Raw genomic sequence first — 60,332 nt, forward strand, 5'->3', positions numbered from 1 at the left:
CCGGTTCTTGATAGTGATCGCATTCAATCCTCTGTAGTCGATACAAACACGCAGCCCACCTCCAGGCTTACGTACCACTAGCACTGGTGCAGGAGACTGGTTCGTCTTTTGCCCTGCTTTCCGCACCTTCCCTTCAGATGTTTGCTCGTCTAGCCATTTTTTAACTGCCTCGTTCTCCTTCTCAGCTAGGCCGTAGGGCTTGCGGTATGGTGGCTCTTGTGGACCATCAGGCTTAATGTGAATCTCATGATCTACGCCTAGTCGGTGAGGTGGGAGTCCTTCATGATCCTTAGCTGAGAAAGCGTCCGCAATATCGTGGTACATTGGCGGCAACTTCTCCTTCGGGTTGTGATTGAACTGCTTGTTCAAGAATTGGTCCAGATCATCAGCAGCCATTGCACTCAGCTTAAGCTCTCCGCCGTCGCTCTCACGCCTAGTGGGCATGATGTAGAAGCACTCAGCCCCAGGCCGGTGCGCGTACATCCCCCACGCGCGTTGAGAAACGCCCTGGCAGTCCACTTCTTCATCGTCTATGTCTTCCAGGTCATATGATGAGGCATTCAGCTCTGCTCCTCCTGCTGTGAAGCTCGCTACATCTCCAGTGAAGGGCTCTGGTCCGTACCGTACTGGTGCCTGCTTCTTCTTCTCGCGGTGGTTCAGGGATTGCACTGTTGTCGGTGTCTTATTCTGTAGACAGTGACCAAAGCAGTAATCCGACCTGAATGCCACCTCGCCTGTCTCCCAGAAGATGTTTGGGTTGTGCGCTGTAAGCCACGGCAGGCCAAAGACGATGTCGTATTCGAGGTCGGTGACGTAGCATAACATTTGCTCGTGATGATCGCCTATGACTACGTCTACAGGGGCCGCGTGTGTAATCTGCCGCGCAGTGGCCGTTCCATCTCCCAGTGTTAGTCGTCGGCTTTGCGTCAAAGGGATCAGGGGTATTGTGTATTTGCGTGTGAATTTCCAGTCAAGAAAGAGAGAGGTGGAAGCAGAATCTACAAGGCCTCGAGCCTTTCTCTGTTGTATCATTACGGGTAACACTATGTGAGGGTACACAGCTGGCTGTTGCTTATCCAGTGCGCATGCCGATATCTTAAGCTCCTCACTATAGTCTGTTACCGTCTCTTGCGTTCCGTGTCTCTCAATCTCATGCTCTTTCTGTCCTAGGAAGTTCGGGTGACCGCTGTCTACCACGCTTAGGCAGCGGTCGTGCCATTTCCCTGCCGCGGATCGGCGGCTAGGGAACTGAGGTTCGCGTTCGGATTCGGCGTGGTATTGCGTGGACGCGGTGGGCGATAGTCGCCATCGTACCCATACATTGGGCATTCAGGGTTGGTCGACACGTGAGAACCTGTACGGCAGCGGTAGCACTTACCCTGCTTCTTAAGGTCTTCGCGCTGCTCACGGTTGAGCGTAGGCAGGTTCTGTAGATGTGTCGGCAGATCCTCCTTCTTCTTGGTACCAGCGTACTGTAGTGGGCGCTGTACCAAGGCACCTGCTACACCGGCAGCGGCACTAGCAACTGCGTTGCCGTTGTTCTGGTTGTTCTGGCCGCCATTGCTGTTCGAGTTGCCATTGCCCCGGGGGCGCTCCTTCTGCGGGTATAGTCGATCTGTCTCGTAGAAACTCTCGTCCAGTGCGGTGCACTCCTCGATAACGTCTTGCATGCTGTCTAGGCGGCGGTCGACTTCGCGGTCGCCGAAGGTCTTGATGAAGTACTTGCGGTTCAGTCGGTTACGGAACAGCATGAGCTCGGTCTCATCGGTCCATGACATCCAGGCGCGCAACTTCGAGTAGCGGGCATGGAAGGCTACAAAGGTTTCGCCTTGTTCTTGCTTGCAGGTAGCAATGTCAACCATAGCCTTGGTTCCCTCATTGCGTGTGCCATATTGGCGTGTCATCCAGTCTAATAACTCTTCTCCAGTCTTGAACTCGTTGAAGGACTGCTGTCCAGGCACAGGGATCCTCGGCTTGATGCTTCGCTGAGGATCACCTTGTGTCCACCCATACACGAAGCGCAGACCATCTGCCTCAGTGCGGAAGGTTGCTACAGTCAGCTTTAGGAGAACACTGCTGTACCAGCTGTCGAAATTGGGGTCGTCATCGTTCTTGAAGTGCTTAGGGTCGGGCACACCCTTGCCGATCTCCATGCCGCGAGTGAGGGTGCGGTCAATGGTGAAGAGACGTTCTGGAAGGTCAACCAGTGGTGTCTGGGTGCGGGTGTTGCGCATTCTCGAGTCACGACTGTTGTTGGGTCCTGGTCGCGGACGGTCGTTGTCACGTCCTCGGCCATTGTCGCCACGGTCATCGTCGTCTCCATCGTTATCGTTATCACCACCACCGCCACCGCCCCCTCCACCAGCAGCTTCGCGATACCTACGCAATAGCTGCTCGAGTGAGGTCTCGCGTGGGCGGGAACGAGAGGGTCGGCGGCCTGAGCGGCCCCTACCTCCGTTCTGTGTGGTGTCTCCTGCCTCAAGCCGAGCCTTCAGGTCATCGACTTCTTGTTGTAGGGCCTGGTTCTTCGCCTCAGCATCTTGTGCCTTCTTCTTCTCCTTCTCGCAGATCTCGCTGAACTGCTTGCACAGGTTGTTGGCTTCCTTGTATTTCTTCCCCAGCTCTTGCAACTTAGCTGGGTCGCAATCCTTCTTGCTCTTGAGATCTGCTGCCATTTTCTGTGTGACAAGCTCTTCACTTCGCAGCATCTTGTAGATGCGGTCGTATTCGGTGTACAGCGTGGTGTACTGGGTGTTCTGGAGGTCGTTGGCTCGCTCCATTACATCGAGTTGTCTGCCCTTAGTAATTGCCGTGTTGACTGCTTGTAGCACGAAGTCGTGGGTGGTCTTCGGGTGTTGGGATGCAAGGGTCGTGAGGTTGTCTGGGGTGACATTCTGGTATTCGGATGCGAGAATGTGTTCTGCCTCGTCGAGTGATAGATACACCTCGTCTGGGTCGCCGCCTGGGTTCTCTTCGAGCTTGAACTCGAACAGTTCTGTAAAGTCAATCTCACCACCTTCTTCTCGCTCGAAGGCCTTCTGGTAAGCTTTATCAATCTCTTGTTGTAGCGCGACACCGGTGTCTACTGTGACCCGCCGGTTGTCGTCCTGTGTCTGACTCTGAGGAAAAGAGGAGAGGTCGGGGAAAAGAGATGTGCGCTGCTTGCTTTTGCCCTTAGGCTTAGGTGGCGGTCGCATGCCGCCGTTCGCTGTTTGTGAAGTCATGTTGTCTGGGTTCGGGGGAGGCGTGACGGTGCCTGTATCCTGACTGTCTACGAGCGCGCGACCACCTGCTGATGGTGTCGCCGCGTTGCGTTCTCTAGGCATCTGCGCGCTGTGCGCCTTACCGTGTTCTGTGTTCTGATGCGGCTCTGCGCGTTCTCGAGTTCTGCGGTTCTGTCTGTTCCTGTTGTTACGCGTCCCTTACCTAGATCCGCGATCTGGGTAGTAAGGTAGAACAAACTGTAAGGGCGCGCGTACCATAGGGTCCGAATGAGATAGTTGTTGTTCTACGAAGCTACGAAAGAGGAGCGCGAGGCGCGGCGAAGTTATAAAGTAAAGCCAAGCCGCGCTAACCCGATGCAGAAGGTCCGCGGTTCAGCCGGGCCGACGCAGCTACAGTGAGGGGTCGCGGGCTGCCCGTGACAGCCGAAGTTACGAAGCTATCGAACAAGGAGCTCGCCTAACGAATTAACTAACTAGGGGTAGTCGTAGTGAACTAATAGTCTAACGGCACTCTATAGATCTATACTAGCTCTACTACTACTAGGAGGCACCTAGAGGTATAGCTATAGTAGGCATCTAAGGTTACGGTATTAGCGAAGGTCTTAACGAAACAATTCACGATCCTAGTCTACGACATGCCTAAGGAGTTTGACCTAACTAACTAGGGTTACCTACGCGCTCTCTAAGAGGATAACCCGGTCACTCTTAACTCTCTAATCTAGAAGGCGACTTGGCTCTATAGGAAATGGCTAGAAGGTAAGAAGGCCTCGGCGCTAATAGTATAGCTATAAGACGCGAAAGCGGCGGATCTAGCGATAGAACAAGGCCTAGTCTAGTAATATAGCCTTAAGACAGTAGAAAAGCACTCCTTATCCTTTCGTGTCCTCTAATACTTCAAATGCCAATAGTATAGACACCAAACCTATACGTACATAAATAAGTAGGCCTGCTCGAACTATATAGGAGACTATATATCTAGGGACTATATATCGACTACGAGACGGTACGCGAACTGTCCGGGGTACTACCTATCGTATAGTACGGAATGCCTATAGCGGAAACTAGCGAAAAACAAGGCAATCACAAACAGAACCGTCGCCCTAAGATTCTACGGCGACCGTAAGGCTAGCCTATACCGGAACTAACTAGCGGCGGTCGGGTATAAGCGCCCTAGGGCCGAGAACGATATAAAGGATACGCAACCTAGGGCGTACGGGAGGCTACGTACTCTGCTAGCTACGGCGAGGGAATCTAACTAGGCCCGGCTCCCCTTTAGTATATAGCCGATAGGCGTAGACTAGGACGTATAGGGTAGTAGGATATAGGACGATATAGAGGAAATGATTGTCGATACCGATGACTAGCCTCGACACGCTTAGCATTATCTAGTATAACGTTAACTATAGCAAGGATATAGTCTAGAACCATTTCCTATACGAGGCGGACCCGCGCGTCTACTACGTCCTTATAATCTAGGAGCTATAGATTAACCCGTACTATAAGAGACTAACGACCTATAAGTTACTAGGCTATACGACATGCCTACGAGGCGACGGTAGACCCCGTACGTACTTCTATATTAGTAAGGATATACTAGAATCCGACTAGGAGGTAGTGTACTACGTAGACGAAGAAGGCGGGGGCGATATTACCTCCCTCTACGTAGGTAGCACCTAGATACATAACCTATATATACAACCGCTAGCCTCGAGGTCTAGCCGCGACCTAGGGGTCTATAGACACCTAGACAGTGCGCTTAAGAGACAAGGGTGCTATATCGTAGTAGGAGACTTTAATATATACCACCCTTCCTAGGAAAGCCTTATATAGCCGCACCCTATAGCCGACGAAGTACTCGACTTAATAGCGAGTAACGTAATTGCCCTTAATACCCCGAAGGACCTAGGCACCTAGAAGAGAGGGGGACTCTAAGGCACGATCGACCTCTCCTAGATCTTATATAGCCACTACTATACGGTAACCTACTATAGGATCGAATATAAACTCGAGGCGTCGTTAGACTATATACTAGTCAGGACCTCTATTACGATATAGATATAACGTATACTAGCGAGAACCCCTAAGCTAAACTAGGGAAAGGCCTACTAGGCTAACATCTAGGCGTACCTCGATAACTCTAAGAGGCTAGTCTAGATCGCGTAGTAGTAATATAATAGTAAAGACGAGATAGACGAAGCAGTCTAGGGGTTGACAGACGAAATAAGAAAAGCGACCTTACTTTACGTTCCGCTTGCCTAACTAACGACATAGTCTAAACTATACTAGACGCCGGAGTGCACTACGGTAGTAAGAGAAGTAAGGAGAGCTCGCCGGGTATAGACGAGTAGCTATAGCGAGGAGGCCTAGAACGTATATAGGGAGGTATACTAATAGAAGAAAGCTATAATATAAAGGGAGAAAGCAGTCGGCTAGAGGGCTATAGTAGAAGAAATCGCCGGTAAGCTAGAGAGGATATAGAAGCTAGCGAAATGGGCCCGACAGGACCCTATATAGGGCCCCTCCTTCTCTATCCTAGCGCTACAATCGCCTAGTAGCCCGGTTAGCGACCCCGAGGCCAAGGCGCGTCTACTAGCTAGTAAGTTCTTCCCGCCCCTAGTCGAGGCTGATCTAAGCGATATAAACAGCTCTACTCCCCTAGCCCCTAGTATCGCGGTCTAATAGGAGGTGTCCGAGGGAGAAGTTGCCGCTATACTAAGGAAGTTGCCGGCGAAGAAAGCCCCGGGGCCGGATAGGATCCCAAACGAGCTACTAAAGAAGTGTAGAGATTAACTAGCCCTAGTAGTTATAGCGATCTTTAACGCCTACCTACAGACCGGGTACTACCCGATAGCTTTTAAACAATCGACGATAGTGGTCCTACGTAAGCCGTAGAAGGAAGACTATACGTAGGTAAAGTCGTACCGCCTAATTGCGCTCCTTAATACTCTTAGGAAGGCGCTTAAGAAGCTGGTTATAACGAGACTCTCTAAGACGGTAGAGGAACACTCCCTACTCCCGGACACCTAGATAGGTACGCGCCTATAGCGATCGACGCTATCCGCGATAGAACTTATCACCTCTTAGGTAAAGGCTATCTAGTATAAGAATAGGGACAAGGTGGCTTCCTTACTTGGCCTATATATATCGGGAGCCTTTGACTACGTATTATACCCGCGGCTACTCTATATCCTAAGGTCGAAGGGACTCCCTAAGTAGCTTATCAACTTCGTACGGTCCTACCTCCAAAACCGTAGTACGTCGATCCTAGTCGGCTAGTATAGAAGCCTATTTCAAGTAGTCTATACTAGAATCCCGTAAGGCTTAACGCTAGTACCTATTCTGTTCCTCTTCTTTATAGCGACGCTACTCCTAGCCCTAGAATCCTAGAACACCGCTACGAGCGGCTTCGTAGACGACATAAACATCCTAGCGTAGTCTTCCTCGACTAAGGAGAACTATAGGCTACTAGAAGAGAAGCACAAGATCTACGAGGACTAGGCTAGGAGGTACGGGGCTCGGTTTGCCCTAGAAAAGTACAATCTGATATACTTTACGCGCCGGCCACGGTTCCACAATATATAAGCTTCTAGCTAGATATAGGGGTATACGACTAACCCGGCAAATCAGCTTAGGATCCTCGGACTATAGGTGGACCCGGCGCTACGGTAGAGGAAGTACGTATAGGCAATATTACGGAAAGCTAAACAGAATATAGCATTATGCTAGAGGCTTACTATGTCTATATAGGGGGCGGACTTCCGGTAGTTACGACTTCTATATACGGCTATTATACGGCCAGTCCTTACCTATAGTAGCTAAGTATAGTCCTTAGGCGAGAGGGCCTACCTATCGAAGGGACTCGTCGCGCCGCTAGTAAAGATCCAAAACTAATGCCTAAGGAAGGTTACCGGGGTATATAAGTCGATACTAACGAGGATACTTAAGTACGAGACCGCTATACCGCCGATCGACCTATATATCTAGGGACTACGGACCTCCTACTTAGGCAAGTCGGCATAGTACCTAGTATAGAAGGTCATCGCTAGTATAGTCGTAAGGGCCCGCGAATTAGTACTAGCGTATAGGGGTATTTAACCCGGAAACGAGCCGAACTACCGGGTAAGGGACGAATAGCTAGTAACATAATAGGAAGGTAAGAAATCGTTTATAGAGTAACTATAGAAAGAGAGGTGGAACAACTAGGTTGTAGGGCATAGTGGACGCCCTTAGCTAGCGGGACAACCTAAGGAATAGTTAGCTACAAAATCCGCGGTCAAGCACCCCCCGAAGCTTATCTACTACCGCCTTACGAGTATATAGAGTAGTATAGTAACCTAACTACGAAGCGAACACATCGGCCTCTAGGGGTACCTATTATAGAGGAAGGTTCTAGGATATACGAATACTAGCTACTCCTACGGCTATCGCTCCTAGAACGTACGGTACGTACTCCTCGTCTATCCGAGGTGGTCGCTAGGAAGGGGGGAGTGGATAGTAAAGGCGAGGAACCGGACGATTAGGGCACTTCTTAGTAACGCTAAGGACCTACGGCGCATTACGAACTAGATACTAGAGAAGGGCTAGCTAGAATAGTACCGCCTAGTAGGAGCAGTATAGGAAGAGAGGACACGACGTAGCGCGACGAGACCGGCTAGGAGCGGGGGCTAACGGGGTAGTGACATAGACTACGTACGTTCAGAGGGAAAGCTAAACTAGATAAGGAGTAGTCGGGGGCGGGAAGGGTTTTCACCTATTCGGGTTTCCCTTTATATATAACAATAGATATATACCTATATAGGCCGGATAGGGTCCTAGAACAGGGGAATGACAAATCTATCTATCTATATACGGAAGTTAGGACACGTAATAGGGAAGGAGGAAGGACTAATATAGTATACAAAGGTATATAGTAGAATAGTGTTTAGTATAAAAGGTTACTCTACTATTAGTATAGAGACTACGTCTCTTATACCTATATAGAGGGATATTGCTCTAGTCCTAGTTCTGTTTTACTACGCCTTATTAGTTTTACCTATGTCTTATCCTACGACGGCAGTTCCTCCGACAGTCTCGTACTAACTAGCTAAGTAACTTTAGGTCCTCTAAGTCGCTCCTACTATTCGTACGGTGTCTCGGTAGTATTACCGTACTATTGTCTCGACTAGCTTAGTATATACTAAGTTAGTCTTAGTACCGTACGACATACCTACTGACCTATATTCGTAATACTCCTACTTAGGTCGTAAGGTAAGGAACGATTGTTCCTACTATACTAGCTATAGCTATCGTACGAAGGTCTAGAACTAGGGACCGGCTAGCGGTTTAGTCAAACTATCTACTACTATCTCCTTAGTATAGTAGTACTCTACTTTAATCTTCCTCTACTACTAGAGGTGCCTAATATAGTTATAGGTAACATTAATATACTTAGATCTTTCGTAGATATAGGCGTCCTTAACTAAGGTCAGAGCCGCCTAGTTATCCCCTATAAGGCGTACTAGTCTTAGTTCGTCGACGGTACTCTTGTCGGCTAGGACTATTAGTTAGAAAGAGTAGGACTTTGTCGAGGGTGAAACACCGAGTTACTAACTCGGGCTTAAAACCTATTAAATAGGTACGAGTTACATAGTAGTAGAAGACGGCGGATTATACAAAAGACAAAGAAGGACCTATTAGGATAGCGTGTATCTATATATAGTATCGCCGGTGTTAGTATAGGTAGATACTAGGTGTCCGGATGTTTACTAGCCTATAGGCTAGTAAACCCTAGTCACGTGATCTAGTCACATAACATACCTATACCTATATACTTGTCCTACGGCCTATATATTCTTAATAGACATCGACAAAAGCGAATTCTACTAATAGAAGGTAAAGTATCTTAGGCTAATTATAACCCCTAACGGTATCGAGATAGACCCCGAGAAACTCGAATATATTTAGATATAGGAAGCTTCTAAGAACCTAAAGGATATATAGGCCTTCCTTAGATTTACTAACTTCTATAGGCGGTTTATCGAAGCATTTTCGCGTATAGCTACTCCTCTTATAAACCTGACCAAGTCGGACGGACTAAGTAATTATAAGAACAGAAGGATTCAATAGTTACTAGATTACTAACGAGCCTTTAACAATTTAAAAGCTACGTTTAGCAAAGCCGGTATACTCGTACATTACGTACTAGGTAGGGAAATCGTAGTAGAGACAGATTCTTTAGATTTTATAAACGCCGGCGTACTTTTATAGTATAACGAGAATAGTGTACTACATCCTATAGCCTTCTACTCGAAGAAGTTAAGTCTATAGGAGTGTAATTATGAAATCTATAACAAGGAACTGTTAGCTATTATTAAGGCTTTTAAGAAATAGAGACCCGAGCTCGCCTACGAGGTAGATAATAAGTACTTTTAGCTAGTTAAGATTTATACCGACTATAAGAACCTAGAATACTTTATAAAGACAAAGTAGCTAAATCGGCGATAAGCGCGTTAGGCTAAGTTCTTATTATAGTTTAACTTTAAGATAATATACCGTCTAGGACTTTAAGGTATAAAGCTAGACAGCCTAACGAGACGTAGCTAGGACCTTCCGTAGGCGGTAGACGACCTTCGGAACTAGTATTAGCATTAGACATTACTACCTCCTAAGCGATTCCTTAAGATCGCCTTACTATAGGTAATAGTAGAAGATACGCCGGAAGAAGAGGAACTAGTATAGCTAAACCCTAAAGCTAAAGAGTTTCTGCCTATAGAACGAGATACGCCTACTAAATAACCGGCGACGCGTAAAAGTTAGCGGGAAGCCGAACTCGAGTATCGAATATCGACGGCGTACGTAACTAATAACGAGCTTAAGACCGCGATTAAGGACCTATAGAAAGACCGTACTGCTATACTACTATAGAGAGCGAAGATTCACCTAGTATACTACAAAGTAGATAGCGACCTACTATATATTCGAAATTAATACGACGGCTAGAGCTTCTAGGTACTAAATAACCAAGCCTTATAGACTAGGATAATTAAGATAAACTATAACGCTCTAGTAGTAGGCTATCTAGGACGAGCTTGTACTTATAAACTCGTAGTACGTAAATTCTACTAGCCTAGATTAGCGAGATCCGTACGGAGATATACCGCGAATTGCTATACCTACCGTATAACAAAATCTCTATACTCCTAGCCACTAGGATTATTACAGCCACTTCCTATTCTAGATCGGCCTTAGAAACATATTATAGTCGACTTCGTTATCGGACTCCTAGATAGTACTCTTAACGGTATAGTCTATAACAACATTATAACCGTTACTAATAGGCTTACTAAGGAAGTCGAGCTGATCCCTATTAGCGCGATAATAGTATAGAATACGGCAAGGCTTTTCCTTAAATATATGTTTTGTCGGCGCGGGTTTCCTAACACTGTTATATTAGACCGTAGTAAGTAGTAGGTTGCTACCTTCTAGAAGAAACTCTATAAGATACTTCGTACATATCGTAAGCTAAGTTCTTCGTATTACCTAGAAACTAATAGGTAGTCAGAACGTACTAACTAGGCGATAGAACAGTATCTTTATATATTTACTAATAAGGTATATAATAACTAGGCATAATAGCTATGCCTTACTTAGTTCGCGATTAATAATTACCTATCTAAGACTACTAGTGTATCGCCGTTCTACGCTACCTTAGGCTATAACCCTAAGTCTATAGAGCGAGTTGACCTAAACGCTAGAAAGGAGGGAGGACTAACTACTCTCTAGCGACTAGATACGCGATCAGTAGAAACCTTTATACGTCGAATTTACGAGCTTTATAAGCACCTTTTAGAGAATATACGAATGTTATAAGCTCTTAAGTAGAAGTAGCAAACCGCTACCGAAGCATTCCTCTAGACTATAAGGTAGGTAATTAGGTATATCTTAGTACTAAGAACGTCCGTACGACTCGACTATCTAAGAAGCTAGATAGGAGATATGCCGGCCCTTACTAGATTACGGAAGTTATACCGGCTAGACTCTCTTATCGACTAAAACTATTAGACGCTCTAGTAGGACTTAATCACTACTTCTATACCTTACTACTATAACGAGCCGACTACCCCGATTTCCTACTACTTAAAGGGTAGTATCTAGCGCCGCTACTACCGATAACTATCGAACCTAATACTACCGAGGCTAATATAGTAGCCGATATAGTAGTAGTACCTACGTATATATACGAGGTAGAAAAGATCCTTAATATATATACCCGTAAGCGGGTAGGTAAGGTAAAGAAGGGGCATAAGCGTAAGGTAGATATATAGTATAAGGTAAAATAGGCTAGATATTAGAACGAGGAGGATAGTAAGACCTAGTAACCTATAGAGGATATACTTAAATATATAGCCGCCGCTATTATATACTTTCACTATAACCGGCCGGAGTTGTCTACGCCTATAGGCTTCGTAGCTCTATCTAACTAGTCCCTACTAGCTACTAAGGTACTCGGACTTAACACGATTAGGGTTATTCCGAAAGACACCGTTACGAATAAGTCGCCTCGAGCCTTACCTCTAATAGAATCTACTCCGTATATATTCGATACTCGAGTAGAGCCTATAGAGCCTATAATGATACCTAACTTTAGTTATAAGGATTATACCCGAGTACTAGCCGAAGATAGACGTAGGTCTAGGGCAAGCTAGCTAACTAGGCAAAATATTTCTCGAAGGAAGCCGGTCGAGGATAGTCTTAATAGAGCAGATACGATGTTATCGGATAATGATAGGGTACTAGAGGATGATTAGGCGTTCGCGCGATTATAGAGCTCGATAGGCAAGTAGCCTTATAAGGTAGATAACGCTTAGAGGACTAAGGCGTGTTTTAGGAGGGGGGGTATTATTACGGGTAGCCCGCGACGGCTTACTATAGCTACGTCGGCCCGGCTAAACCGCGGACCTTCCGTTTCGGGTTAGCGCGGCTTAGCTTTACTTTATAACTTCGCCGCGCCTCGCGCTCCTCTTTCGTAGCTTCGTAGAACAATAACTATCTTATTCGGACTCTATAGTACGCGCGCCCTTATAAACGCCTACGGAGGATATAGCTTGTTTGTCCTAGAAGTTACTAGCGTAGTAGAACTTCGTACTCTAATTACGAAACGTTTCTACGACATATCCGCGGCTAGGTATCCCGGCCGTAAAAAGACATTCGAGTTAATTAGTAGATACTACCGCTAGCTACGTATAGTATAAACAATTAAGAGATTCGTCCGTAGTTATATTATATATAGAATAACGGTTCCGTCAAATTAGTAGTATTAGGGCCTCCTTATACTATTACCGGCACCCTTCGGAGTATAGGACAATATCGCTATTAACTTCGTTATAGATTTGCCCGGAAGTAAGAGCTTAACTAATAGATAAACGTATAAGAACGTCCTTATAGTTACGGACAGGCTTACTAAGGAGAGACACCTGATTCTAGTACTATAGATAGACGCCCTATATATTATATATATCTTTATCCGCTATATCTTCGTACGTTATAGCATTCCTAAGAGTATTATCTCGGATCGGGGCTCCTAGTAGACGTCTACGTTCTAGAGACGAGTTTACTACCTACTCGGTATTTAATAACGACTATCGACGACCTTTTACCTAGAATCCGATAGATAGTCTAAAAGCACGAATAAGGTTATAAAACGTTACCTTAGGGCCTATATTAACTACGCCTAAGATAATTAGGTTGATTAGTTACTACTTACCGAGTTTACTACTAATAATTATATATTAGCTACTACTAGAGTATTACCCTTCTACGCTAATACCGGTCGTAACCTAGAGTTTACGAATACTAGTCTAACCACCCCTATAAAGCTTATACCCTATAAGTAACGACTCGATATAGAATCTACGAATACGTTTACTAAGCGTATAAACTAGATATAAGTATATCTAAGGTAAGAAATTGTGTTAGCCTAAGCGTTATAAGTAGATTTTATAAATATATATCGCTAGCTACCTCCGAATTATAATATCGGCGACAAAGTTTATATTAATACTACTAACTAGTTAATAATAGGCCCGTCTAAGAAGCTCGATATTAAGAACGTAGGGCCGTACGAGATCACCGTAGTACTCCCGTATTAAAATGCTTACCGCGTTATAACCCCCGATTAGTTAGGCAATCTCTATAATACTTTCTACGCCTCGCTCCTATAACTAGCTACTAATGACCCCGAACCTAGACAGATCCTAGTACCGCCGCCTCTAATCGAGATTACCCGCGAGGACGACGGCGAAATATCCGAAGAGTACTTTATAGAGGATATACTCGATAGGAATTATTTTAAGCTAAAGGGAAGACTACTAAAACACTTACTACCGAAGTAAGACGAGTATAAGTACCTAGTAAAGTAGAAAGGATACCGCGACCCGAGCTAGGAGCTACTAGAAGCATTAGTAGGAGTAGCCGCCTCTATTATAGACTTCTACTATAACTTTCCGACGAAGTCTATACCCGCCGACTTTAAGCCGCCGTACGACTAGGTACCTAAAAAGGACCGAGTTACTAGTATACTACGATCTTATACTAAGTCTAGCTAGGTACCTACGGAGAACGCGAGTACGTCTATACCGGTAGTTATACCGTAAACTAATACGCCCGTAACGGCGTCTAAGCTATAAGTAAGGACGTTACGCCGCTCGATAAGACTTAATACGAGTACGATAGAGTTTTATCCTATAGCCGCCGTCTATACGCCTATAGTTAACCTATAAAGCTCTATAGAAAGGAACGCTATAGATATAGGCTCGGATACTTAATACGCTAGGGCTACTATAGAACCGCGTGTGCCTACTTCTATAAGGATAATAGCGGATAGAAGTCTCTATAATAAGCGTTAGAACAAGGATGTCGCTATATACCCTAAGCCTCTATATAGCCGTACTAGCTTAGCCGCCCGACAGATATAGTGATCGATAGTAAGGAGGATATTAAGGGTTTAGAGGATACTTAAGCTAAATAAGGTAGACTAGAGAATAATATAGTTTTCGTAGATATACTACTATAGAGACAGAGCCGTCCGAGGACTAATAGCAATCTAAAGGGGGGGTACTATTACGGTTCACTACTACCGTAATGTCGCGCCGCGGCTCTTCCCCGCGGGGAACCCGTATCCCGGCGTATTAGCGCCTTAGCGCTTCCTTATATATCTCGCGCGCTTTACGCTTCTCTTTCGTAGCCTTACTAAATAACGCTTATTTTACGGTAACCCTATACTATCGTCTTATAGATCACTACCCGTAATACTTACTCTATACGTATAACGTAAAGTACTAGTAAGCTAGGAACACTAGTAAGCTAGGAATTTTATCTTAGTACGACTAACTCGTATTCTTTATTAATCGTTTTCACTACTATTAAATAGAGAACTAGGAAGCTTAGTACTCTTATCTGATTTAGATTTGTTCTCTTTATCTTCCTAGTACGTTTATACGTTATAGCTAGTCCGACCGTAGTTACTATACCGCCGTCTACTTAGCTAGCCCTCTTCCGTACTCTCTAACCTACGACTCTTCTTTAACTATTCTATAGCCTTTAACGACTCGACGACTACCTATAACGAGCTAACTCTATATTCTAAGACCCCGCCGTACTAGAGACGCTTTTGTTTACGAGCTCGGCGCTTTATAAGAGTCTTAACTTATCGTTTAAGCTTAGAGTTACGAGCTCTAAGAAGCGTATTCTCTTATAATATTACTTCGCCGCCTTTTATAAGCTAGGAGAAGCTATTATAAGCTATTTTAGAGTTACTTAGTATAGCGTCGTATATAAGCTTAGATTACGACGTAAACTCCTTCGAATTACTTAGAGTTTAAGACTACTATAATATTGTCTAAGGCGGGGAAAGCCCTAGCGGGGTTCGTAGGCGTATATTAAGGCGATTAAGTACTACTTACGCGTTAATAGAAAGTAACCCTATAGCCTTAAAGGCCTTCTTATAGTTTAACGCGATAAATACGTCGAAAAACCCGTCTTTTAACGCCGGAAGGAAGGTTTCTTTATTACTATAGAAGACGCGCTAACGCGCTAAGTCCCGTACGCGCTATAAGTACTTTAGCTTCAATAATATAAAACAAACCACGTTAAGAGGCTATAGAATATACGACGAATACGCCGGTATATAGAGCGTAAAGATCTTATAGTCTAGATAGTAGTCCTTAAAACCCTAGTTTAAATAGCTCTTATAGCCGTCTAAAATAAGTAACCTATAGCTACCTATAGAACGCGTCTCTATATACGCGTTAAGGGGCATACGACTCACCCGGCAAATTAGCTTAGGATTCTCGGACTATAGGTAGACCCGGCGCTACGGTAGAGGAAGTACGTATAGGTAATATTACGGAAAGCTAAACAGAATATAGCATTATACTAGAGGCTTACTACGTCTATATAGGGGGCGGACCTTCGGTAGTTACGACTTCTATATACGGCTATTATACGGCTAGTCCTTACCTATAGTAGCTAAGTATAGTCCTTAGGCGAGAGGGCCTACCTATTAAAGGGACTCGTCGCGCCGTTAGCGAAGATCTAAAACTAATGTCTAAGGAAGGTCACCGGGGTATATAAGTCGATACTAATAAGGATACTTAAGTACGAGACCGCTATACCGCCGATCGACCTATATATCTAGGGACTACGGACCTCCTATATAGGTAAGTCGGTATAGTACCTAGTATAGAAGGTCATCGCTAGTATAGTCGTAAGGGCCCGCGAATTAGTACTAGTATATAAGGGTATTCGACCCGGAAACGAGCCGAACTACCGGGTTAGGGACGAATAGCTAGTAATATAATAGGAGGGTAAGAAATTGTTTATAGAGTAACTATAGAAAGAGAGGTAGAACAACTAGGTTATAGGGTATAGTGGACGCCCTTAGCTAGCGGGACAACCTAACGAATAGTTAGCTACAAAATCCGCGGTTAAGTACCCCCCGAAGCTTATCTACTACCGCCTTACGAGGGTATAGAGTAGTATAGTAACCTAACTACGAAGCGAACACATCGGCCTCTAGGAGTACCTATTATAGAGGAAGGTTCTAGAATATACGAATACTAGCTGCTCCTACGGCTATCGCTCCTAGAACGTCGGTATATACTCCTCGTCTATCTAAGGTAGTCGCTAGGAAGGGGGGAGTAGATAGTAAAGGCGAGGAACCGGACGATTAGGGCACTTCTTAGTAACGTTAAGGACCTACGGCGTATTATAAACTAGATACTAGAGAAGGGCTAGCTAGAATAGTACCGCCTAGTAGGAGTAGTATAGGAAGAGAGGATACGGCGTAGCGCGACGAGACCGGCTAGGAGCGGGGGCTAACGGGGTAGTAATATAGACTACGTACGTTTAGAGGGAAAGCTAATCTAGATAAGGAGAAGTCGGGGGCGGGAAGGGTTTTCACCTATTCGGGTTTCCCTTTATTTATAATAATAGATATATACCTATATAGGCCGAATAGAGTCCTAGAATAGGGGAAGAACAAATCTATCTATCTATATACGCGTTAAAGTGCTTTAACTACTCGAGGCTAAGTACGTTATTTGTCTATCTATTCTCGGAGACCGTAATCTTCTAATTCCGCGGTATATCTACCTCTTCGTACTATACTAAAATATAGACGCGCCCTTTATAGATAATAAAGGGCGGGGTCGAGTAGCTAGCGGTATAGATACTCTAAATGACTATAACCTACTCTCTATTACTAGGCCGAGTAGCCGTAGGGCGAGAGCGTCGTTCTAAGCTAGTAACAACTTTTATAGAGCTAATTACGCCTATTTAAAAGCCCCTCTTATTAAGGTTATAGATATCCTCGTTATATACGCTATACTTAGTAATCGTCTCTTATATAAGCTTAAACTAGGCGCTTATAACTTCTAGATCTTCCTAGAGTATTCTCTAACGGTCCTTCGCTCGGTTAAAGGCCCTTTTAAGCTCGGTAGAGCGCGAAACAAATCTTTCTACCTAGTTCTTACCTACTAGATTCGCGTCGCGTTTACCGAGTAGCTTATCCGCTATATCTACTAACTCGCTAAGGGTAGGCGCGAATCCTCGCGAGTCGAGGTCGAGGATATATAAAACAATCGTCTGTTCTTTATTTAACGTAAGTTTATACTAGATAGGGCGAGTATCGACGCGAGGAGTAGTTCTATAGTACCGGCTAGTTAGCGTCGAATAAGGTACGTAATATACTATAGCTATATTCAGGAGACTCGGAAATTAGCCCTAAAAATGGATAGAGAGGCTAAGAGCAATTCTACCTTCTTTATAAGACGATTATATGTTATGTTATTAAGACATAGTATAATAATTAAGAAGTTAGTCGTACGAAGACAAAATTCCTAGCTTACTAGTATTCTTAGCTTACTAGTACTTTACGTTATATCAATATCATAACGAAGGCCGATCTATCTGAACTATATAGTATTATAAAGTATATACTCGGCGTAAAACTACGTTATACGTATATATAATAGTATAGATCCGCGGGCTCCTATTAGTCGGAAGTCGTCGATAGTCGTCGATACTATTAAATAGGTACGAGTTACGTAGTAGTAGAAGACGGCGGATTATACGAAAGACGAAGAAGGACCTAATAGGATAGCGTGTATCTATATATAGTATCGCCGGTATTGGTATAGGTAGATGCTAGGTGTCCGGATGTTTGCTAGCCTATAGGCTAGTAAACCCTAGTTACGTAATCTAGTCACATAACATACCTATACCTATATACTTGTCCTACGGCCTATATGTTCTTAACACTCCTACTTAGGCCATATAGTCTCCTACAATCCCTTTACGTAAGCTAGAGCTGCCTTATAAAGTTTTGGAACTACTAGCTATTAAGGGGCTTTATTAACCTATTAGTAGCTATGTCCTTTATATAGTAGTAGTCCACTATAATCTTCTTCTACTACTAGAGATGTCTGACATAGTTATATACAACATCAATATACTTTGACCTCTTATATATATAGGCATCTTTAATAGGTGTTAAAGCGGCTTAGTTATTACCTATAAGCTTAACTAGCCTTAGCTCGTTAATAGTGCCCTTGCTTGCCCTTACACTCGGCTAGAAAGAGCTCTTTCCTACTAGTTCTAGGCACCCTATTTCCCTAAGGACAGTAGTAAGAAATTGTGACTGCTTTACGGCTACGTTTATAGCTATAAACTTAGCTTCTATTGTTAATGTTATAATAGACTTCTGCTTCCTACTTATCTAGGACATAGGTGATCTATAAAGGAACTATACGTATCCTAGAATTGAGACTCTATCCACTTTGTCTATAGCGTAGTTAGAGTCCGAGTATCCCTAGAGATTGCCCCCTCCCTTTCTATATATAAGACCTAGGTCTAGGTGCGACCGTAGGTATCGGGAGAGCTTCTTTAAAGCCTTTATATACTACTACGAGGGATCAGTAACATATAAGCTAATTCTTCTAAAGGGGAATGCTAAGTCTAGCCTTGTTATTGTTATTAGCTATATCTAGGTACTATTATAGCTCTAGTAATCCTGTTTAATACACCTCTTGTCTATAGGTGCCGTAGGTACTAAGTACTCGTAGCTCTCTATAGGTGAGTAGGTTGGCGTAGCCTTCTCTCTAGCTATGTTTATCTTAGCTAAGTTAGCGTACATATAGTGTCCTTGATTAAGCTTTAAAGTGCCTAAGGACCTATCTCCTATAATCCTTATTCTAAGGATCTTCGTAGGTTTACTAAGATCTTTAATCTTAAACACTTTTCTAAGCTTAGCCTTAAACCACTAAACATCTAATAGCTTCGGAGCTATAATAGGTATGTCATCTATATAGGTAAGGACTATAAGGTCTCTATCCGTATAGACAAGTAGGTATAGATCTACCTAGGACTAGGTAAATCTAATCTTCTCTAGCTTCGTAACATAGAGCTTGTTCTAGTCTCTAGCTGCTTGCTTAAGCCTATAAAGGCTTCGTAGGACCTTAAACACTATGTTTAGAGGTGCTTTAACTCCTAGGGGTGGGATTATATAGATGTCTTTAAGGAGGCTACTTTGGGTAAAAGCATTATTTATATCTACTAGGTATATCTCGAGATCTCTCTTATATACTACTGCTATGAATACTCGGAGAGTATCATGTCTAATAGTAGGTATAAAGGTCTCTTCGAAGTCAACCCTATATTTCTATAAAAACCCTCTTATAACTAGTCTTGCCTTAAACTTCTTAATAGCTCTACTAATCATTCTTTTTACATTAAAGACCTACCTAGAAGTAATTAGATTCGTACCCTTTGGCGGTACAACTGCTTCCTAGGTGTTATTGCTTACTAAGGTAATAAGTTCGTTCTCGATCACCTCTCTCTATATATGTCCCTATTCGGGGTCTCCTACGGCTACCTTATAGGACTTTAGGATTGGCACTTCCTACTAATAGGCTATAGCCTACCTAATAGTAGTAAATGTATGTTCTTCTACGTCGTTCAGAATCTCCTCTACCTAGCTTATTATAGGGTCTAGATAGAACATCTAGGCGATAAGAGCCTTATAGTGTTTAGCCTTATACTCTTTAGAGTTATTATCTCCGTCCCCTCTTGACCTCTTGTTACCTATAACCTGAGGTGGCGCTAGGTGTTTAGATAGGTCGAACTGAACGACATCTTCTTTTTCTTTTATTAGAGTACCCTAATCTCTAAACTTCTATTATTCCCTAATGTCCTTTAGGGGAGGGGGAAGTTATATAGACAGCGGTTGCTATAGTGTTAATGACTCGGGTAGGTTCTGTATAGATCCACCGTTATCGGCCTTCGATAGTATTAAAACCGCCTTAATATTTTCTCCTAGCCTTCGTAACGGTGTTTCTAATAATCCCCTATCGGAAAATTTCGCCCTAAAGAGCTTCCTCCTAATAGGATTGCGCTATAGCGCTCGACTCGGCTAGTTAGTAAAGGTGATACTAAGATCTATATCTCCCCCCTTCTTATTCTTAAACTAGTCGACGTGACTATACGCTTTTATAGCTTTTATGTCGGGATCCTAGAACAGCTATTGTTTTATAGTGTTTTCTAAGTAGCCTATAAACACGGCTTCTTTTCCTCGGTTTATCAACTTGTCTCTCCTTAAGCCTTGAGGTTAGGCTCTTAGGTCTATATAGACTATAGCTTTATATCCCTAGACGCGGAAATAGTCGACTAACGGTACTTAGCTAGTAAAGGCTTCTTCTAGTGAAAGAGTAATACTATTAATGATCGAACTATTAGACAGTCTATTTCTGATTATAGTCTATGCTTACAAAGCTTCTAGCTAGAACTTAACTAGTATACTAGAGTCTTTAAGCATAGCCCGGACTATGTTCTTAGAGGCTTGAATTGACCTCTCTATAAGTCCATTCTAAAGAGAGTTGTAGGCATCAGTTGTGTCTATCTAAGTACTAAACTCCTTCTCCTACTCTTTTAGTAAGGCGAGAATTTCCTTAGTACTATTACTACGGATCGTAGACAGAAAGTACCTTGACTACCGTTCTGCCTAGACCTTCTAATCCCGTAGGGCTGTAGGAGCGTCGCTCCTAGCCTTCAAAGGGACTACCTACTTCTTCCTAGAGAAGTTGTCTACAATCTTAAGCTAATATTTATATCCTAGCCTAGAGACTACGCCCTAAAAAGGCCTATAGATGTCAATAGAGATGAGGGCCAGCCTCTCCCCTTTCCTCTCTATAGCAGGTCCTATAAACTTCCTTATGTTTATAAGGGAGCAGACCTTGTAATTCTAGTGTTTAGAAGGAACAGGAATAGGATATTTCTTATTAGTAACTCTATATAGGTTTCTTAGTAGTCCCTTACTAAGGTGTGTACAACTTCTATACTATAGCTCCTACTAATCTTCGGACTTAGTATTAGCTATAGCGGTACTATCACGTTCTTAAGAGAGTATACTAGTATACTATAGCTTAAGAATTTCTGAGATCGAGTGGATAAACGGTACTCCTCCTCGAAGTTTAGTCTAGATAACGGGTTTACTAGACAAGGATTTTAGGGTAAAACTAGGTAGTTAGATAGCAAACTATTAGCTAAACTAATTCTACGAAACAAGACTAACTCTAAGGCTAGGACTAAATAGGACATTTTCTAAGACAATTTACTTTCTAGAAGGACTACCTATTACTACACTTCCTATATATATAGCTTATAGATAGCTACCCCTAACCTTGATCTACTTTCTCTTTTAAAGAGGCTTTAGTGTCCTAAATAGTGAATGTTAGTCAGTTATATATAATGATGCACAAGAGTTAAGCAACTACTCGGACGAGGGGTACTTACCTTTAGCTTCTATAGTAGAATAGGCAACCTCATTAATATCATCATCTTCTAATAGTATCTTAGGGTCTAATACGTCTTCCTAGGTCGTATAGGCCCTTATAGGCTTACTAGAGGAGGCCTTTGGCTTACGGCTCTCCTTTATCTACTTTATAAGGTCCGTTATTACCTTAAGGACATTACAAAGGTTTAGTAATAATGACCTCCTACGAGGTGGTAACGGTTATCTCTTAGTAGGGTAGGTAACCCTAGCTAGTTTGTCCTTGTTCCTAATAGCCTACTAAGCTATAGAAAGGTATAGGCACTTGCTTATAAAATGGTCACTACCGTAGAGATAGTACGTAAGCTTGCCCTAGGAACCCTTCTTAGCGAATATAGCTGTCCCTTAATAAATTATTGATTCTTACTTCTCCCTAAGAATTGTAAGAATGTCTTATAGTAAGAGATTCACCTAGGCATCAATTGTATCGCGAATTGAGCCAAATGAGTCTAGTAGAGCTACTAAGAGTTACTAGATCTTTCTGTCCTTAGTCTTAATGTCTTAGAACTAAGGCGAGATTGAAACAGCCCTCCTTATAATTGAGCTAAGCTCCTACTAGGCGTTATCTATTAACTAGTCCTCTGTTATCACGAAATTGGTGTATTACTAAAGCAAACTTCTTCTAGTAGCGAGAAGTCTTCTCTTATATTTAGCTTTAGCCCATTCCTACAACTCCTTCGTATACCGGATCTCGTATATTATCTCTTAGTTATCTATCAACAGACAGATATACATCTTATATAGGGCCGTTATATTGTGCCGTCTATACGATGCCTTCCTTATCGCTTGATCTAAAGGAAGAGATGACTCCGATAATATAGAGGGTGTCGCTATAGATAGGGTTATAGCGGGAATGTCCGTAATAATGTCTTCGAGGACCTAGTTAACCTACTTTAATACTAGGTATATTCTTATTAGCTTGAACTATATTTCGTGGTTCTCTCTTATTAGAAGAGGTGCTACTCTCTTTCTTATAAACCTAGTCTCGTTCTCTATCTTTGTAAGTTAAGGGACAGGTTAGCTACCCTTAGGTAATAGGATATATTCGGTCGTACGCGATCGGATCGAAATAGGATAAACTAAACGCGAGGTTAATATTAGTACTAAGACACTATAGCGTAACTCTCCTAGTAGAGGGGGTTTCTAAGACACTACGGCTCTCTTAGAATAAACAGTTAGTCGATACGAACGCGATGTCCGGAGAGCGACTCTTCTTAGTAAGCTCGCCTACTTATCTAAGGTATTAGTATAGGCTCCCTAACTCGGAGTCTAATAGTGCCTTACTAGGCTCTTTTACGTCTTATATACACCTATAGTACGGCTATAGCTTCCTATACAATACGGGTACGGCCTCTAGTCTGCCTTCCTTTTGTTCTAAAGAGGAATTACTCTAATACAACTTTATCGAGGGTGAAATACCGAGTTACTAACCCGGGTTTATAACCTATTAAATAGGTACGAGTTACGTAGTAGTAGAAGACGGCGGATTATACGAAAGACAAAGAAGGACCTAATAAGATAGCGTTCATCTATATATAGTATCGCCGGTATTAGTATAGGTAGATACTAGGTGTCCGGATGTTTACTAGCCTATAGGCTAGTAAACCCTAGTCACGTGATCTAGTCATATAACACACCTACACCTATATACTTGTCCTACGGCCTGTATGTTCTTAATAGATACTAGTCGGACGCGGACGGGAGCCGCTAAGAGTAAGAAGTAAATACTTTACTTTCTTTAATAGTAGTAACGGTATATTAGGAACCGCTATATATTATTATAACTAGGTTTAGATCTTTATAGGGATGTCTCTACTCGTCGTAAAGGTAGTGATTCTAAATAGTATAGAGTATATACTTTATTAGCTACAATAATAAACGAAGGGGCGATAGCGTCGTAAAAGTAAAGAGCGCCCTCGAAAGGCGGTAAACGAAGGGAAATACGCGGAGCGACGACGCGCCTAGGAGAAACGAAACACGGAGACTATTTACTATAACGACTATAATAACCGACAGCTACTAACTAGAAGAACTAGTATACGAAACACAGTATAGATACGGTAGAATATACCGCGATTATATACGAAATTATAGCTACCCTCGCGAGCGCTAATCTACTCTACGAACGCGCGATCCGTAGCCTCCTCGAGAGCTTAGCTAAAGCGATCTAGGAGCTACTACGGGCGACGAAGGCGCTAGCGCTAGTAAAGGAAGTGACGAACGCGGACCTCCTACGGGAGATCTAGGCGCTAGGAAGAGCTAGGCCGGCGATATATACCTAAGCGGCTATAGTAGCCGTAGAGTAACTAAAGTACCGCGTTAGGCTAGTTTAGCGCGAAGTTACGATATATATAGACAACCCTAAAGAAAGAGAGCGGGTAGCGGTACTATTATACTAATACCTCGTAGAGTAGGCGCGCTAGGCTAGTAAATAAGACATTATTATAGCCTAGAAGCTAAAGAGTAGAGACGTATACTATACGCTCGTAACTATAGCGGGGAGACCGACGCTACTATAGAGCGTAGCCTAGGCGGTCGAGGTACTAAACGCGAAGAGCGTAGCGCCGGTCGCGCTAGTATACTAGGTACTTATATACGGTGTCCGAGTTAATACCTTCCTAGAAGATACTAGCCCGGTAGCGATAGGAGAGGCTATCGTAAAGGACAACTAGGCTACTATCCTAGGCCTCGTTATTACCCGGGCGTACTAGCTAAAGAAGCCGGAACGAATAGAGCGGAAATACTCGTCGCTCGTGCTTACGTTTAAGTATAATAGTTAGAGGATCTAGGCTATAGAGAAGGGACTAGTCCTAGCCTACTCGTACTACTACGTTAAAAAGCACGACTATACCTATATAGTAACCTAGTACTTCCGGTACTAGGGATTCGGGTATACTATAAAGCATTATTAGTAGGAGACCTACTACGGCTACTACGCGAAGGTATATAATACCCGCGAATACCCCTAACCTAAGATAAGTAAGTACGCTAACTACGGTAGGGACTATAAGGCGTAGATAGGCGGATATAGAGTAAAGAGGTAGGTAGCGGAATAGGCGGTAGGAGCGCGCCTAGGTATACGCTAGGAAAGAGAAGGAATGGCGATAGTACTATACTATCTAAGAGTCGATACCGACGGCTTCTAGCCGGTTATATATAGGAGTAAGAAGAGGCGGCTAAATAACGATAGACGCTTAATATACGGAGCGGGTCGACTAGCGCTTACCGACCCCCGGTCCTAGGGCCTCGGATAGACGTACCTCGATACGACGATATTCCGCCCTTATAGAGGTAGCGCGCCCTTACCGGTAGCTACGCTAGCGACGCCGGCCCCGCGATAGGATAGCGAAGGCGAGGGCGAGGGCGACGAGGACGATAATATAGTAGTAAACCTACGGAGGTAGAAGAGGGAACTATAGCTAATATAATAGTCTAACTATAAATAGTACGCTTACCTAGCTAACTATCGAATAGTATGACGCTAATAAGAGTAAGGACAAGGCCTAGAAGCTACTCCTTAGCCTACTACACCCTAGCTAGTACTATATAGTCGCTATCTAAGAGTAGTAGATAAGCGAAAAGACGATACTTATAGACCCGAGATACTACCTTATAGTGCCCTAAGGTAACTAGCTAGTAGCGCGGGTCTACTTCTACGTAAGTAAAGAAATCGCGATAATAACGTAGACGATCTATACCTACTCTAGCGATATAGCCTCTCTACGGCTACGCCTTACCGATAGTAAGACAGTAGCTATCTATAACTTCTATAACCCGTACTTAGTACCGGGCTCGATAGAAGACGATAGCTAGTCGGCTACCCTCTACTAGCTCTAAGAAGCTCTCTAAGAGAAAGCTAATATATATATCCTAGTCGGCGATCTTAACCTCTACTACCTAGGATAGGGAGGCGATAGCGTACTCTCGGCCTATAGCGCCGTAGACGCGCTTATTAGTCTAGTAGAGGTATCCGGCCTTAGCCTAGTACTACCTATAGGCGAGGCTACGTATTAGTAGAAAAATACGACCTAGACGCTTAACTTAACCTTCGCGATATAGTAGATAGCCTAGTAGACTATCTTCTATAATACGGACCTAGAACTTAATACCGGCTATCTAGACTACCTAGCTATTCGTACGACGTTCGACGTAATATACCTATAGGCGCTACTAGCCCTAGAACTACGGCCTTAGTAGAAGAGAGCGGACTAGAAGGAGATTAATAAGGCACTAAAAGAACAAATAACGGCCCTCGTACCGCCGGTATCCCTCCGCTTAGAGGCGAAAATCGACGCGGCGGTAAGGAGTCTATAGTAGTATATAGTAGGAGTAATCCGGGATAAGATCCTCTATACCCGACCCTTAAAGTACGCGTCGCTAGCCTAGTCGTAGGAATACGTAGACGTAGTCCGTATAACGGTAGCGGGGCGGCGCCGGTAGAACGAGATAAAATAGGACACTATATACGCCCGATACCGCCGACTATATAACGAGAAGGGTAGAATTATTAGGCGCTAGGGTAATATTACGTAGCGTAACGCCGTCCGTAAAGTTATAGGAGACCGAAGTAAGGTCTAGAAGCTCGCTAGGTAGGCGCGTACGAGGAAGCTAGAGACGCCGCTACTACTACTATAGTTCCTACCTATCCGTAATAGGTAAGCGGTCCTCTAGGAAGCCTAGTAAGGTAGAGCCGACGCGCTAGTAGAGGCGTTCTTCCCTCCCCCGGTTACTATACGACTCGACGATATCGAAGGCTTTATATACCTAACGGAGCTCGAGACTAGGTAAGAAGTAACGGAGGCGGAGGTATTAATAGTACTAAAAGCGGCGCTACTAGATAAGGCCCTAGGACTAGATAAGATCTCTAACCGTTTCCTTAAGTACTACCGCTAGACGCTCGCTCCGTACCTCGCGGGGCTATATACGGTATACCTCTAGTAGTTATACGTACCGACCCCCTTCCGGTACTCGAGTATAGTCGTCCTCCGTAAGGAGGGTAAGGCTAGATATAACGTTAGGAAGGCCTACCGCCCGATAGCCCTACTTAGTATAATCGAGAAGGCGCTAGAGCGTATCGTAGCTAATCGTATCTCTAAGCTAGCCGAGGAGTACTAGCTCCTCCTAGCTAAGTAAATAGGAGCCCGACTAGGGCGGTCTACGACGACCGCCCTAGAACTCGTTACGGAATAGGTTTATATAATCTAGATAATACGCTAATAATAGGTCGCTACCCTACTATCCCTCGATATCTCGGGGGCGTTTAATAAGGTTTCCTACGCCCGACTACTCTATAATCTCCGGGCGAAAGGTCTGTCTAGCTAGCTCGTTACGTTCGTTAAGTCCTTCCTTAGTAACCGGTCTACGTAGCTCGTCCTAGGGGAGTAGCGTAAACCTTAGATACGGCCTATAGAAACGGGGATCCCGTAGGGCTTATCGCTCTCTCCGATCCTCTTCCTTTTCTTCGCCTCTACGCTCCTCCCGCTACTTAGGGGAAGCGCCGGCGGTACTAACTCCTATATAGGCTTTATCGACGATACGAATATCCTAATATATAGCGACTTAACCGAGACTAATTATCGCTAACTCGAAGCGGCGCTCGAGGTATATAGCGACTAGATAGCGCGATACGGGGTAGTCTTCGTACCTAAGAAGTACTAGATAATCTACCTTACGAGGACCCCGAAGAAGTATAACCTCTAAGCTACAATCGAGGCCGAGACCGGCGTAAGCTAGATTACTCTATAGCTATCTATCCGGGTCCTAGGATTCTAAGTAGATACGTAACTCCGGTAGTACGCCTACCTAAAGTAGCTCCGGTAGCTAGGAGACTAGAACAAAGCCTTAGTTATACGCCTCGCGGCCTCTATATAGGGCGTAGCCTTTATAAAGGTACGCTAGCTATATAGCTCTATCGTCCGACCGGCGATTACCTTTAGGGTACTAGTCTAGTATCTATCCTACGCGACCGGCTAGATAAAGTAGATTTAAAACGTATAGAACGAATGTTTACGTAGGGCGACCGGGGTATACCGTACTATACCGACGTAGGTCCTAGAAGCGGATACGTAGATCGCGCCGCTAGACCTTTACCTCTTATAGCTCGCTATAGGCTATACGCTCTAGACGGCGAATAGTTAGGTAAAGAGCGATATCCGCGCGGCGTACTAGGCGATCACGACACGCCCTCGATCTATAGCGCCTAAAAAGAAGATAGGATTATCGGCCTAGCGGTAGCTAGATACGTAATAAACCCCGATAGTAAAGTTCCGAGTATAGGCCCTAGCTAGTAGTATACTAGTAATAGGAGCGGGATAGAGACGCGAAGAACGGAAGGCTATAGCGAACGCGGTCCGTAGATATATATAGGGAATCTAGAACGAGCGCTAGAAGAAAGGCGAACGGTACCCGAACGGGTAACTACTATAGCGACGAGTATACCGACGAGAAGACGAGGTAGCGGCGAAGACAGGACCTATTAGCCGAGATAGGATAATACTCTTCCGAGCCCTTACCCGCCTATAGGTAATAGTCGCGATACTACTCCGCTCGGAATATATTAGATTTAAGGACTATCTATACCGCCGAAAGGTACCGGGAGTAGATAGTAGCCTATACGAATATAGACGTGTCTAGACGGCGAAACACGTCGTACTATTCTACCTACGATTTATAGAAGCCCGGTAGGTAATACGCCTCGAGACTAGGGCTATAGACTTCTAATATATAATAGGTATAGCGCGTAGGATATAAGTAGCGGTACGAATAGTAATACGGACCGGCCTACTATAGTAGTTCTAGATAGCGGGTAAGATAGTAGTAAGAATAGGGGAGATAGCCTAGGAGGAAGAGCTCTAGGAAGCCTCCGAAGGCGCCCTACCTATAGACGTAGTAGAACTCCGGTAGTACCGACGACTACGTAGGCGGGTAGACCGTAGCCTATAGCGACCCCGAGCGTAGGAGGAATAGCGATAGGAGTACTGATAGAGTATAGGAGCCCGGAAGGGTCGACTCGTCGTCTCCTCGACGGCTAGCTTATTTTCCGCTCGACGGTCGACCTGTCTCCTACTCGATAGGCGACCCGCCTCTACTAATAGTCGACATATTATCTATTCGATAGTCGGCTAGCTACTAATACTCGTTCCTAGGTACCGGGTAGATTAGTACTCCGGGGCGGCTAACTACTATTACGGCTACGTAAGCGGCCCGCTTAGACCCGCGCTACCGGCTTACCTAAATAGATAAAAGACGAGGTCGTAAAGCTCGTAAGCTTTATACTAGCGGAGCCTTATCTAGGCTCACTTCGGATAATAGACTACCCTAAGTGCCGCCGTAACAACTACCTAGTACTTACCGCTTCTAGTACGATAGATTAACTAATAAGTAATAGAGAGAACTTACTAATACCTAAAGAGTGTTTTTTTCTCCGTACGACGGTTCTCCCCTCTGTCTTCCTTAATAGCCCCCGGCCTCGTAGACCTTTTAGGAGCTAGATAGGTATTATAAATATATATATATATATATACTATTACCTATATAGTCAGTCTCTAGGCTACCTTCTATAATAGTCTTTTAAAATCTCTGACCGTAATACGGTATAGGCGGCGTACTATATATATAGTACTATATTACGAACCCGGCCCGCTAATTAGTCGGAAGTCGTCGATACTAGTCGATAGTTATAGGCATTATAGTATCTAATATAAATACTTATAAGCTACGCGCGTACGCGATACTAACGGTAGAACGTCGACTACTATAGATAAACCCTTATAAAAGCGGTACGACGCGTACGTATATTATAGCTTAGATACGAGACCCGTATTAATATATTAATCCTCTACTACTAATAAACGATAACCGTTACTACTTAGCTCTTAACTATCCCCTATACTCTAGAATAACCTTAACGATAGAATATATAAGTATAATATATATCTACTATAAGCGCCGGCCCTAACGAGTTTTTTATAATAGTTACGAGGCTATAATACGTAGTAGTAGATATAGCGTAATAGGTTTAGTCATCTTAATCGAGTAGAGGTTTTAGCCCTTTTACTTTAAGGCTATACTTCAATATTATATAGATAGTATAAATAGCCGTAATATATATCGTTAGAGAGCGTACGTTCGGCGCTATTAATCGATTCTACTAGTTAACGAAGTCGTAGCCGCGATATAAGATCTTAGACGCTTCGCCAAGGCTCACTAGGGAGGAACGACCTCTCATTAGTCGGAACTCACCGGTTCTCGCTTAAGGTCACTAGCGTCGGCACGACGCACTTCCGAGCCTTCGCGAAACGCCTGAGCTCGCTGAGGTAAAACGCAGATGCGCTTCTCGACCTGCTTACTGAAGAATTAGACATCCTCGCACCAGGAGCCATCACCACTCCCACAGAGCCTACTTGAACCGAAGCTGGTCGTCCATGCCTAACTACGTCTCTCACGTAGACACGGACGCTGACATACGCATCTCAAATCGCGGGCTCGATTTCAATCATGGTGCTTCTGGAAGCAGCAGGGCAGGGCCTGTCGGTGGTGATACGCACTCGGCTAAGACGTCTGCCCAGATGTCGTCTGCACACAAAGCACCACTCACCACCCATCCTGACGGACGCGGTGATGGTATAGGACAGTCGGACTCTATCCCGCCGCACGTCTCTCGATCTGGAAAGTCCATCTCCATCCAAGAAGGACTGCTCCGCGTACCTGAAGGTGGCCAAGGTCATGTAAGACGGCCTGTAGAAACTTCCATTCTGGACCTTGATACGCCACTAAATACATTCGGGGAGCTTTCTTCCTCTTCATGTTACTACGAGCCCCAAGGAGAACTACTACAAGAAAGGAGTGACCAGCGCTCATTACAAGGAGACTTCACGATACCGCAACCAGTCGGGCCATCGCACTTTACTTCGGCTTTCGCGACGGACAATCTCGACAAGAACGACGGCTTTGCCATACCGCGAAGACCTTCTGGGCAGACTACCACTGTGGCAGGAGCAAAGAGAAAGTCGTCCTCGGATCAACTAACCGAAGCTTCGACTTCAGCTAACAAACGTACCATGCGAACCATGTCAGAGTCTGGAGATGAAGCTGTGTCGCCTTCGGATGTCCAAACGCCAGCAGAGAGTGTTCCTTCGCAAGGCGGCCAAGGTAATCGTAGTCGCAGTGATGCAGATACCCCGGACCCCAGGCCTCGCGCTCATACGGTAACTTTCGAGTCGATGCGACCTCCCTTGAGTAATGGTGGACCAGCCGGTGGCGCGAGGCGTAGCGTGACAGATCCAAATGTATCGATGCTACTCCCAGCTCGCAAAGTCTTCCCTATACAAATAGGAGATAAGCTGTTCAGACTGTCGGGAGCAAGCATATCAAGTGATGGTAAGCTCAAGAACTCCAACGACCACGAATGAAGACTGACAGATCCCAGCCCCATCATACTTCTCACAGTTCTTCGAAGAACAACTACGACAGAATGAAGGCGCTGATAATGTGCGAACACTTTACATCGACAGAGATCCAGCAACATTCGAGGACATAGCACTGCACCTCCAGGGCTATCATATCGAGCCCAGAGACGGACCTCACTTCGTCAAGATCTTTGCAGATGCGCAGTTCTTCAGCTTGCCACGACTTACAGCGCAGCTTTTCTCTTCCACAATCTACATTCGCATAGGAGATTCGGAGTTTCAGATACCTCGAGATCTATTCAGTAATCCCGGCGACTCGCCAAACTACTTCTCGCTTGGCTTTTCGGCCTTCTTCACCACCCCGAACGACGTTTTCCCAGGACTCACAGAGCGATCACTTCTACGACCGCCTTCCATACTACCACCCAGCGTACCTGGTCGATCGGCGAAGACTTTTGCGGACCTACTACACATCATCAAAGGATATCCAGTCGAGATTCGAAGTGACGAGCATCGTGCTGAATTGCTTCGCGATGCACGATACTATCACTTGAAAGGCCTGGAGCAGCGCATCATACCGCACACCATTTCCTATAACCTGGCACGGAGGCGAACAGAGATCTTGATCCGTCTTGAAGACATCCGACAATCAGGAGTTTCATTCATGGCAGATGGTACTCCTGACCCAGGTTCCACAGCACCATCGCCCGTAAGCACTACGCCATCCAGTAACGCTCCTGCCAGCCCTGGATGGGTCTACTACCATAGACCATACGTCGATACAGAAGCCTACAGCTTGATCATCGAAATCACTGGCGAGGAGAGCACTTTCCTCTCAGTTGAGCCTCGCGGATCCCTGCCGAATGCCCGGATGTGTCGAGCCACCTTCTTCAAGCAGACACTTTCGCGGATCACAAGTCTCTTCAATGTTGTAGCAAATAAGATGAACCTCCCAGTGATACATCCTCTGGGTCTGATGATGATGGAGCGCGGCGCAGGAGTCGCGAGTCTACCAGTCAGCCCATCTAACACGGGCATGAGCGAGGAGCGGGCCAAGTGCCGGATCGGTGCCGATGCGGATGTCTTTGTTGATGGAAAACGATGGACCCCGACTGGTGAGCAGAGCGATGACCAGGAGGATGAAGGAACTAGAACGAGAAGTAAGAAGCGGAAGTCGAACGAGGATGATGACAATGAGGGCGAGGAGTGGATCGTGAGGAAGTCCCAATGGCGATTGAGAGTACAGCCTATGAATGGTGGGGTGCAGAGTGGCAGGAGTGGTATGGAGGTTATCCTTGGTGCTGTGAAGGTTGAGGCGTTTAGTTCTGAGCGAGGGAGGAATGAGGAGAGGGGGTTCTTGTCTTGAGTAGCTTTCGCATAGCGAGATGAAGTGGTGGCATGGCTTTTCATGAAGTCTGTGAAGAGTCTAGAAGAAGCAGGATATGCATTACTGACGACGTTGATGACTTCGTCGAATGAGTAAGACATCATCTATGCCAAGAATTTCTCTACGCAGTCTTCATACAGAGCTAAACATATTCTGACTTGAGATATCCGCCGTATCCAAGAAATCGGCAAATGCCTGAAAATCCGAAGGCCGGAAAAGGTCGTTCCCAAGGTCCGAGTATGAGGTCGACCACGGAATAGCATCATGCTCCGCAACTTTCGGGGCAGTCGGGGTACCAGATTCGCCTGAGCTGACACTGAAACGCGCCAACAAGCCCTGAAGATGTTGCAATTCGTTCACGCGCACTTGGGCGAGGCGATTGCCGCTGCTGATCATGGCTTGCTTCACCTCGTAAGGCTACACTTAGTGTCACGTGACCTAGTGCGCTAGCGCGCCCGGACCCTAGACCTTGACCTTGACGTTTGCTTTATCGCGGCTTCGCAACTTTCTTATCTTCTCTTCTTCGTAGAACTTATTCGATACTAAGGTATTGATACGTTTACGCTCTATCTTACGCCTTGTCCGTATTATTAAGTTCTACCGCCCTTAGATCGCCGAGCCGTACGATTATAGACTACGTATCGCTACTACGACCGCATACGACCGAGACTCGAATAGCCGTAGGTACTAATACGACTATAGGACTAGACGAATTATTCTTTATCCTAAGACTTAACCTAAACCCTCTTACGAAGGCGTTCCTCTAAGAAGCCCGATAAAAGCGGAACGGCGTACTTAGCGTAGCGTAGTAAGGGGTAGAAGACAAGTTATAGTAGGATCCGGATTTTAACAATACTATAGGTATAGAACGACTACGTAATATAGCGTAAGAGATATAGAACGAGACTTAGGGTCGCGGAGATACTAAGTAGGCTCGTTAGTAAGAGGAAGAACGTCGGCGCTAGAAGTACTAAGAGCTACTATATAATAAGTATAACCGACGTTAGTCTAAGAAGGAAACTCGACTCCGTATAGGTAGAGAGGATAAGACCTTATAATAGAGTATACGTACGCGGAAGGAGGAATATCTTAGCTACCGCTATACGATACCGATTAACTTTACCTAGAAGGGCGAAGAGGTAGAATATAGGCTACGGTATAACCCTACCGAGTTCTAGATTGCTATAGCCGAGGAGCTTTCTCGCTCGGTTACTAAGAACCTAGAAGCCTAGCTAGATGTCCTAGACGAATATAGTCTCGCCTACCTCGGTCTTAAGGAGGTACGGGAGGTATTAACTACTTAGAAGAGTCGGCTATAGGCTAAGGCTAATCGGTAGAAGGGTAAGTTAGTATCGCTCTAAGTAATACTCGACGAGCTTAGGGACGATAAGGACTTAGTAGCTAAGATCGCTTACCTAAAGAAGTTAGGTAAGAAGGCGTTTGCTAAGATTAAGAACTTACGTAGTCGTAATATAGATCTAGCTAGCGAACTCGAAGCGACCTAGACTAAGTTGGCTACTAAGTAGAGCTTAGGTAAGCGTGCTACCGCGTTTATTACGGATCTATAAGCCTAGCTAAAGGAGCGCGATAACTATATCGCTTAGCTAAAGCCTAAGGAACCGATACCTCCTCTACCTCCTACGAGGTAGAAGTCCGCCCTCGAGAAGCTACTCGACGGCGAGGACTCTAGTATTAAGATAGGTATAACGAAGACTAAGAAGGCTGCCTCTACCGTAGCTAGCGACAATAATAACACTACGGTAGTCTTAGTTAACGCCGCTATCTAGCGTAGTAATAGCGGTACCCGTAACCCGATTAACTCGAGGAAGATTCCTATATTCTTAGCTAATATACCTAATTATAAGGATAAACTAGGATTTGTAGAGTAGAAGGAGAAAGTAGAGGACTACATAACTATAGAAGAGTTATATAGCCGATTATCTATAGTATACTTAGTAGTATTTAATAACTTCGTCGTCGGTAATACTAACGCCCGCCTATAGCTATATAAGAAGAAGGGTCGACGACGAGAATCACCTATACGTAGTGTCGGCTACAAACCTCTCGTCTAGCTACGAGAGAGCTAAGTATTCTTACGCTAGAGCGTCGTAGGCGCGACGGGCGCGTAATATAGGCGAAGCCGCGGCGAATAGAGGACTACTAGCAAAACGGGTATAAAAACTATCCGACGAGCGTATACTTATGTCGGGAGCGAGTCCCTCTTCTTTCTACGTATAAGAAGGGCGCGGAACCGTAGCCTATACGCTCGATAGGACACCTCTAGTATAAGTACAGAATTTTCACCTCCGGAGACCGTAGACCGAGCGGGGTAAGCGACGAATATTAGACGAGCGGACTACAGAACAACAACTAAGCGGACTATATAACGGCGTCGAGCGGACTACGAAACAATCTAGTGTTTACTAGCGGGTAATACGGTAGGTAGGTAGACACGCGACGAAGCCTATAAGGGCCTATTAAACACCCGGTATAGGAACGAGGGTTTTGCCTAAGGCACTGCCTATCCCGCTACACAACGCACCTAGTCTGATATAGTAGATTGCGACGAGGAAAGAACGATAGCCTAAGCAAGGAAAAGACGGCTATTAGGACGGGGAAAAGACGTATAATATAAGTAGATTAGTTCTATAATCGGGGAGGATCGAGGGCAGGGTAATAAGGAACTTCATATTAGTTAGTAGGTAGAAACGTAAGGAGTACGCTACCCGGCGTAGTGTGTGCCCCGAGCAAACCTACGAGGTATAGACGGCCGCTTTCTAGAGATAGGCTACGGTAACGCGAAGGGCGTCAAAACCTAGGGCGTAGTATACACTAGTAGCGACGGCTAACACTGTCTATATAGCCCGAGAGGACGGATACGTATGTCGGTCAATAGAGAGCACTAAAGGGCTTAGGCCTATAGAGGTGGATATTGGCTTAAGGAGCAAATAGGGAGGGAGGGCGTAGAGGGAAGCTTTTGCTCCGGGCTAACCTCTCGAAACGAGGCTATACGGTAGTACTAGATAAGTAGGAAAGCGCGGTTAAGACTTATTACCTTATCTCGTAGCTAGCTTACTAAATACGATTCCTTCCTTGCCTATATACAGAGGCGGAAGACTTACTAGGGGATAGCGAACACCTAGCCCGGATATATAAGAATACTATAGTATAGCTACTAGGAGCGCTAAAAGCGCTATTATACTAAATCCCGAAAACAATCTAATAAGTAATATAGAAGGTAGCCTAGAGACTAACTATATAGGCAATAGTAGTAGTAGGTAAGAATTAACCCCCTCCGAAGGCAAGTAAGGCGGTACGCCTATACATTAGTAATCCGGCGGAAAAACAAGAAATCGTAGCCCTAATAAGCAAGGAGATTGTCGACAGAATCGGCTAAAAGGAGGTAGTTAGAGCGAGGGTAGAGGTAATAGGCGTAGTGAGATTCTTTACCGTATAAGAGTCTAATAGACGAAAACTAGAGACCTATAAGGAGTGGACTACTAAAGTCGCGAAGTCGGTACGAGTCTCCTACTAACAGTATACCGTCATCGCCTACGGGGTCCCTAGGACATTTAAGGTCGAAGACCTTCCCTACCTCTAAGTATAGAACTAGAACACCTCCCTAGGAGTACGACTAACGAAGGCGGTATAGCTATATAAGACAGTAGACCGAGAAAAGACATACTTATCGCTTATTATCTAGGTAGAGACAGCGGAACAAGCTAACTAGATACTAGATAATAGGCTATTCTAGAACTACGAGAGAATAGACACGGAGATCTATTAGAGTAGCTATAGGCTACTACAATGCTTATAATACTAACAGTACGGTCATATAGCCCTAAAATACGGGGAGAAGACCCTAAGGTGTCCTTACTACGTAGGTATATACTAGGGAAGGGAATGCCTAAAAAAGGAGAGTAGGTATATATACTACGGCAGAAGGTACCTAGCGTATTCAAGCTAATACCTAACTAGAATAGTAGTACAAGAACGAGCGAGACAAGCAAGGATTTCTATACTAGCTAGGTACCCCTAACGGTAGTAGGAGGGACCTACCGTATACAAGGGCTTCGAACCGAGCAAAAGGAAGAGGGTAGAAGAGACGAATAAGGGAACCTAACCGTAAACGTATCTACCTCCCGGTAGGCCTTAACACCTTAACCGGGCCGCTAACGAACTAGGCCAAATACGAATCTTTAGGGCGCCCTAGCGGCCCTAGGGCTAGCCGGATAGCGAGATATAGGCTTAGGAGACATAGTAGGTTAGTACGGAAATAGACCTTACGGATAACGAATAATACTATACGACGACATTACTATCGTATAGTATAACGTAAATAAAAGTAGGGATAAGGTCTAGCGCTACTTTCTATAAGAGCTAGACCCGCTACGGTACTACGTTATTACGGTATAGGAACTATAGATCAACCCCTACGAAGGACTCCTAGCCACTTATAATGACCGGAGATACTACACCGTAATCGCGGGCTAACGAGGCGTTATCCCGAGGACATATATATACGTAAGTAAGACTATAGACCTTAAGTCGTAGAAGGTTATACTACCGTAGTAGGGTAACCTAGGAGACATAACATTAATCTAGATCGACACGACACAAGGCCCTATCTAGATCTATAACGTTTATAACCCGCTACCGCGGGGTCGGACGAGTAGGGAACTAGGAACCCTCGCCTACCTAGAGCGGACCCTAAGCTAAGACATAAAGTAAGTACTCCTCGGCGACTTTAACCTCTACTACCTACGGTAGGGACTCGAATTCACTCCCCCGTACGCGTTTCTAGGGGAAAAGCTACTAGATATAACCGCACGCTACGGAATGGCCTTAGTAATACTAAAGGGAATAGAGACGTAGAAGGCCCGTATAAGTATAAGTACGATCGACCTATACTTTCTATTACGAGAACTTAAAGAGAGACTAGTCTAATACCGACCGAACTACGCGCTAGAAGCCTCCTTAGACTATATCCCTATCTAAACGACGCTAGGGGTGAAGGCGATAGAGGAGCTAGTAAGCGAACTACGCCGTAACTAGAAGAAGGCACGCTAGGACGATATAAGAGGCTTCCTAATAGCGAACCTACTATAGTATAGAGAACTCGAGACGATAGCTTAGCTAGATCAAGTAGCGGAACAGATTACCTCGGTTATATAGCAAGCAGCGGAACAATATACGCCGTTACTCCGGCCCTTAACGTAGTAGAAGGCCTTCTAGACCCCTAAATACTCTACGAAGGTAAGGGAGGCTAGAAGGGCAAGGCGACAGTAGACGAAGGAGCATACCTAAGAGACGTAGGAGCAATACTGTCGCGCGATATAAGAGAAGAAGGTATAGATAAGACGCGACAAGCTATAGGACTAGAGAGCGACGATCGGGCTCGTTATAGAAAACCCGGAATAGATGTAGAGACTTACTAAATAGGTACGACTACCTAAAGAGTAGCAAACCCCTTACTTCCCCCTAATCGTAGACCGCGAAGGGATTGCCTAGGCTACGCCCCGGGGCAAGGCAAAAGCATTAGCCGACTATTTCTTTTCGACGTAAGTAGAGGTAGACCTTACGGATATCGACCCGAGTATATACCCGGAACCCCTAGATATAGATTGGGCGGTTAGCTCTAACATAGTAATAGGAGTTATAAGTAAGCTAAAAGGACGGAAAGCCCTAGGCCTAGACAGGATACTAAACATACTACTAAAAGAGTGTAGAGAAGAGATCGCGCCGAGCCTAGTAAACCTATTTACCGCGTGCCTACGGCTAGGGTATTACCCGAAGCCGTATAGAGAGTCTATAATAGTAGTGCTACGTAAGCTATAGAAGGAGGACTATACTTAGCCCAAGTCGTATAGACCAATCGCACTTCTAAATACGATAGAGAAGGTCCTAGAAAAGATAGTAGCCTAGAGACTTACGTAGCTAGCCGAGGATAACTACGTACTCCTAGTAATATAGATAGGGGGAAGAAGCTAGCGATCGATACTAATAGTAATAGAGCTAATTACGGAGCAAATTCAGACCCTCTAGCACTACGGTAGGAACCGAGCGGCGTCCTTACTATCCCTCGACATCGTAGGAGCCTTCGATAACGTCTTGTACTAAAGGCTAATACATATCCTATAGTAGAAAGGCATCCCCCGGTAGGTAACGACGTTCGTCTACTCCTTTCTCTAGGAACGGACGACATACCTAGTCCTAGGAAGGTATACGTCCGACCCGGTAAAGGTAGAGACTGGAATACCTTAGGGATCTACTCTCTCCCCTATCCTATTTCTAATATTTATGTCTGATCTAATCCCCCTACTCACCTCTCCGTAAACCTTAGTATCGGGGTTTATAGACGACACAAACATCCTAGCCTAGTTAGACTCGATAGAAGAGAACTGTCGCCTCCTCGAAGATAGGCACAAGAAATGCGAGGAGTAGGCAAAGAAGTATAGTGCCCAGTTCGCCCCTAAAAAGTACTAACTTATACACTTTAGTAAAGCGAGAACACACTATAATATAAAGGCGGCGGTAAGAATCTAAGGCTACGAGACAAAGCTATTAGCGGAGCTACGAGTACTAGGGATCTAGCTCGACCCGAAGCTAAGCTAGAATGTATAGGTTAAGAAAGCCTAGAGTCGAGCACAAGTTAACGAAGCCTCGATAAAGAGACTTACGGCATCTATATAGGGAGCAACATTCGACAAGGCAAGAGTAATATATAAGGCGATCGTCAGACTAGCTATACTATACGGGGCAAAGATTTAGGGAACAGGAGGCGTAGGCAAGCCGATCCCGAAACGGATAGAGTAACCCCTAAATAGGACATAGGTAGGCAACCTACGTAGGGTACTAGGCGTATATAAGACAACGTCAATAAGCACGGTAGAAATGGAGACAGGAACACTACTAATCGGCCAGTATATCCGGGGAATAAGAATTTAATACGCGGTAAGGACGACAGGTTACCTAGTATAAACTACGATCTAGGAGGTAAAGAATAAGATAGAAAGCTACTACCGGAGAGGGGCCGGATATAGGACAAGCTAAAAAGAGGATGACCTACTACCTTTACGGCTATATAGACAAGCACCGAATAGCTAGTACGAAAAGAGGAGGAGCGTAGGACTCGCTAGGCCGGCGGGAGTAAGGCTAAGACCTAAAGCCTAGCGGAATAGATAGCGAGCTACCTATAGGAGTAGGACTAGAAAAGGAAGCCCCCTAAGACAATAGGCCCGATAGCGCTCCGAGCCTTCTAGAGACACAATTACTAGCTATATAGGGACCTAACAAGGGCCGAGGCAAGCATAGCGATCCAAATCAGGTCCGAACATATTAGGTTAAGGGCCTACCTATTTAGAAGACGCGTACTAGACATCTATAGCCTAGCCTACTAGTATAGCTACCTATCGCAAAACCTAGAACATATGCTACTACGATGCCCGTAGTAGGCGAGAGGTAGGGGAAATTAGAGGCACTAAGCGGGAAGGAGAGACTATAAGTCAATTATTAGGGACAAAGGTAACATTCGCCGAATCTCTCGGTAGATACTATAGTAGGGATACCTCTAGTAGTTTAGCCTCGCTAGCGAGACGGAGAAGTAGATAGACAAGAGGCGGAAGCTAGGGGGTGGTAGATAGGGTAGTCATTAGGGCAGGCCTATAACACTAGCGTACCCCTAATAAGGGAAAACTAAGACAACAACTAGGAGGAAAAGATAGGCGGGAAGGAGGAGGGGTTTTTACTAATACGGTTTCCCCTCTATATATACGAAAACAAGATAGTATAGCTGTATAGGCTAAAGGGCACTACAACAGCTTAATGAAATATCTATCTATATAAGAAGAAGGTGACCGGTTAGCGTAAGTTAATAATAGTACTAAACGACTCTTACGGCGAGCACTATAAGCTTAAGAAGCATAAGAAGGCTTATAATAACTACACCTAAGGTAATTATAGATAGATAGATAGATTTGTCATTCCCCTGTTCTAGGACCCTATCCGGCCTATATAGGTATATATCTATTGTTATATACAAAGGGAAACCCGAATAGGTAAAAACCCTTCCCGCCCCCGACTACTCCTTATCTAGTTTAGCTTTCCCTCTGAACGTACGTAGTCTATGTTACTACCCCGTTAGCCCCCGCTCCTAGCCGGTCTCGTCGCGCTACGTCGTGTCCTCTCTTCCTATACTACTCCTACTAGGCGGTACTGTTCTAGCTAGCCCTTCTCTAGTATCTAGTTTGTAATACGCCGTAGGTCCTTAGCGTTGTTAAGAAGTGCCCTAATCGTCCGGTTCCTCGCCTTTACTATCCACTCCCCCCTTCCTAGCGACTACCTCGGACAGACGAGGAGTACGTACCGTACGTTCTAGGAGCGATAGCCGTAGGAGTAGCTAGTATTCGTGTATCCTAGAACCTTCCTCTATAATAGGTACCCCTAGAGGCCGATGTGTTCGCTTCGTAGTTGGGTTACTATACTACTCTATACCCTCGTAAGGCGGTAGTAGATAAGCTTCGGGGGGTGCTTGACCGCGGATTTTGTAGCTGACTATTCCTTAGGTTATCCCGCTAGCTAAGGGCGTCTACTATACCCTACAACCTAGTTGTTCCACCTCTCTTTCTATAGTTGCTCTATAAACGATTTCTTACCTTCCTATTATATTACTAGCTATTCGTCCCTTACCCGGTAGTTCGGCTCGTTTCCGGGTCGAATACCCCTATACGCTAGTACTAATTCGCGGGCCCTTACGACTATACTAGCGATGACCTTCTATACTAGGTACTATACCGACTTGCCTAAGTAGGAGGTCCGTAGTCCCTAGATATATAGGTCGATCGGCGGTATAGCGGTCTCGTACTTAAGTATCCTCGTTAGTATCGACTTATATACCCCGGTGACCTTCCTTAGGCATTGGTTTTAGATCTTCGCTAGCGGCGCGACGAGTCCCTTCGATAGGCAGGCCCTCTCGCCTAAGGACTATACTTAGCTACTATAGGTAAGGACTAGCCGTATAATAGCCGTATATAGAAGTCGTAACTACCGGAAGTCCGCCCCCTATACAGACGTAGTGAGCCTCTAGTATAATGCTATATTCTATTTAGCTTTCCGTAATATTGCCTATACGTACTTCCTCTACCGTAGCGCCGGGTCTACCTATAGTCCGAGAATCCTAAGCTGATTTGCCGGGTTAGTCGTGTGCCCCTATATCTAGATAGAAGCTTGTATATTATAGAACCGTAGCCGGCGCGTGAAGTGTATTAGATTGTACTTTTCTAGGGCAAACCGAGCCTAGTACCTCCTAGCCTAGTCCTCGTAGATCTTGTACTTCTCTTCTAGTAGCCTATAGTTCTCCTTAGTCGAGGAAGACTACGCTAGGATATTTGTGTCGTCTACGAAGCCGCTCGTAGCGGTGTTCTAGGATTCTAGGGCTAGGAGTAGCGTCGCTATAAAGAAGAGGAATAGAATAGGTACTAGCGTTAAGCCTTACGGGATTCTAGTATAGACTACTTAAAATAGGCTTCTATACTAGCCGACTAGGATCAACGTACTACGGTTTTCGAGGTAGGACCGTACGAAGTTGACAAGCTACTTAGGGAGTCCTTTCGACCTTAGGATATAGAGTAGCCGCGGGTATAACACGTAGTCGAAGGCTCCCGATATGTCTAGGCTAAGTAAGGAAGCCACCTTGTCCCTATTCTTATACTAGATAGCCTTTACCTAAGAGGTAATAAGTTCTATCGCGGATAGCGTCGATCGCTATAGGCGCGTACCTATCTAGGTGTCCGGGAGTAGGGAGTGTTCCTCTACCGCCTCGGAGAGTCTCGTTATAACTAGCTTCTTAAGCGCCTTCCTAAGAGTGTTAAGGAGCGCAATTAGGCGGTACGACTTTACCTACGTATAGTCTTCCTTCTACGGCTTACGTAGGACCACTGTCGTCGATTGTTTAAAAGCTATCGGGTAGTACCCGGTCTATAGGTAGGCGTTAAAGATCGCTATAGCTACTAGGGCTAGTTGATCTCTACACTTCTTTAGTAGCTCGTTTAGGATCCTATCCGGCCCCGGGGCTTTCTTCGCCGGCAACTTCCTTAGTATAGCGGCAACTTCTCCCTCGGACACCTCCTATTAGACCGCGATGCTAGGGGCTAGGGGAGTAGAGCTGTTTATGTCGCTTAGATCAGCCTCGACTAGGGGCGGGAAGAACTTGCTAGCTAGTAGACGCGCCTTAGCCTCGGGGTCGCTAACCGGGCTACTAGGCGATTATAGCGCTAGGATAGAGAAGGAGGGGCCCTATATAGGGTCCTATCGGGCCTATTCTACTAGCTTCTATATCCTCTCTAGCTTGCCGGCGATTTCTTCTACTATAGCCCTCTAGCCGACTGCTTTCTCCCTTTGTATTATAGCTTTCTTCTATTAGTATACCTCCCTATATACGTTCTAGGCCTCCTCGCTATAGCTGCTCGTCTATACCCGGCGGGCTCTCCTTACTTCTCTTACTACCGTAGTGTACTCCGGCGTCTAGTATAGTTTAGACTATATCGTTAGTTAGGTAAGCGGAACGTAAAGTAAGGTCGCTTTTCTTATTTCGTCTATTAACCCCTAGACTACTTCGTTTATCTCGTCTTTACTGTTATATTACTACTACGCGATCTAGACTAGCCTCTTAGAGTTATCGAGGTACGCCTAGATATTGGCCTAGTAGGCCTTTCCCTAGTTTAGCTTAGGGGTTCTCGCTAGTATACGTTGTATCTATGTCGTAATAGAGGTCCTAACTAGTATATAGTCTAACGACGCCTCGAGTTCATGTTCGATCCTATAGTAGGTTACCGTATAGTAGTAGCTATCTAAGATCTAGAAGAGGTCGATCGTACCTTAGAGTCCCCCTCTCTTCTAGGTACCTAGGTCCTTCGGGGTATTAAGGGCAATTGCGTTGCTCGCTATCAAGTCGAGTACTTCGTCGGCTATAGGGTACGGCTATATAAGGCTTTCCTAGGAAGGGTAGTATATGTTAAAGTCTCCTACTACGATGTGGCACCCTTGTCTCTTAAGCGCACTGTCTAGGTGTCTATAGACCCCTAGGTCGCGGCTAGACCTCGAGGCTAGCGGTTGTATATATAGGTTGTGTATCTAGGTGCTACCTACGTAGAGGGAGGTAATATCGCCCCCGCCTTCTTCGTCTACGTAGTACACTACCTCCTAGTCGGATTCTAGTATGTCCTTACTGACATAGAAGCACGTGCGGGGTCTGCCGTCGCCTCGTAGATATGTCGTATAGCCTAGTGACTTGTAGGTCGTTAGTCTCTTATAGTGCGGGTTAATCTATAGCTCCTAGATTATAAGGACGTAGTAGACGCGCGGGTCCGCCTCGTGTAGGAAATAGTTCTAGACTATATCCTTGCTATAGTTAACAATATACTAGATAATACTAAGCGTGTCGAGGCTAGTTATCGGCATCGACAATCATTTCCTCTATATCGTCCTATATCCTACTGCCCTATACGTCCTAGTCTACGCCTATCGGCTATGTACTAAAGGGGAGCCGGGCCTAGTTAGATTCCCTCGCCGTAGCTAGTAGAGTACGTGGCCTCCCGTACGCCCTAGGTTACGTATCCTTTATATCGTTCTCGGCCCTAGGGCGCTTATACCCGACCGCCGCTAGTTAGTTCCGGTATAGGCTAGCCTTACGGTCGCCGTAGAATCTTAGGGCGACGGTTCTGTTTGTGATTGCCTTGTTTTTCGCTAGTTTCCGCTATAGGCATTCCGTACTATACGATAGGTAGTACCCCGGACAGTTCGCGTACCGTCTCGTAGTCGATATACAGTCCCTAGATATATAGTCTCCTATATAGTTCGAGCAGGCCTACTTATTTATGTACGTATAGGTTTGGTGTCTATACTATTGGCATTTGAAGTATTAGAGGACACGAAAGGATAAGGAGTGCTTTTCTACTGTCTTAAGGCTATATTACTAGACTAGGCCTTGTTCTATCGCTAGATCCGCCGCTTTCGCGTCTTATAGCTATACTATTAGCGCCGAGGCCTTCTTGCCTTCTAGCCATTTCCTATAGAGCCAAGTCGCCTTCTAGATTAGAGAGTTAAGAGTGACCGGGTTATCCTCTTAGAGAGCGCGTAGGTAACCCTAGTTAGTTAGGTCAAACTCCTTAGGCATGTCGTAGACTAGGATCGTGAATTGTTTCGTTAAGACCTTCGCTAATACCGTAACCTTAGATGCCTACTATAGCTATACCTCTAGGTGCCTCCTAGTAGTAGTAGAGCTAGTATAGATCTATAGAGTGCCGTTAGACTATTAGTTCACTACGACCACCCCTAGTTAGTTAATTCGTTAGGCGAGCTCCTTATTCGATAGCTTCGTAACTTCGGCCTAGTCTTCCTTTACTACAATGCGGATCGTAACTATATCGTACGTTAGGCGGGGGCCTAGTATCGATACCGCGACCGATGCCTAGCTATAGGGGTGTTGATTCCGGGTGGCCTTACTAATCGCCTAGGACGTCGTCCTTATTTCTTATTGCCCTCGGTAATACGACAGTATAAGCGCCGTACGTAGCTAAGTGATCATTACCTATAGAGACCGGTAAGGGAGCTAATCGTTAGTTTCTATACTTTTTACGTCCTCTATAAGTTGCTACTAGTTGTCTTAGGGGGGCTTCGCCTATAGGGCCGTAGGCGCCGTTAGTACCGTAGCCTAGGCTACTGTTACCTAGGAGTTACCTAATGTAGCTAGGCACCTCCGCGGCGTTTAGAGCTGAAGAAATAGGGTGAAGAGAGCTTTAAGCTATCTAGATTAAATAAGGTAGAACTCCCTTAGTCCTAGGGGCAGTAGCCTGCTTTATATATCGTTAGAATAGCCTTAATAAGAGCTTTCGAATATGTCTTCCTAAGGTAATTATACATTTGACGTATTTTGTACTAAGTTCCTAGAGTACGGGTACTACCTAGAGAAGATAGATAAGGAACTTATCGACGATATCTAGGACAAGCTAAACGATAAGTTAAAGTAGGCACTAGTATATCGCGACGACTTTAGTGATCTCCTAGCCCTTTAGCGATACCTTCGCGATGTCGAACTGAAATTAGACGATATTAAGGGTTCCGGCGGAGGCGGTAGCGGCCGTAATAGTAGTAGCCGTCGCGGTAGTAACGAAGTAAGCCTAAGTATATCTACTATAACGAGAAGATTCGTAAGGAATATAATCTTGAAGCCGCTAAGTACGATAGTTATACCTTCCGTAATCTTACTAAGGAAGAAGTAGCTAAGCCTAAGGAGGATATGTTCTACTACGTATATAAGGCTATAGACTATAAGGGTGCCTAGTCGCCTAAGTGTCCCTTTGAGAAGTATAAGAAGACTAGTAGCGACGCTAATAACGCTACGAAGAACGTATCGATCTAGGTCGGCGACGTACTAGTAGAGCTTAAGGCTACCGAGTCGGAGGAAGCCTAGGCTCTAGTCGTGTACGTACCGACTAGTAGCCTATACTCGCGCCTAGTACTAATCCTCCGAAGACGGTACTACTAGAACCTCCTAAGGTTACGCCCTTATTATATTACCGTTATAGAGGAAAGAGGAACCCATTATAGTAGGAAATAGTAATTAGTAACATCCCCGTAATCTTTAGTCCGGAGGTTACGCTATATACTATAAAGACGATAGACCTTCCGCTAAGAAGCTCGTATATTATAGTAGTAGGCGTAGCGGGTAGTAAGCTAGTACGTATTCTAATAGATCCCGGTACCGAGTCGCTATTTTATAATACGAAGTTTACGAAGAAATATCTATTACAAATACGACTGCCTTAGGCTTAGAAGATAGGCCTAGGAGCTAACCCTAAAGTATCTAGTTAAGCTACGGAATGTGTTAAGACTAAGGTCGACCTAAACGGTTATATCGAGGAAGTCAGTTACTTCGTTACTAACCTCGACTACGACTCCGTGTTTAGTATACCCTAGTTCTAGAAGCACTACCCTATACTAGACTAGAGAGCTAATATATTTATATTTACTAAAAAGTACTATACGGATTATTACGATCCTTGCCCTACGACTATCGGCGGTACGAAGGTTCGTATATAGTACGCTATCCCTTATTTATAGACTCTAGAACCTAATATCTAGGTGTCTAGTATAACGATTAGCGAAGCCTACGAAGAAAACCTAGACGAAGGTTACCTTATTTAGGAAATAGGGACTCTTAACCCTAATAAGCTAGAGCCTACGACTAAGGAACTTATTTACGATATTGTTAAGAACATATAGGCCGTAGGACAATTATATAGGTGTAGGTATGTCATATGACTAGCTTACGTGACTAGGGTTTGCTAGCCTATAGGCTAGTAAACATCCGGACACCTAGTATCTACCTATACTAATACTAGCGATACTATATGTAGATACACGCTATCTTATTAGGTCCTTCTTTGTCTTTCGTATAATCCGCCGTCTTCTACTACTACGTAACTCGTACCTATTTAATAGGTTATAAGCCCGAGTTAGTAACTCGGTGTTTTACCCTCGACAAAGTCGTATTAGAGTTATTCCTCTTTAGAACAAAAGGAAGGTAGACTAGAGGCCGTACCCGCCTTATATAGGAAGCTATAGCCGTGCTATAGGTATATATAAGACGTAAAAGAGCCTAGTAAGGCACTATTAGACTCCGAGTTAGGGAGCCTATACTAATACCTTAGACAAGTAGGCGAGCTTACTAAGAAGAGTCGCTCTCTAGACATCGCGTTCGTATCGACTAACTGTTTATTCTAAGAGAGTCGTAGTGTCTTAGAAACCCCCTCTACTAAGAGAGTTACGCTATAGTGTCTTAGTACTAATACGATCCTTCGACTTTCCTCCCCTTCCCGGCGGATAGCCATCCTCTCCGCTATTAACCTCGCGTTCGTTTTATCCCATTTCGATCCGATCGCGTACGACCGAATATATCCTTTTACCTAAGGGTAGCTAACCTGTCCCTTAACTTATAAAAGAAAATAGAGAACGAGACTAGGTTTATAAGAAAGAGAGTAGCACCTGTTCTAATAAGAGAGAACCACGAAATATAGTTCAAGCTAATAAGAATATACCTAGTATCAAAGCAGGTTGACTAGGTCCTCGAAGACATTATTACGGACATTCCCGCTATTACCCTATCTATAGCGACACCCTCTATATTATCGGAGTTATCCCTTCCTTTAGATCAAGCGATAAGGAAGGCATCGTATAGACGGCACAATGTGACGGCCCTATATAAGATGTATATCTATCTGTCGACAGATGACTAAGAGATGATATAAGAGATCCGGTATACGAAGGAGTTATAGGAATAGGCTAAAGCTAAATATAAGAGAAGACTTCTCGCTACTAGAAGAAGTTTACTTTAGTAATACACTAATTTTGTGATAATAGAGGACTAGTCAATAGATGACGCCTAGTAGGAGCTTAGCTCAATTATAAGGAGGGCTGTTTCAATCTCGCCTTAGTTCTAAGACATTAAGACTAAGGACAGAAAGATCTAGTAACTCTTAGTAGCTCTACTAGACTCATTTGGCTCAATTCGCGATACAATTGATACCTAGGTGAATCTCTTACTACAAGACATTCTTACAATTCTTAGGGAGAAGTAAGAATCAATAATTTATTAAGGGACAGCTATATTTACTAAGAAGGGTTCCTAGGGCAAGCTTACGTACTATCTCTACGGTAGTGACCATTTTATAAGCAAGTGCCTATACCTTTCTATAGCTTAGTAGGCTATTAGGAACAAGGACAAACTAGCTAGGGTTACCTACCCTACTAAGAGATAACCGTCACCACCTCGTAGGAGGTCATTATTACCAAACCTTTGTAATGTCCTTAAGGTAATAACGGACCTTATAAAGTAGATAAAGGAGAGCCGTAAGCCAAAGGCCTCCTCTAGTAAGCCTATAAGGGCCTATACGACCTAGGAAGACGTATTAGACCCTAAGATACTATTAGAAGATGATGATATTAATGAGGTTGCCTATTCTACTATAGAAGCTAAAGGTAAGTACCCCTCGTCCGAGTAGTTGCTTAACTCTTGTGCATCATTATATATAACTGACTAACATTCACTATTTAGGACACTAAAGCCTCTTTAAAAGAGAAAGTAGATCAAGGTTAGGGGTAGCTATCTATAAGCTATATATATAGGAAGTGCAGTAATAGGTAGTCCTTCTAGAAAGCCAATTGTCTTAGAAAATGTCCTATTTAGTCCTAGCCTTAGAGTTAGTCTTGTTTCGTAGAATTAGTTTAGCTAATAGTTTGCTATCTAACTACCTAGTTTTACCCTAAAGTCCTTGTCTAGTAAACCCGTTATCTAGACCAAACTTCGAGGAGGAGTACCGTTTATCCACTCGATCTCAGAAATTCTTAAGCTATAGTATACTAGTATACTCTCTTAAGAACGTGACAGTACCGCTATAGCTAATACTAAGTCCGAAGATTAGTAGGAGCTATAGTATAGAAGTTGTATACACCTTGGCAAGGGACTACTAAGAAACCTATATAGAGTTACTAATAAGAAAGATCCTATTCCTGTTCCTTCTAAACACTAGAATTACAAGGTCTGCTCCCTTATAAACATAAGGAAGTTCATAGGACCTGCTATAGAGAGGAAAGGGGAGAGGCTGGCCCTCATCTCTATTGACATCTATAGGCCTTTTCAGGGCGTAGTCTCTAGGCTAGGATATAAATATTAGCTTAAGATTGTAGACAACTTCTCTAGGAAGAAGTGGGTAGTCCCTTTGAAGGCTAGGAGCGACGCTCCTACAGCCCTACGGGATTAGAAGGTCTAGGCAGAACGGCAGTCAAGGTACTTTCTATCTACGATCCGTAGTAATAGTACTAAGGAAATTCTCGCCTTACTAAAAGAGTAGGAGAAGGAGTTTAGCACTCAGATAGACACAACTAATGCCTATAACTCTCTTTAGAATAGACCTATAGAGAGGTCAATTCAAGCCTCTAAGAACATAGTCCGGGCTATACTTAAAGACTCTAGTATACTAGTTAAGTTCTAGCTAGAAGCTTTGTAAGTATAGACTATAATTAGAAACAGACTGCCTAATAGTCCGATCATTAATAGTATTGCTCTTTTACTAGAAGAAGCCTTTACTAGCTAAGTACCGTTAGTCGACCATTTCCGCGTCTAGGGATATAAAGCTATAGTCTATATAGACCTAAGAGCCTAACCTTAAGGCTTAAGGAGAGACAAGTTAATAAACCGAGGAAAAGAAGCCGTGTTTATAGGCTACTTAGAAAACACTATAAAACAATAGCTGTTCTAGGATCCCGATATAAAAGCTATAAAAGCGTATAGTCACGTCGACTAGTTTAAGAATAAGAAGGGGGGAGATATAGATCTTGGTATCACCTTTACTAACTAGCCGAGTCGAGCGCTATAGCGCAATCCTATTAGGAGGAAGCCCTTTAGGGCGAAATTTTCCGATAGGGGATTATTAGAAACACCGTTACGAAGGCTAGGAGAAAATATTGAGGCGGTTTTAATACTATCGAAGGCCGATAACGGTGGATCTATACAGAACCTACCCGAGTCATTAACACTATAGCAACCGCTGTCTATATAACTTCCCCCTCCCCTAAAGGACATTAGGGAATAATAGAAGTTTAGAGATTAGGGTACTCTAATAAAAGAAAAAGAAGATGTCGTTCAGTTCGACCTATCTAAACACCTAGCGCCACCTCGGGTTATAGGTAACAAGAGGTCAAGAGGGGACGGAGATAATAACTCTAAAGAGTATAAGGCTAAACACTATAAGGCTCTTATCGCCTAGATGTTCTATCTAGACCCTATAATAAGCTAGGTAGAGGAGATTCTAAACGACGTAGAAGAATATACATTTGCTACTATTAGGTAGGCCATAGCCTATTAGTAGGAAGTGCCAATCCTAAAGTCCTATAAGGTAGCCGTAGGAGACCCCGAATAGGGACATATATAGAGAGAGGCAATCGAGAACGAACTTATTGCCTTAGTAAGCAACAACACCTAGGAAGCAGTTGTACCGCTAAAGGGTGCGAATCTAATTACTTCTAGGTAGGTCTTTGATATAAAAAGAATAATTAGTGGAGCTATTAAGAAGTTTAAGGTAAGACTAGTTATAAGAGAGTTTTTCTAGAAATATAGGGTTGACTTCGAAGAGACCTTTACACCTACTATTAGACATAATACTCTCCGAGTATTTATAGCGGTAGTGTATAAGAGAGATCTCGAGATGTACCTAGTAGATATGAATAATGCTTTTACCTAAAGTAGCCTTCTTGAAGACATCTATATAATCCTACCCCTAGGAGTTAAAGCACCTCCGAATATAGTATTCAAGGTCCTACGAAGCCTTTATAGGCTTAAGCAAGTAGCTAGAGACTAGAACAAGCTCTATGTTACGAAGCTAGAGAAGATTAGATTTACCTAGTCCTAGGTAGATCTATACCTACTTATCTATACGGATAGAGACCTTATAGTTCTTACCTGAATATATAACATACCTATTATAGCTCCGAAGCTATTAGATGTTTAGTAGTTTAAGGCTAAGCTTAGAAAAGTGTTTAAGATTAAAGATCTTAGTAAACCTACGAAGATCCTTAGAATAAGGATTATAAGGAATAGGTTCTAAGGCACTTTAAAGCTTAATTAAGGACACTATGTCTACGCTAACTTAGCTAAGATGAACATAGCTAGAGATAAGGCTACGCTAACCTACTTACCTATAGAGAGCTACGAGCATTTAGTGCCTACGGCACCTATAGATAAGAGGTACAACAAATAGGATTACTAGAGCTATAATAGTACCTAGATATAGCCAATAACAATAATAAGGCCAGACTTAGTATTCCCCCTCAAAAGAATTAGCTTATATATTGCTAATCCCTCGTAGTAGTATATAAAGGCTTTAAAGAAGCTCTCCCGATACCTACGGTCGTACCTAGACCTAGGTCTTATATATAGAAAGGGAGGGGGCAATCTCTAGGGATACTCGGACTCTAACTACGCTATAGACAAAGTGGATAGAGTCTCAATTCTAGGATACGTGTAGTTCCTTTATAGATTACCTATGTCCTAGATAAGTAGGAAGTAGAAGTCTATTATAATATTAATAATAGAAGCTAAGTTTATAGCTATAAACGTAGCCGTAAAGTAGTTACAATTTCTTGCTACTGTCCTTAGGGAAATGGGGTGCCTAGAACTAGTAGGAAAGAGCTCTTTCTAGCCGAGTATAAGGGTAAGTAAGGGCACTATTAACGAGCTAAGGCTAGTCAAGCTTATAGGTAACAACTAAGCCGCTTTAATACTTATTAAAGATGCCTATATATATAAAAGGTCAAAGCATATTGATGTTATATATAACTATGTTAGACATCTCTAGTAGTAGAAGAAGATTATAGTAGACTACTACTATATAAAGGACATAGCTACTAATAGGTTAATAAAGCCCCTTAATAGCTAGTAGTTCTAAAACTTTATAAGGTAGCTCTAGCTTACGTAAAGGGATTATAGGAGACTATATGGCCTAAGTAGGAGTGTTAAGAACATATAGGCCGTAGGACAATTATATAGGTATAGGTGTGTTATATAACTAGATCACGTGACTAGGGTTTACTAGCCTATAGGCTAGCAAACATCCGGACACCTAGTATCTACCTACACTAACACTAGCGATACTATATATAGATACACGCTATCTTAATAGGTCCTTCTTCGTCTTTCGTATAATCCGCCCTCTTCTACTACTACGTAACTCGTACCTATTTAATAGATATTAGTATACGGCTAAGTACTATATTAGCTGAAGACAAGGCTATCTATAGAAATAAGAAGCAAGCGACTATACGAGAAGTCGAATCCTTACTACCCTAATAGCTAAAGGACCTAAAGTACGGATTTGACCCGTCTATCGCTAAAGGCCTACCTCCCTATCGCCCCGAATAAGATCTAGCGATTGAATTCGTTAAAGGCGCTAAGCTACCTTTTAAGCGTCCTTATTCTATATCGAAACTAGAGCTCGATATGACTAAAGCCTACGTCGATAAGGAAGAAGCCGCTAGTAAAATCCGACGCTCTACGTCCTAGATCGCTAGTCCTATTATTATTATTAAGAAGCTAGGTAGAGGACTCCGTGTCTACGTAGACTATAGAGCTATTAACGCTATTACCGTTAAGAATAGGTACCTAATACCTTAAGTCCGTAAGACCCTAGCTCGTATAAGCGGCGTATAGTAGTTCACTACCTTAGATATTATTATAGCATTTAACGAGCTACGTATCCGTAAAGGCGACGAATAGAAGACGGCCTTTACTACCCGATATAGTACCTACGAGTGGCTTGTAGTACCATTTGATCTCTATAACGTACTAAGCGCGTTCTAGGTATATATTAATAAAGTATTATATAGACACCTAGACGACTTCGTATCTATATACCTAGACGACTATATCGTGTTCACGTATAGTTTATTTAATGAACACGTGAAACACGTACGTACTATTATTAGGTGTCTAATTGACGCTCGACTTCCTATAGACGTCTATACGTACCGCTTCTTCTAGAAGAGCGTCAAGTTCTTAGGACTAATCATTACTAATAAGGGCATTTAGATAGATAAATCTAAGGTCTAGACTATTATAGATTAGGCTACTCTATAGAGCTTAAAAGATATACTGTTCTTCCTTAGGCTAGCTAACTTCTATAGAAGGTTCGTTAATAACTTTTCCGGTATCGTTATGCCTTTAACCGACCTTATACGCGGTAACGTACTTAAGAATCGTGTATACTTCGTATAGAGCCTAGACTACTAAAGTGCGTTCGAGACCCTAAAGGTAGTATTCTACAAACGCCTAGTATTAGTACATTTTGATATTACTAAGCCCTACGTCGTAGAAACTAATTCCTTAGATAGGTATATAGCTAGCGTATTATCTTAGGTTAGAGAGGACGGTGAATTGTATCCTATCGCATTCTACTCGATAAAGATAAACCTAGTAGAATATAATTACGAGATTTACGATAAGTAACTAATGGCTATTATTAGAGCGTTCGAGGAATAGAGGCCGGAGCTAATAAGCGCTCCCTCTAGGGTTCTTACCGACTATAAGGGCTTAGAGTAGTTTATAACGACTAAGTAGCTAACCCGCCGATAAGCGCGCTAGAGCGAGTTCCTGTCCGAGTTCGACTTCTAGATAGAATATCGCCCTAGTAAGCTTAGGACAAAGCCCGATAGCCTTACGCGCCGTAGACAAGACATAGACGATAAGGATAATATAAAACATAGGTAGTAAGCTATATTAAAGCTACGTAATCTCCCTCCTAATATACGTAAGCGCTTAAAGCTATTAGCTATAACTACTCCGCGTACTACGGCCGACTAGTATTAATTAGCACTTTACGTACTCGAAGTAAACGAGGCCTCTATCGAAGAACTTATCGAGGAAGCCTATACTAAAGACAAGCTAGCGTACGGTATTAAGAAGGCCCTAGACGATAATGCTCGTACTTTACTACGAAACCTAGAAGGCTCTAGCTATATCTCGCTTAGCGACTATAAGTTAGACGGTGACCTAATTAAGATCTAAGGACGTATATACGTACCGTATAAGCTTCGTCCGGAGCTAATAGCGAGGCACTACGATACTCTATTAGCTAGGTATCCTAGGCGTAAGAAGACAGTCGACCTACTTACGCGTACGTACTACTAGCCTAGTCTAGTAGTAGATGTTACTAAGTACGTTAAGAATTGTTACCTATATACACGATCTAAGGCTTTTTATAATACGTACTAAGGTATACTCCGATAGTTACCCGTACCCTCGGGTACCTATAAGGAGGTAGTACTCGATTACGTAGTAGAGCTACTAGATAGTTATAGTACTAAGGGCGTGAAGTATAACGCTATCCTTATCCTAACCTATAGACTTACTAAGAGGAAGCATCTTATACCCGTAGTAGATTTGACCCTAAAGGTAGCGGCCGACGCCGTATTAAAGTACGTAATTAAGGATTAGGGCCTATTCGATACGGTAGTATTAGACCGTAGTAGTTAGTAGGTAAGCTAATTCTAGAAGGCTCTAATAGCGCGTCTAGCTATACGTATAAAGATCTCGACTGCCTTTTACCCTTAGACTAATAGGTAGTTAGAACGTACGAACTAAGCTATAGAATAGTACCTACGCGCGTACGTTAACTATACGTAGGTCGATTAGGTCTAGTGGTTACCTATCGTAGAGTTTACCCTAAATAATTAATAGAGCGCTACTATAGGTATATTACCGTTCTTCGTAACGCTAGGCCGTAATCCTCGAATAGAGGTGTTACCTTAGGCTACGAGCGGTAACGGTACTAAGCTTCCGAAAGTATAGGCCTTATCGAAGTAGTACGTAGAAGATTTCGCGACTTTTATAGAGAACATTAACGTATACTACATTATATAGCTTAGATATACCTAAGAGCGGTACGTAGATACCGTAGTAAATAAGCGTAAGCCTATACTAAGATACGCGATCGGCGATAAGGTTTAGCTAGATACTAGAAACATCCGTACTCGAAAGCCCTATAAGAAACTTGACTATAAGAATATAGGTCCCTTTACGATTACCGGTAAGATTAACGTAGACGTATACGAGCTCGACCTTTAGGAAAGTATACGTATATACCTAAGGTTCTATACTAGCGTACTACGCCTAGTAAATAACGACCTATTCCCTAATTAAAGCTAAGGTCAACTACTTATCGAGGCCTCCGAAGGCGATAGCGAGGAGCTAGATAAATACGTAGTTAAAGCGATTATAGACAGTAGATAGACTAGTAGAGCTAAGAAGTATATAAAGTATACCGTCCGTTAGGAAGGTAGTACTATTATAGAAGTACCTTATAGTAAATTGAAAGGTAGTACCGAGGAAGCGATAGTAGATTATTATTATAAAAACCCGTTAGCGGCCGGTCTACTATCTAGATAGCGTAAGCCTAAAGGTTAGATATTAGACAACCTAGACATCGTTACCGATAGTCGACCCTACGACGCCCGCGTAATATAGATACAACTTAAAGTAAGCTAAGGCTTAATATATAGTTAGCTTGTCTAAGGTACACTACGGTATAATATAGACTCGACTTAAGGCTTACTACGGCAAGATATATAGTCTCTCTATAGTTAACCCGACGTAAGCTAGCGCTTCCTAATAGTACGGTTCTTCCTTACGGATATACCCTACGGCGATATATTTCCGCGTACGAGGGCGTACGGCGGTTTAAGAGGGGGGTAGTGTTACGGTTCACCTCGTAAGGCTACACTTAGTGTCACGTGACCTAGTACGCTAGCGTACCCGGACCCTAGACCTTGACCTTAACGTTTACTTTATTACGGCTTCGCGACTTTCTTATCTTCTCTTCTTCGTAGAACTTATTCGATTCTAAGGTATTAATACGTTTACGCCCTATCTTACGCCTTGTCCGTATTACGCTACTACTCTTAGAACTTAATATCGTCGCTCTTTAGATCTAACTTAGTAGGGGCCTTTAGCTCGTTAGAGGACTTGATACTAGTAGTTATATCGGCGTCGTAAGTCGTGTATACGGAGATAGGGTTACTATCTAAGTCGGTACTTAGGCAATTCTTCTTACCCTTACGACTACCGTCCTTAAGGCTATTCTTACGGCCCTTATTACCGTCGTCCTCGTCGTCTAATCAGTCCGATAAATCCGGGTCCGACTTCTTCTTATTAGGCTTACCTCTATTCTACCGACGCTCTAGTGACTCTTTAGACTCGGTTCGCTAAGGTAGTAGGTCTTACTTTCCCTTAGACCGGCTACGGTCCTTCTCTTACTTCTTAAGCTTAGTAATACGCTTCTCGGCTACTACGAGCTTAGTCTCGGTCTCTACTAGCTTACTCTCCGCTACCTTATACTACGTACGATATACCTTCTTTATGTCCTTAGTACTCGTAAGCTCGTCTAGGTCGATAACGATAATATTATCGCGCTTAGTAATCTCCTCCTTTAGTCGCGTAACCTCCTCTTCTAGGGACTGTCTAGTCGCCTATTCCGTATCGATTATATCCTCGAGTCGGTCTATCTAGTCCTTAGTATCTTACGCCTTACGGAGGTTAATACGGTTAGCTATATCGAGCGTAGTATTAAGCTTATATATACGTCGGTAATTAGACTCGATATTATAGAGGATCTTATAGATCTACTAGGGATAGTCATTGACCGTCTTCTTGAACTTGTCTATATTTAACCCGTTTAACAAGTCGAAGGCTTCCTAGAAGTTGTCGATAGTAACCCTCCTCTTCCTCGGTACCTTAGTACCCTTATCTTCTATCTTATCCTCGATAAACTCCGCCCTATATAGGTTAGCTAAGTTTAGCTCTATCTCGACCTCCTCTTCCTTAATCGCCTTAAGTTAGTCGAACACCTTCTTATACTACTTACGGTACTAGTTATTCTCGTCGAGAAGCTTATTTACGATATCCTCTTTACGTCCTTAAGTCTATATTACCGGGTTTACGCTATCGTTATCGGGCGGATCGGGTAGTAGGGTAAAGAAGGATAATCTATTAAGGGACGCGCGATAGACGCGTCTATTAGTATTCTCTATACTTACGCCTAGTACGCCGGTACCGGTCTGTCTCGCTATTACTACTATATTAGCTATAACCTACTTTGAGGTACGACTTAGCGAGTACGATATCTAATCTTAGTACTTCCTCGTATACTATTACGGTTTCTCTATAATCTCCTAAATATAGCTTCTCGTATCTCTCTATACGTTAGTAATAATCTATTTATAGTATTATAAGTAGGTATAAGTATATAGTGGGGTAAGGTATAAGTCGAATAGATGTTCTATCTAAGAGAGACGTAGAGGGCGCGAGAGTTATATACGGGCGCTAAGCCGCTAGTCGGATTAGTTAGCGGGCGCGGGGTCTAGGTACGTACCTACGGGTTTAACTAAATATACGCCGGTACGGTAATATATAGTAACGTCTCCTTTATATTTAGGAACGCTAAGAAGCCCTTATAGGTTCGAGGCGTTTAACTTATATTACTGTCTTACTAATTAGAATACGATCTCTACTATAATTATTATACTTTACTCTTAGCCCGCCTTAGCCTCTCTAAAGAATACCGCTACGTAACTCGACTCTTCTCTCCTTTAAGATTAGCCCTAGAACGAGACTTCAATAACCCGCTACCTTATACGGATAGTAAGAAGAGGTAGTTAGACATTTTATAGATTAAGCTTTAAGTAGCTAGCTACCCTATTAATAAAGGAGGTAGATATAACGTACTTTACTACTAAGCGGGCTATACTACCGAGCGGGCCACTTTTACTAAGAACTCTACTACTTCTATAGATATAGTTATATAACTACTATTATAGCGTATATTGTCTTTAAACGAGGCTAAACTAACCTTAGCTATTATTAATAAGCTAAGGGCCCCTTTAGACCCTAAAATTTACGCGTCGAATCTCGTTAACCTTTAACGGTTAATTACGTAGTAGGGGTATATAGGGGTACTACTAAGATATATATAGTTAGGAGGCGACCTTAGTAGGAAGCTAGGGATTTTTACGAAGAATCTCTCTATAAGGCGAAAATACGGAAATCTAAAAATTTTAGATTTATTATCTTTTAGGACCACTATATATATATTTCACGGTCCGTAGACCGGCAAGTATATACACCTACGCGCAAGCTATCCTAAGGTCACTAGGCGCGCCCTTACTTACTAGGGTAGTTAGTCGTCTATACTATCTAGGCTACGAAACGCGACGCGATAATTACGAATCGACTTCCTATAAAGGTATACGGGTCGACGACGAGAATCACCTATACGTAGTGTCGGCTACAAACCTCTCGTCTTACTACGAGAGAGCTAAGTATTCTTACGCTAGAGCGTCGTAGGCGCGACGGGCGCGTAACGTAGGCGAAGCCGTAGCGAATAGAGGACTACTAGTAAAACGGGTATAAAAACTATCCGACGAGCTTGTACTCGTATCGGGAGCGAGTCCCTCTTCTTTCTACGTATAAGAAGGGCGCGGAACCGTGGCCTATACGCTCGATAGGACACCTCTAGTATAAGTATAGAATTTTTACCTCCGGAGACCGTAAACCGAGCGGGCTAAGCGACGAATATTAGACGAGCGGACTATAGAACAATAACTAAGCGGACTATACGACGGCGTCGAGCGGACTACGAAACAATCTAGTGTTTACTAGCGAGTAATACGGTAGGCAGGTAGATACGCGACGAAGCCTATAAGGGCCTATTAAATACCCGGTATAGGAACGAGGGTTTTACCTAAGGCACTACCTATCCCGCTACATAACGTACCTAGTCTAATATAGTAGATTGTGACGAGGAAAAGACGATAGCCTAAGTAAGGAAAAGACGGCTATTAGGACGGGGAAAAGACGTATAATATAAGTAGATTAGTTCTATAATTAGGGAGGATTAAGGGCAGGGTAATAAGGAACTTTATATTAGTTAGTAGGTAGAAACGTAAGGAGTACGCTACCCGGCGTAGTGTGTGCCCCGAGCAAACCTACGAGGTATAGACGGCCGCTTTCTAGAGATAGGCTACGGTAACGCGAAGGGCGTCAAAACCTAGGGCGTAGTATACACTAGTAGCGACGGCTAACACTGTCTATATAGCCCGAGAGGACGGATACGTATGTCGGTCAATAGAGAGCACTAAAGGGCTTAGGCCTATAGAGGTGGATATTGGCTTAAGGAGTAAATAGGGAGGGAGGGCGTAGAGGGAAGCTTTTACTATAGGCTAACCTCTCGAAACGAGGCTATACGGTAGTACTAGATAAGTAGGAAAGCGCGGTTAAGACTTGTTACCTTATCTCGTAGCTAGCTTACTAAATACGATTCCTTCCTTATTTTACTAGACATATTAGGGGCTTTCGATAACGTGTCCTACGTAAGGCTCCTATATATTCTTAGAATAAAAAGTATCCTAGCCTAGATAGTACACTTTATATAGTTATTCCTTAAGGACAGAACAACCTAGATCCTCCTAGGGTCCTTTAAAGCCCTATAGACCCTAATTACGAACACGGGCATCCTATAGGGCTCTATACTCTCCCTAATTCTGTTCCTCCTCTTTATAGCCGACCTGACCCTACTCCTAGAAATAGTAAATACCTTAGTATCGGGGTTCGTAGATAACACAAATATCCTAGCGTAGTCGGGGTCTATAGAGGAAAACTACGCACTCCTAGAGGAGAGATATAGACAATACGAAAAGTGGGCAAGAGAGTATAGGGCAAAATTCGTACCGGATAAGTACTAACTTATCTATTTTAGTAAGGTAAAGACAAAACACAACTTAGTAGTACTAGTAAAAATCTAGGGGTTCGAGACCTATCCTATAAGGGAACTTAGAGTCCTTAGGATATAGCTAGACCCGAAACTTAGCTAGGGACTACAAGTAAAGAAGGCGTAAGCGAGAGCGGACACTAATAGACAATTAATTAAGAGACTTACTACGTTAACCTAGGGGGCGACCTTCACAAAGGCCTAGACTATATACAAGGCTATTATCAAGCCCGTAATACTATATAGAGTAGTATTTTAGGCAGCGGAAAAACACATTCCGAAGAGAATTAAGGACCCCCTTAATAGAGCGTAGGTAGCCTACCTAAAGAGAGTACTAGGGGCATATAAGTCAACCCCTTATAGGACAATAGAAATGGAATTAGGTCCAGCCCCTATTAGGGAGTACCTCTAGGGCATGAGGTGTTAATACGTAGAGAAGACATTAGTATACCTAGCCTAGGAAACTATCTATATAGCTACTTAAAGGATAAGAACCTAGTAGGAGAGGAGGAGAAGACCTAACCGGCTATATATAATCCTATAGAAGGAAGTAGACCTAAAAACATCACAGGAAATCCTAGCAGC

At 43.8% G+C, this 60,332-nt stretch overlaps 1 protein-coding gene across 1 annotated transcript; it reads left to right on the forward strand.

The window, feature by feature from the left end:
- Positions 1–30,008: 30,008 nt before the first annotated feature.
- Positions 30,009–32,358, forward strand: CLAFUR5_03390 (uncharacterized protein; the record flags this gene model as incomplete). Its single annotated transcript, XM_047902538.1, has 2 exons — positions 30,009–30,963; positions 31,013–32,358. The coding sequence occupies 2 exons, from the start codon at positions 30,009–30,011 to the stop codon at positions 32,356–32,358; spliced, it is 2,301 nt and encodes a 766-aa protein (XP_047757511.1).
- Between the last annotated feature and the right edge of the window lie 27,974 nt (positions 32,359–60,332).

The sequence above is a fragment of the Fulvia fulva genome, chromosome 2 (assembly GCF_020509005.1).
Source record: "Fulvia fulva chromosome 2, complete sequence".
NCBI lineage: Eukaryota > Fungi > Ascomycota > Dothideomycetes > Mycosphaerellales > Mycosphaerellaceae > Fulvia > Fulvia fulva.